Genomic DNA, 72,089 nt, shown 5'->3' with positions numbered 1-72,089 from the left:
AAGCCCTTCCATCCAATACCCATATCGTAGGGGTTTTATATGATTGCTAGTCATGTATAGCCAGTATCATTAAACCGGTAATCAAAACAAGATTATGTTCGTTTTTCGCTCGTCTGTTATTGTCACTCATTGCCCATATAATTGGGGTGTACGCCATTTCTGGCCAATCGGGAGTAGATTCATAAAATATAGCTAGAGTTATACCATACATCTCATTGCCAATGTCGCGAAAAACAAGAATTTTGTATAATAAATGGCTATCCTTTACCATTAATCGATTTTACTCTCAATTAGTTGACGTTGAATTTTATGCTTTGATTTTCACTAACACGCAATGATGTTCAATTTCGACGTTACGAATATCATGGCGAAAATGAATATGCAAATGAAAAATGAACTTTATGGCAAGCTGATGTTGATGTTCATTGCACTGGTGTTCATTGATAGTGTTGTTCCATATTTATCGACTCTCGCTTGAGCAGTAGGTTGTCAATACAAGGCAGGCTGAAATTCGCCGTATTTGAATGCCGTGAACGTGAATATTTTCGGCACTGGTAAGGAGTTCGGCTCCTTTAAACCTATGTAACTGAGCCTGTAAAAATAAACGATTTAAACAAAAAAAAATGTACTCAAATCGCTAAATTGCTGAAGGTGTCTAAATCAACCATGTTTGCAAGGATGCCAGGTGATTTTTTCAAATGTCTCAAAACATTAAGGACCACAAAGAAATCTGTAAGACACACGCCTGGGACCGCATGTTATGGGGCAAACTTGTACGCTTCATTTGTTCCGATTCCACGAATGAGATCATTTCCTTTGGTGTGGATGAGACGAAGGCGAGCCATCGGTAGGCCTTTTAGATTCTTGGTAGACCAAGGATTTAACCATCAAGTGTAGAAAACACGGGTTATTTCGTTATCCATCCGTAACAGACGGAACGCGTAACACGAGAAAACTCGTGAGCGGTCCTTCATGTGTTAAGGGGGGACCCCGGTCTGGAAAATCAAAAAAATCGATTTTTATTTGCATTTTTGGGAAGCCTATGCCCTATGAAATGTTGTCCTAAAAGGATTTTTCGATATTTGATTTCGTTGCAAATCTACAGCCAAAAGTATCTACGGATCCAGCAACAGCGTAATAATCATTGTTCGTACACTCAAAAAATGGAAAATGCATCTTAAAACATACTTTAACACTAGATTGCCCAAGCAAGTAATTTTGACTGCTTTTCAATTACAATTTGAAAAATAATTATGAAGTAATTTCTTTATAAAATTTGTTTAAGAAATTATGCCATAATGTGTCATCTCATTTTTTTTTAATTGAAATTGAATAGCCTTCAAAATGACTTGCTTGGGTGATCTAGTGTTAAATAATAACCAAAATACCCGAACCCTTCACTTTAATCCTAACATCCGAAAAAAAAAACACGAAAATTCATTATTTTCCGACCATACCAAAACAAGTTCATACCAGTTCTGAAAAACAACCTTTCGTCTGGAATTGATGTCAACATCTAGTTCAGTTATCCTATGAGCCACGGGTTACAGTACGTGGTCTTTGGTGAGATTAAAACCGATATATACTGGCAAACAAATCTACAAAAAGTGATTTCGTATGAATAAAACAACATTTATCACATACTTACTTCGTAATTATCAAGTGTGCTCATGAGCATACTACCTTAATTCGTTTTGATATCATATCCGATTCATGTTTAATGCTACTATCTAGTGCTCAAAGTTAAACGCCTGAAATGTGAAATGAAATGTAATGTACCTCGATGTTTTTGTCGTCAAAAATCATCATAATTGCACTCTCTACCCAAAAAAAAACGAACGGATCACAAAACGGACAAGCAAAGCGTTATTTTGAAACCAAACCTAAACAATCAGTTGACAGATATTTGACAAAATAAAAACTATTAGGCTGTCAAAAAAGTTCTGCGGTATTTCCGCGAGGTGTCGTTGTAAGCGCGTAGTGCTAGTTGTATTCATTGTATCGAGTCATACTACAGCTTGTTGGAAAGGTATTTTTGCGCGCTATAATATAGTCCTCGACAGTGTTTTGTTTGGTTAAGTCGTTCGTGAGTTATAGTGTTGCAAATATGGAGCAAAATAAAGAGAAAATCCGACATATTTTACAGTACTACTATGACAAAGGCAAAAATGCATCTCAAGCTGCCAATAAAATTTGTGCAGTTTATGGACCCGATACAGTTTCCATTTCCACCGCACAACGATGGTTTCAACGTTTTCGTTCTGGTGTAGAGGTCGTCGAAGATGCGCCACGCTCCGGAAGGCCTGTCGTCGAAAATTGCTACAAAATCGCCGAATTAGCCGAGAAAGATCGGCATAGTAGCAGCCGTAGCATCGGCCAAGAGCTGGAGATAAGTCATCAAACCGTTATTAACCATTCGAAGATGCTTGGATTCACAAAGAAGCTCGATGTATGGGTGCCTCACACGTTGAAGGTAGCACTCATGAAGAAGAGGCCATCTTTGATAAACAGAGTCCGCATTGTCTTCCATCAGGACAACGCCAGGTCAGACACTTCTTTGGTGACGCGCCAGAAGCTCCGGGAGCTCGGATGGGAGGTTCTTTTGCATCCGCCGTATAGTCCGGACCTTGCACCAAGTGACTACCACCTGTATTTGTCCATGGCGAACGAGCAGAAGTCAAAAGTTAGCCACAAAAGAGGCCTGTGAAAATTGGCTATCCGAGTTTTTTGCCAATAAGGAAGCAGGCTTCTATAACAGGGGTATTATGAAGTTGGCATCTCGTTGGGAACAAGTCATCGAACAAAACGGCGCATATTTGACTTAAAACAGATGATTGTAACTAATTTTATGAACAAATGAAAATTAAAAAAAAAACCGCAGGACTTTTTTGACAGCCTAATATGTTTGAAATTCGAACATGCGTTAAAATGAAATTAATAAGGTACGATTGTTTAGGTTTGCCTAGGCGACACACTTGACAAATGCTGTTTTATTCATACGAAATCAGCTAAACTTCCATTTTCGAAAAGTAAATACTTCGTTTTTACTTTTATTCATACCAAACGTAGTAAAAACTCAATCTCACTGCTCGACATCTCGATTGAAGTAAAGTTAAGCTGAATTTTGTTTTTATTAAAATAGTCTAATATTTCCCAAACATTCTCAGTCCATGGGAGCATTTCTCCAACCTAACCAATTCCAAGCCTTGTTCCACTTGCTGTGAAAATTTTCATGGGAGCATTCAAATTTAAGGGAGGACCTCGGTCTGGAAAGTCGAAAAAATATAATTTTTGTTTTTTGCATATTTAGGAAGCTTATGCCCTCAGAAATGTTGTCCTAAAAGGATTTTTCGATATTTGATTTCGTTGGAAAGTTACAGCCAAAAGTATGAGGTCACCTCAAGGGATATAGTATTGTACGAATTTTTAAACGCGTTTTTCTCGAAACCATGTTTTTTCATCTGGTGGTATCAATATCTCAGGATCTACTGGACCGATTTGGCTGATTTTTTTTATGAGCACGTAAAAACGAATTATCTAAAGCGTTACATAGCTGTTTATTGATATCTAATTTTTTCGATTTTTTATGAGCTTCTAAACAGCGATTTTTCATAAAAAATAGTTCTTTTTTAACAAAAAATGCCCGCCATTTTAAAAATTTCTCGAATTTTTAAAAACCCCTATGTAACGCTTTAGGTGTTGTCCTAGAGGTTCAAAATATTCATTGGAATTCGTTTTGTGACACTCCGTTGCTTCAGAACCGATACCACCAGCAAGGTACCGATTTTTAGACAATATCTACGCATCCAGCTGTCAACAGTGTAATAATCATTATTCGTGCACTCGAAAAATGGAAAAGACCTCTTCAAATATACCTTAAACAATAACCAAAATACCCGAACACCTAAATTTTTTCCTAACATCCGAAAAAAAATCACGAATATTCATTTTTTTCGACCTTCCAGACAGGGGTCCCCCCTTAACCGAATACATCAGATAGCAATCTCATGCTCCATATGTTCTTTTTTATGTTTTTTTTGCAAAATGTTCAAATTCCATGAGAATTTTTTGAATTAGCAATCGATCGTTTTGGCGCGGATGCCAAAGAGTACACATGTTGTAAATATTAAAACCAATCTTGGAACCGACATATCAGTGATTGTTTTTGTCCGTTTTATCAGCTGGAGCCGCTATCGGGAGAGGTGAAACTTTATATGAACACAATCTCGACATGATTGCCCCCTATGTAAAATGTGACGTTATAATTCCTTCACTATTAGCATCAGAATGTGCGTTTGTTTTGAATGATAATTATATATTTTGACTTGTGTAAATAATAATTATGAGTCGCACTATTAGTTACAGCTACGCTTACAGATTTAAATTCATGCATTTCTTTCTTTCTGTGCCGGTATTATACAATGTATCAAACCCTACAATCAATGACAAAGGTCATTATCGTGAAAGTCAAGCTGTCAAATAGTACGAATACAACGAACGAAGTTGAATGAATAGCGATCAAAACATAGAATCACAGTGTGACAACAAGAAACAGCGGTTTTCCACGATACACAATGCTAAAAATAAATATTTCCGCCAGACCGGCTTTTCGTTGGTCCTCTCTACGATGAAATGATGGAATGATAATGACAAACCATCATTTAATTTTGGAAGACAATTGTATCAAATGCTGCACTGGCGTTCAATAGTGTTGTATACAGATCTTGCACCTCCCAAAAAACCCAACATATGTTCAACACTAAACTGTTCAAGTCAATTCTTCCTTTCACTTCGCTGCTTACCCTGCGATTTTTATTCAAATAATTATGTAATAGTTATACCTTCAAACGAGTAATAACAGGTAAATTTGATTATCTGTCTATCACTTTCACTTCCTCTGCGATACACTGCTACAAGCAACAGTCACCCAAACAGCGCGGCTGTACGACAAGACGGCCAAAGTCAAACTGGGTTTGAAACAAGTTCAAACTCTGAACGTAATCGTTATTTCGTTTCGGCAGACTTGTTTGCGCATTTTGATTCTAACAGGTCCGGTTTTTCGGCATCGTATCAGTGCTTCTATTACGTATTTTCGTGTTAGCTACAAATTTGTTACTAATATTTCAGTGACGTGTTCCTCATGACGATTTTGTAAAAAAACTTCTTGTCTACCCGTGTTCGAGACATCCCGTTCATCGACGTCTATTTGTGGCTAGAAGCCGAGCCCCCTTATCGCTTAGTTAGACTACATTTTACAGCCAAACAGAGATAATCTTTATCTGTGAAACGCAGCATTATTGAGTATCAGGTCTAATACCACTAATGACTTAGCAACTGTAATCTTCAGTACATGTTTATTCGTATTATCTCGTGAAAGGAAAATTACACACATGCAATCGGAAGTGAGTAAATACAGTTGGTCAGAGTAAACAGTGGAGTGCTTGGGGCCTGCGTCATAGCATATTCACATGTTCACAGCAGCATAATTTTAATTTGCATGGCGATTTATCTTTTCGATTTTTTGTTTTGCAATCAAAAACATCGAGGAGATAGGTACATCTTTACAAACAGTTAATATCATTCATGTTCGCTCTCTCGATGTCATATCGAAGAAGTTGAAGAACCACTTTCCGTTCTGGATGCCGACCATCTTCATCCTGCTTTTGAGGTAACAATCAGTCTCAGCATTTGTAAATATTCCGGATGAACCTGGATCTACAACTTGCTCAAAAGTTACATAGTTGATTTTATCCCATTGCAATATTTCGCACGACCTACTAACAGTTGTCGAACGTACAACCGCTATTTATACAAACGCTACTGCATACGGAAGATTTACGCAGACATCCTCGAGATTTTTGAAAATTTGTGACTTCAAAACGCAACTTTTTGCAACTCACTTTAGAAGTGCGTTCAATGATACGATATTGTCGGGATTCCAAATCTAAGACGCCTGTAGAGAAACACCTAGAGATGTATGCTAACTGAGAAATCTCGAAGTCTCACCAGATCAGGTGAAAGTTGCCATAAATAAATTGAGGTGTTCAATATCTAGTCCGGATGGCATTCCCCTCTACATCCTCAAAAAATTTTGCGATGAGTTGATTTGTCCACTCACCGCTCTCTTCAATATCTAATTAAGGTAACGCTGCTTTCCCACAAGTTGGAAGACGTCAATTATGTTTCCTGTGCTTAAAAAGAAGCTCGACAAAACGTTGAGAACTACACAGAGGAATAACTCCACTTTGTGGCTGTTCCAAGGTTTTCGGAATTTTATTCAATGACTTACTTTTCGACTCCTGCAAGAAAAATACTGCCACCGATCAACATGGTTTTTACCCCAAAAGATCAACAACCACGAACCTGGTTCGGTTTGCCTGGTTTTGCATAATTAACATTGATGCTGGTGCTCAAGTCAACACCGCCTACACAGACTTAAAACCAGCCTTTGATAGAGTTGACTACGGAATATCGGTGTCTCCGCGGATCTTGTCAGCAGGTTTGAATCGTACCTCACGCATCGTATGCTTGAGGTTAACATTGGGTAGGAAAGTTTGGAACAATTTCCGAGCCTTGCCACGAGGGAGCAATCTGGGTCTCTTGCTATTCTCAATTTTGATTAACGAGCTTTTAATCGTGTTTCTACCGGGCTGCCGATTGTCGATGACGTCACAATTTACTTGGTCATCAGAAGCTTTGAAAACTGCCATGCTTCACAACTGCTAAGCATTCACAAATGTAATGTTATTACGTTTCACCGCAAGCTCAATCCGATAACATACAATCATTCAGTTGACGGACAGTCTCTCGATCGTGCCCCTATAGTTCGTGATCTTGGCGTTATCTAAAACTCAGCATTTACCTCTAGTTTGCACTACAACGACATGATCTCTAAAGCCAACCAACAGCTGGGATTTCTGTTCAATATATCCCGAGAAATTGAGGACACACTTTGCCTCCGGTCTCTATACTGCACTTCGATGAGATCAATTTTAGAATCAAATTCTCGAGTATGGTGCTCATATCAGTCAACGTGGACCGTTAGGTACAAGGGAAACTTGTGAGATATGCCCTTCGTCTTCTTCCGTGGCGAGATCCTATGAACCTTCCCCGATACGAAGATCGATGCCAATTGCTGGGACTGCAAACATTGCAGCAGAGAAGGAACATTACTCAAGCTGTGTTCATTGCAAAAAAAAAAATTATCGGAGAAGTTGACGCACCCGAATTTTTAATTTTTTCAATATTTACGCTCCTGAACGATTGTTTCGTCAACAGAATTTTCTGCTGCTCGAGCCGCAGAACACTTTACACGGCCTCCATGAAACTGTGCGCTTCATTTCGGCTAGTTTCAACGAAGTCGAATTCGTCCATTTCGATTTTGCCTCTACTGCGTCCGCATTTAAGCACCGACTCCAGGAACTGAATAGGTACCACTGACAACGAGAACCGCTTTGGACAAGGACCCAGTTCCCACTCAGTTACGTTTGTTTTTTACGATCTGACTACAGTGTATGCGTAGGGTTATTTTATTTACTTTTGTTATTTTCTATGTTGTGTTCAAAACGTACTGTTCGTTTAAATATATAGTGTTTGTAAATTCTGTAAGAAGATGTGGGTTTTTTACGCCTTTTCTGGTATTCCCCAATCATGTTTTCATTGTGTTTTGGAGACACATACCGGTCAGCTGAAATCCAAGCGGGTATAGCACTACCCACAGCTTGCATGTATCTACAATGACGATTTCTGCAGTGGAATGGCGACAACATAATTTTATCAGCTACTATCCGGCAATTTTTTTACAATACTGATTTGGAACAATTTTCATGATGGACATTCTTTTTGATTATAATGCTTTTTCGCTTGACTGACTATTGGTATTTCTAGAAGAGAATCGTTATGACTTTGAAACTCATCGGAGTTCTGAACAATCAATAACCCTAAGGATCTTCACTCAAGTTTCATATATCTGAAGGTAACTATTCCTCGTTGTGCTAGAGCATAGCAAACATGAAAACGACCTTTGATAATATATAAGTATTCTACACCTAATGAGTACAATTGATGACATACTTAATTTTTGACCATGAAAACTCCCAAAAGCGACAAAATCATTGCATCGCAAAACTGATTGGGAATTGAACAAAAATACCTATTCTTCCGTAATGTTGCGAGCGACGTAAGCGCCAAACTTGACATTTTACTTTTTTGTTATAGACCGATAAAGAATACCAAACACTGGTCGGACTCGATTATCCGGACTATTTTATTGACATAGGACTATGTCTTTGATTTCTATATAGGGGAGTAACTCTACGAAAAATGTAGCGGTTTATTAGGAGTTTTCAAACGCATATTACTCAGTATGGTTATTGCGACATATTTTGTGTTATATATCATTAGACAGGAAATTTGTCCAATTTTTTTTTTGTCTGAAACATGAACAGTGAATACAGTAAATAAAGTAAACAATTTGACGATTTAATTGGGTATGTTTTCTTTCGATTGCACTATCCACTCGCTTCCTCCCGACGGAACGAGCAATCTTTTTGCCTATCTTCGGGCATTAGCTCATAGTGTGAGTTGATGCGTAAAATGAATTATTCTCCATTTACCGATAATAGGCATTAATTTTATATTATACTAGCTAGCTAGCATATTATACCCTGCCACACTTTGCTGTAGTACATTGTGTTTGCATGGTTGAGTTGAATTTTTAATTTTTTTTTATGTTGTAACAACAATCCTAGTTGTGTTTGGTTGTTTTGTATATTGTATCATAGTTTGAGCTCAATCGGTTCCGCACTTTTCGAGATTTTAACGCGCACACAAACGAACAGAAAATTTATATATAGATGATGATAGATGAGGGAAATCGATAAATTTGAAATCACTCCGAAACACAATTTCAGTTCATGATTTTGTCAAACACGTGGAAAAAAGATGTTTCCATCACATAGAACACGTATCCATTACTGAATAGTCGATTTTCATTAGAAGCTCTATTTCAGAAACGCACTCTGGTCATATATAAAATCATTTTTCTTCCAATTTTCCAATTTTTTATGCCGTAACAACACTCCTCGAAGTGGTCTGTATATTGTGTACAACTTTGAGCTCAATCGGTTTCCAACTTTTTATGTTTTTGACGCGTACTGCCATACAAATGAAACACGAATTTCTGCATTACTCGAGAATTAATCAAACTCGAAATTTGGCACCTGGAGGTTCTAGGGTGCAATAAATGTTTCTATGGTAGTTAGACACTTCACTCCCCTCTCTAGGGGGGGGGGGGGTTCCGGCATACAAATGAAAGACAAATTTCTGCATCACTCGAAAACTAATCAAGAAAATACCAAATTTGGCTTGCGAAGGTTTTAGGGGACACAAAACGTTTCTATGGCGAATAGACACTCCTCCCATCTCTATTCTATCGTATTTTCTGTATCAAACATTTATTCCATGTAACGGAGAAACATGTTATTTGCAAGTGGTTGAAAAATCTTGAACGACAATTGTGTCTGAAAATAATCTGATATTATAATGATGAGATTTGGTAGAAGTACTAGGAATTTTTTAGTAGAATGGAAATTCAACGGGGTCGATTAGAAGGTCAATCAATGAACAGTTCTGCGATTGGAGTCATGAACTTGCGCTTAGTGAGAAAACGTGAATGTGTGAAGGTATGATAAGAAAAAACAAATTTTGGGAAGTTTGCCGAGTCAGCTAGTATGGTTTATAAATATGATTATTCAAACAATATTGAACGTAGCTAGGTAGAGGAGGGGGCTGTAATAGAAGTTGTTCCATACAAATAGTTTCGAATATCCGTAATAAATTATATATGCTGAAAATTCCGAATTTAAATAAATTAAAATGTAATAACTAAACATACCTAATATGACAATTAAAAATTGATGTAGCTAGGATGAGTAGGGTCCGTTTAATATGTTTAAATCCGCTTATACACAGTGTATCATATATAATATGATCATTCGAATAATCATGGATGACAGCGCCAGTGCGCCAGTGTGTGGTTAGCGTAACAGCCTCAAAATCCGATCGTCCTGGGTTCGATCCCAGCTGGCGTCGTTGGAATTTTGCGAGGCAAAAAATCTCTGGTCACGTCTTTCTTCGGAAGAGAAGTAAAAGAAGCTGGCCCGGCTCTAAGTTGTTGAGTCTGATAGGTAGAAACAGGTGGAGTCACCTCCCTGATATCGGCGATTGGCACTGAACTGGCGGAAATAGGCAGACAAAAAATAAGCAAAGATAAAAAAATAATGTTGCAAAGAATACAAAATAAGTGATAAGCCTTTGAATTTTCTTGGATAGTCCATTGATTTATTAGATTCTCAAAAGATGTCTAATTAGCAACTCTATATGTTACGATATTATAGCTTAATAGATTCAATAAAATTTGTTTGGCAAATGATTATTTATTTTTTTATTTGAAATTAATGACTAATTATGTGCATTGGAGTGCCAATGAAAATGGTTATCTCAAATTTACGAGTGGGACTTATTTACTATTGTCGCAAAGTCGCCAAAGCTTGAGTTTTCTGAAAAAACGTAGAATCACTAAACAGGGGAGTGCATGAAATCGGAGTTTTGAAAAAAATTGCATGAAACGTCGAAATCTACTGTCATCTCGATTTTTTTTGTCATCTAAAGCCCGAAATTCGATTTTTGATAATATTCCTTGAATGGTTTTACGGTTTTTAAAAAACTGAAACTTTGACGGCTGTGCGACACTAGTAAATAAAGTCCGATTGTCCGATTGTACTTTAATGTGCATAATATGCATCAAAACAAAAATTAAACATTTTTCTCTAGAATATAATATTTTTACGTAATTCTCGCAGCAGGAATTTTATTTTCAATGTCAATCCGGTTTCCTTAGCCCAAGTAACAACTTTTCCGATTCCACATAAGGCTGTTTCATTTGAAACCCAATTTTCGAACTTTTCATCTTCATCAACCTGATGTAGTTCCAAAACTGATGAAGCATTCGCACCCTCGGCAGTCGGAAAAGTAATTTTCATCATCGTAGAAATATATATTTTTTCATCTGTATTATAGTGTTTTTTCAACTCATTTGGCTGGTTCGTCACTTTTACTTCCATTTTTGGAATAATGTCGGGAGTGAGAATTGAACTCGTGACCTTTACGTGAGAGGCATGGATGTTACCACTACGCCAGATCGCCTCCTCGTAGAAATATGTGTTTGGACGCAAAACGATGTTGACTACGCCATCGTCGATCAGGGCCTCAAACTCCACATCCTCGTCGTGCACGGTATTGTACTGGTCAATCAATTTCTTCAGAAACTAACGTATGCATTCTGTTACAACCGATATCAGTATTTTCCATGATTTGACAATGGCATCAGCCGGTTCTCGCTCCAAGCTTCGGCTACCCAAAACATAGCATTCCTAATGTTGATTCGCTTACCGATGTCATCGAACTCTCCTTGGCATCCGAGAAGCTCACGCATAAGCTTTTGCTTGTAGTAGGACTTGACCATTTGAATAATATTTTGATTCATAAGCTGTAACAAGGCGATGAATTTTTTTTTCGATTTTCAAAACATTACCCCTCCCCCGGGGGTCACCAGGCAATTTCTGGCTACGACAATGTAATCTACAAGAAAAATCAGTGCAAATTATAGTTGTTTTACGTTTTCTGTGAGATTTTCTTTTAATTTTTTTTTATGATTCGATTATCCGGAAAATTTGGTTCAACATCCCGGATAATCGAGTCCGACCTGTACTTCCAAAAAACTGCGAAGTTTCAAAAAAATGTGAAAAAATAAGTCCGTAAAAATTTAAAAACAGAGTGACGTAAACGCTACTCCACGTTGACTATGATGCGGTTAATTTTTGGTCTGATCTCATCAAATATCTAAATTCATAAAATCATCGCATTTCTCCCCAATAGAAATGCGGTTATTTCAGGCATCAAGGGACAAAGCTTCTTCACGATGTTTCTTTTCCTCGACTGCTCAATTCTTCTTTCGAATGAATTGAAGCGGAGCTTTGATTGAAGGGCAAACGTCGGCTAGCATAGCTTAATATTACAGCTTTTTTTTCCAAAAACCAAGCCGTCGGTAATGTTTTCTATCAAGTGCACACATTTTGTACAGATCTTATGTTTGTAGTATACGCGTATGCTGATTGTACATGAAATTTTAAAGAAAAGCCTCGCACTGAAAATTCTTCCCTCTGGCGCTTACGTCAAAATGCGAGATTACGGCAGTGTTGTTGTTTGATTCACAAGTTAGACCTTGGAAGAAATTCTGAATAAGATCTATCGTAAATGCTTCTTTTTCATGCCTGCACACAAATCATTTGATTATATTCTTTTATTCGGGCTAGAACTAAAGCGCTTAAACAGTGTTATACTTATGACAGACATACAGCTGTACTACCGTTGTACTTCGAAAATTGTATGTCTGTCACCATGTACAGCGCTAGAACCATGCAAGCAACTCGGTACAATCGCTGTACCTGTACCGACCTAATTTACCGCTGTACATGGCTGTAGTTGTACTGTGCGCAGAGCCATAGATGGTTAGTGGTGGGTAGCATAAACAAATCGAATCAAAACACTTGGTAAACATTCTTTTCATTGACTTTCTCTTGAGTTAATAACTTTGACTGGAATCTTGCTTGTTGTGTTCGATAGCTAAGACGCTAAATAAAAACCTTTTTCATTGAAATATGTGGTGAAAATTGGAAAAATTCTGATTGTCAGTTTGACATACGGTACAATGTACAATCAAAGTATGTCTGTCATGGTACGATAGTACCTGTACAACGCTGTACTCTTACAACGCAAGTACAGCTGTATGTCTGTCCTTAGTATAATACTTATGACAAACATACAGCTGTACTTGCATTGTACTTCGAAAATTGTATGTCTGTCACCATGTACAGCGCAAGAACCATGCAAGCAACTCGGTACAATCGCTGTACCTGTACCGACCTATTATACCGCTGTACGTGGCTACAGTTGCACTGTGCGCAGCGCCATAGACGGTTAGTGGTAGGTAGCATGAACAAAGCGAATCAAAACACTTGGTATACATTCTTTTCATTGACTTTCTCTTGAGTTAATAACTCAGATTGGAAACATATTTGTTGTGTTTGATAGTTTAGACGCTAAATAAAAACCTTTTTCTTTGAAATATTGGTGAAAATACAATGCAATATATTCAAATTTCTGATTGTCAGTTTGACATGCGGTACAATGTACAACCAAAGTATGTGTGTCATGCTATCGTGGTACCTGTACAACGCTGTACACTTACAACGCTAGTACAGTTGTATGCCTGTCCATGGTATTAAATGGTGGGAGCTGGGCAGTGGTTGAATGAGAGAGCGCATACGAGTCCTTGCTAGTTTCCCGATTTTTTCGAATATATTTGTTACTTACATAGCAAGCTAGGGTCGTGCTCGTGTTGTATCAATTAGTCCTCTCCGTTGAACTCTGTGTTTGTCGTCAGGATCCCAGACGTGTAATCATTCTCAAGTCGTCTTCGATCTAGTCGAGTAATTATCCACGCTGTGTTCCTCTGTTCTCTGACGCTGGAATTATTACTGAAATAAAGTTTTTTAACCGGATTGTCAACCGATATTTTCACGATATTTCCGGTTGAATGCAATCTACTGGCTTTCGCAAGAATTCTCTCTGAACAAAAGAATAAAAACAATAAGAAGGATGATGTCAAAGACACGACAGCATTGTTAATGTAGAACTACGAAATTATTGCATTCAGTTTTCCTATTTATCACATTACAGTATTTTTGTCACATTACAGCATTACATTGATTAACAGAATAAATTGACCACTCATCTTTTTTCATTTCTTTCGTTTTTCTGGTTGAAATAAAAAGTACACACATCGTTAAACACAGGCTTTCGATTTCGCATCGGACTGTCTGTCGTCGCATCGAAGCGCATGGTTTCAGCAGCAGGATGAATTTGAAACAGCCTTTCATAAGCAAGACGAACAAGGCCAAACGGCTCAAATTGTCCAAGTAGCACGCTGATAAACCGCTGGAGTACTAGAAAACGATGCTGTGGACAAACGAATCCAACTTCGAGCTTTACAATCGAAAGAGGCCAGTTCGTGTGTGGCGGAAGTCGATTGCAGAGCTGCAGGAGCGTCTCATCCAAGGGACGATCAAGCAAGGAGGGGGCAACGTGATGGTGTGAGGCTTGGTGAAGATTAACGGAATCATGACGGCAGAGTCGTACTGCAACTTCCTGCGTTAAAATCGAGAGATCTCCCTCATCAAAACCAAGAAGATCAAGGTGAATTCTTCGTTTTTCAGCAGGATAACGATCCGAAGCACACGACCAAAGTAACAAAGTCATTCTTCCGTTTGTGTCGCATCAAACCCCTTGAATGGCCCCCACAAGACCCGGATCATAACTCTATTGAAAATCTGTGGGCCATCCTCGATCCTAGGGTCGAAGAACGCTGACATCTGATCGCTGGCGATTTATTTCTTTTTAGCTTCAGTATCAGTTTTTTGATTTATAGAGACTTAACTCCGCTCATACCTTAAGAAAGGCAGTTTTTGTGCCTCGACGCATGCCGACACTTGTTTATGTTATCGTCGCTTCATTAATTGTTCGTTATTGACGGCATGGGTAAGCACAGCGAAAATGTATAGGAAAATGGGAATGCTTCCATTTTTAAACGCTTTTATTTAGCTTGACCTGTAACATGTTTGTAGGTTTGTATGCTTGTAACATGTTTGTCTGTAGCGCTGTCCCACATCAATAGAAATTTGACCCCCTTCCTGTTGACGGATTGATCTGAAATTTGGAACACACCTTTATCTCTGCAGTCACTATAGAACTGCTTATTTCATGATCTTGAAAATCCAAGATGGCGGCCTCTACAAAATGACGGATCACATATTTCCTTAAAAGCTCATCAATAGGGGTTTTTCCAAAATCCCATCAATATGGGTATATAATGAAAGGGCTTGACTAGTAGAACACATATATTTATGAAAAATGGAAATCCAAGATGGTGGCCGCTACAAAATGGCGGATCACATATTTTCTCAGAACTCCATCAAAATGGATATCAAATGGAAGAGCTTGATTAGTAGAACACATTTATTTATAAAAAAAGCAAATTCAAAATGGCCGCCACCACAAAATGACGCCATATGTATATTTTTTCGAAATCTCATCAATATGGATTGCAAATGAAAGAGCTAATAGAACATAGTTATTTATAAAGAAATGAAAATCCAGAATGGCTATCTCTACAAAACGGTGAAACATATATTTTTTTCAATACCCCATCAATATGGCTATCAAATGAATACTCGAAAGTGCAATTAGAACACAGTAGATCATGAAAAATCCAAATCCAAAATGGCCGCGGTTCCCAAATAACCAATTACTTTTGACATAGGACTACGTCTTTCTTTTCTATACCGGGGTGTAAAATCAAAGTTTCGAAAACAAAAGCGTTACGCCGGAGACCGAGATTTTGTGCGTTAATAGCTTCTAAACAACTGAACGAAATGGTATGATAAACACTTCATTCGAAAGATAAAATGTCTACGCGTTATATACTTGTTACTTTTTCATCCAAAAACTTGTTTCAATAGCCTTAAAATTGCTTTCAAAACAGGCTATTCAAATCACCAATCGATATATAAGCGAGCGCCGCTCGGAAATCCACTCAGTTATAATTGAACAGCGATTGGAGCATGTTGTTGTTGTTTCGGTGAAACTAACTTCGTTCATTATGAAAGCGCTGATGAACGGTGTCACCAAGAGCCTGTTGTGCACCTTAGGCCAGAAGGGAATCCATCAGGAGGAGAGTTATGCCACAAACGATTCCGCTTGAAACATCGGAGCAGCCACCACACACACAAACACATACACGCGCGGAACTCTTTCCATCTGGTTGCCATCCAGCATCGAGAGGATTTCGGAAAGATGTCATCGTTGCTGAAAAATAATCTGCCAGTTCCTATTGGAATTGATAAAAACATTCAAGCGAAAGAGTTTATTTTAATGTTTTCTATCCATATAACACGGCGACCAAATACATTTGGTTTAGTGATTTTCCAATCAAGTGCGATCAACGTAAGACCACGCCTTTCGGCAATTTCCCCGCTCTACGCGCACTGGCAAGCGATGTTTACTCAACAATTTCCCAAACGAGAAATGGGTGTTGTGAGAAAGGATGAGCGAACGCAAAAATCGCATAGACCGATTTGATGCAACAGATATTTTGTCTATTGGAAATGGAATACAAATCATATCACAATACAAGCAATGTAATATGTATTATACAACTTTTGTGTGATTGCTTCTTTTGCTGAATATTATGCCTCCAACGTAACGCTCCCGTTTTCGAAGTCACCCAAATATTTATTTATTCATTCATTCAGAATTCATTCGGATGCAACTAAAAACAAATGATCACTAAATCAACGATAGTCCTACGTCACTCTTGCGGTTATACCACAGGTATAACCCACTTCCTGTTTTTTTCAAAAAAGTATCGTGGGGCACGTTGAAATTCCATTATCCACAGTTAATGGTTTCATCATATGCCCCACGATTTTTTTTAGTTTCATCAATGTCCTTGATAAATGAAGGAAGGGGTATGATAACTGCTGACTGCTACTTGCCTAATTATTTTCTAGCTTTTAGTACATTATCTGAATTAGTATGATGTTCAATCACAAAAAACCGTTCAACTTAAAAAGTCTTTTTACATAATTTATTTGTTAATTCAAACCATATTCGGACTAGAGAACCGTAATGTATAGCAAATGAATCTCAGGGTATTTTCGATACGCAAATCATCAAAATTCGTTTGTATCGAAAATAGTTATTAGGGCAAACATTATTTAATGAAAACTGAATGATGTAGCTCTACGTAAAAAGCTGAGGTAGTTCATCAAGTTCATCCGGCTCGACGATTGAAAGAGCAAAAGTGAGCTTGACAAACTTATATACGCTACTCAAACACAGAATATGATAACTTTAAATCAATGCGATCTAAATACTTGTTGACCGGAGAAAATGAACTAAAGATTTTTTTTTATATTTTTGGTAGTAACGCTGTAGTATGAATGATAATCGAGGAGAGCTCGAAAGCATTTTTTGTATTACAGTTCAGAATGGTCAGAATGATTAACAGTGGGGTACAAGAGACAGAAGCATGAAAGAATTGTTAGCAGCTAAGGATAGTAGAGAGAATTTTCACAGAAGAAGCCTACACAGAGTGAAACATAGGAACTTACGGATTTAAGAATTCAGTAAGAGTTCTTTGCATTCGGATGACGATGTTCCTCTAGAAACGTTGAACTGGCATTTCCTGGCACCTTAAACATCGTTTGGTTCGATTAAATTGCGACTCCGACACGCATCCGGAACGCGCGTCAGATTTTAGTAATTCGGCCTATATCCGTTAGCCTCCAGGCGAATGACTGTCTGTGTGAGGCTTGCTGGAACAGAAAATGGCGTTCACGACGCGCAACCTGCAATCTATGTATTTTTACCTTGCTCCGAATTTTCGCCCATGTATTGTCCGTAAATCTGATGTACACAGTATGTGTCATAATTTAATAACACACGGTACTTGGGCTTTCTTTCAACAAACTGAAAACCATCACTTCTGGATCTCGTGTTTTATTCAAAAGTTGTATTAAATCCTTCGTTGCAGTGAAAGCACTTCCAAGATAAACCGTTTGAAACTATTATAATCACTTGAACGATTGAACATCAGTTATTATGTATACAAAAATAAATAAGCATACATTGAAACAATAAGACAGCAAAAAGCTAAAATACGTTGACTAATTTGGTTTTCTTATCCATAATTTACGTATCACTTTTTACAAACATATTCAAGCACATACTTCATCACGGTTTTCGCGACTTACACACTGTACAAAATTCCACATTATACTTGTCTGGCAAACAATTCTCATGGAAGAAATGCCGGCAGTTGAAAACCACTATTTCGGTCCTTTGATGATCTACAAATAGAAGGATGAATTAATTAATTATTTTTAATTATATAGCATACATAATTCAATACAATTGCACTAACCTTTGACAATAATATCTCTTCTACATAGTCCGCAGGTGTTTTCCCCTGTAACTGCAAGTGCTCTCTGTTGCACTTTGGATAGCCTATCGTGCAAATTGAAGTAATCGGAAACCAAAATTTGATTGCATCCATCCTGTATCGCAACCTGCAAGCTGAAACCACACAACATTTTGATAATGGAGTCCTTCAATCCTGGAATGTCCTGTCCCTTTTTTATTTTATTAACTAATAGCTCTGGATTTATGAACCCAGCGATGCCATCCAACAGCTTAGTCATAATGTAGGGTTTTTCGACTGACTCGTTGATCAAGTCGTTCCACAGATCCATGTCATCGTGTTCCTTGCAAAAATCGATTGCCATCTGGATATTCTCCAATTTGTGGATGATTATCGACAGCGCCTCTCTGGTATTGCCCATCCGACCGAGCAAATAGACCATTTCTGGATAGAACAACTGTTTCTTGCAGATATCGAATGCCTCTTGAATGGGATAGTTGTTCGATCGTTTCAGAAACGATAGCAGCGTACTTGGCTCATACTTTGCGTATAGTCCTACCAGCTTCCAATGAAATTTTCCCGAGTTGTCTGTTTTATCGTACGCCACCAGATACCGGTATAGATAATCTTCCCGATTCTCGAGTTCTTTCACAACATCATCTGCTGGAATTTTACCTTTTTCCAGCAGCATAGCAATTGCTTTCTCGCTATCTATGTCTATCAGTTGCACAATCTTGTCTTTCATGACCGAGTAAAGATCGTATTTCTTAACTAGTTCGAAAATATCTTCGTGCTGTAATCTGTAATGAGATTCGCCTAATAATATCGAGAACTATTTATTTCACAATGAAACCTACTTTAGATACATTGTCAGCGCCTTGCCGTATTCCATATTGTGTGTGTACAAAATTGCTAACGCCTCCAACAAAATGTTGGCATCCTTTTTGTTGAAATGATCATTGATAGCATTGATCACCGCTTTGGTATTATACAGCTCAGGTTGCCACTCTTTGATGAGCCGAAGGAACCCGCCGGGATCAAGCTGGAGGTACTCGTAGAGAACCATTTCGTACACGTGCGGATTGAGCTTGCACTCGGCGAATCGTGGAATGTAATTACTGATCGAGCGAAGCTGCTTCACCTTCACAAATTTGTAAACTTCCTCCTCCCATAGCTGTTTGTCATTTTTGAAAGCATGTAGGCACAACCTAGCTGCCTCATCGTACTGTTGCAAAGAGAGCAAGTGGTCCAGGTAGAGTCGGGCCACCGTTATCAGCGAAAATTTGCCCCCATGTTTTGATATCACTTCCATTGCTTGTTCGAATTTCCTATGAATTAGTGAATGAATGTTTGCGCATTGGTTATTAATTTTAAAACGGAATAACATAACAGAATGAAAATAATCAAACTTACTAACGAATCATCTCAAATACACTTCGAAACAACAAAGTATGTTCGATTCGAGGTTGAAATGCAATTAGTGGTACGGTAAATAATGTTAGTTTGCCCGATTTTGAGTGTTTTAAAGCAAATAGTAAATCCACATGGAGCCGATCTGGCATAGTGGTAACATCCATGCCTCTCACGCTAAAGGTCACGAGTTCAATTCTCACTCCCGATATTCTTCCAAAAATGGAAGTAAAAGTGACGAACCAGCCAAATGAGTTGAAAGTCACTATAATACAGATAAAAAAAAATAAATCCACATCGATTTTTCTTCATACAAATGTAATCAATACAAGTTTGGGTTTATTGAAAAACCTCAAGTCTCTAGTTGCTAATAATACCATAAGGCGTTCAAATTGTTCATTTTTAATGTTTTTTAACGATTTTCTTCAAAGAAAATTATTATTTGTCCGAAAAATGATCATGATTTATCCGGTTTTAGAAATCACCATTTTGGAATGTTGCATTTCCCATTGCTTGAGTTTGCTGTCATCATATTGATCCATTCATAATTTAGGCTTTTTTCAGAATATTGCCTTTTCTCGGACATTTGAAAGTCGAACAATAGTAATCATGTGTACGAACGATCATCAGTGAATTGACGAATTTACGTTGGATTTACAACCAGATGGCGCAGCGAGTAAAATGAGGATGTTTTGTTTTTTTAGTATGAAATTCGTTCAAATTTTCTAGAAAAATCAGAATTTATCTTCAAATTTCCCGGTTTCATGTATTCTTTCCACGCTGAAAAGGTTAGAAAATCATCATTTTACAATGTGCTATGTGTATTGCGAGGAATGGCTTGGTATAAGTATCATAACTTTATTATCTTTCAACTAAGTAAACAATGAATAGAGTGTTTTGTGCTAAAAATACAGCAAATCCTTCTCGTATCGGCCCCTACATAATCAATGATATCAGCCAATTTGATATGATATCGATTTCATCGCGATTATCCATAGTATCAATAACCGGTATGCATTGTCAAACATAATATTTTCGAAAATTATCTATGACTTTGGTCAAATCGCGTGTTGAAACCATCGTAAATATACAAAACTTCAACTTTCTTACCATATACTGACGACATTCAATGGCTGAAATGAATCTAAATTGAAATAAAATAGATAATCACCACCAAATCTTGCTTTTCAGTGCGTAAAATAAACAAACACCCTCACTTTTGTGGTTCTGAACTCTAATGTAGATGTCGCATGAGCTGATTCAGCTTTGCGTAAATTCGTCAATTGGCGATCTAACGTACAAATCTACACCTAGGCGGCGCTGCGGTGAAAGTGATGATGGTTTTAAATTTTGCCATGTGAGCTTATGGAAGGTTTGTAGTTCTTTCCATAAATTACAATGTTATAATCATAAAATATTATTTGATTGCGATGAGTTTGTAAGAAATTTAATTCTGCGCAATTTTATATATAACATGTTATTTATTTACCTCTTTTAGTAGTGAAAACTATAAAAATGTTGACAATGGTTGAATTAAAGAAGGAAATTCGAGAGCACAATCAAACACAAGTAGAAAAATGCACGATTCCTGCATGTGAGAACCTAAGACAAGACCAGACAACTGGCTTCTTACTCTTCTTCGTCGTCCCATGCCATGACATGAAGATGCCAGAGCTGCCAAATATTATAAAATATCGGATTTTTCAAATTTCTATTTTAATGAATCGTAACATTTGGTTGGTGCGAATTCAATGATTATTGCATATTTTCAAATAGACAATCTCAAAAATATGCTTTAAAAGGATAAAATAAGTCTTTTAAATACCCATATCTATAATATAATCGTTTCCAAAACAAATTTGGGATTTTTTTTTAGCAAATAAATCTAATCTGACAACCGTTACAGCGTTATGCAGATTCTCATTGTCTGAACCAAAACATTCTATCTTATTATATGAGCAGGAATACAACCAAAACAACGTTAGGAAGCCATTTTATTCATACAAAACGTAATTCAAAAATAAAAATGAAGTGTAAAGCCTTAAATTGTGAGCGAAGGACGGATACTCATCCTGAGTATAAATTTTATCGGTTCCCTCAAGACAAAAATATTCGGAAAGAATGGATTCGATTTTGCGTGAACAGTGAATTAGAAGTTCCATTCTTTGAAATCAAATCAAGCACAAGAATATGTAGCGTAAGTATTAAAAACTAATTCTAAAACATATCCTAATACTAGTATATATACAGGCTCATTTTGTTGATGGGAAATACAATGAAAATGGAGTTACGAAAATTCCGACCTTAGCTGCATCCGCGAATGAGGAATGGGAAGAGATACAAAGTATTGAGAACAATTATGATTTGGTTGACGTATATGAAGGAGATAAACAACTACAGGAAGAAATATTTCGTTTGAAACATCAAATTTCCAAGCTGAAAAGGTAGGGTGTCAAAAAATATGTTATTTTCTAATATTTTATATTGATGTAACCGTTAATAGAATTGTAAAACAATGGAAGAAAAAATGCGGATATCTGACCTCGAGAATTCGTGGAAAACAACCCTTGAAGAAGCTTTTCAGAGAAGATCAAATTAAGCTATTAACAGGAGAGGTTAAAAAAGTGAAACGTTGGTCCAATGAAACGATTACGGAAAATTTACAAATTCGGTTTGCATGTCAAGGTGGATACGACAAGCTTATTCAAAAAGGCTTCCCGTTCCCATCCACGAGGACTCTACTACGCCAAATTGAAGGAGTTCGTTTCAGTCCTGGTATGTAATTATAATCATATGTCTCATCGCATGTTAATATATGAAATGATATTTTGTAGGTATTCTTGAAGATATATTCGAGCTGCTACAACATAAAGTCTCCACAATGTCGGTTGAAGAAAAGGACTGCGGATTGGTTCTAGACGAAATGAGCATAGACGAGGCAAATGAGTTTTGCCAAAATACGAAGCAGTTTGTTGGAACAACAACGCTTCCTATGTCCCAAACTTTAGCCTGTAAAGCTTTGGTATTCATGCTAGTTGGAATCGCAGCGCGCTGGAAACAGGTGGTTGCTTTCGAGTACACCGGCAACTCTATACAAAAAGAGTTTTTGAAGAATGCTGTATTGTCTGCAGTTTCAAGAGCAGAGGGAATCAGTTTGCGTGTCCATTTTATAACAACAGATTCCGGGTCCGAAAACCAGCGCATGTGGAAGGATTTGGGGATCGATATTCGTCGCAAAAATGAGACATTAAATGCTGCAATACCTCATCCAAACGCTGAGAACAGAATGCAAGAGATCATACCCGATCCCGTACACGTATTTAAAAATACAGTACATGGCTGGTTGAACAATGTCTACCTGAAAGTTCCGGATTGGTATGTTCGTGAAAAAAAGCTAACATCCAATATTGTTCATCGAGACCATTTAACCACAATCGTGAACTCCGAAATAAACAACACGTTGCGGCTTTGTCACAGACTAACGGCCTCGGATGTGTGCTTTGACAACAGAACATCTTCAATAGATAAAATGAAAGTATGCAACGCAACAAAATATTGCAACAGGACGGTGGCTGCAGCATTGAAGTTTCATGCAGAAATACGAGAATTACCGGAGCTTCTTACTACCGCATGCTTCATAGAAGACTTTGCTCGATGGTTCGAGCTTATCAATAATAGGGCAGAAGAAAAAGTATTTTGTTTGAATGATCCTATGAAATATGACGAGGATATCGCTCATCTGAAGACCATGGTGCGGTTAATGTATGATCTCAAAGTAGGACACGGACATTGGAAACCATGGCAAACAAGTGTAATCGTTTGCACGAATGCAATTGTGAGGTTGACAGATCGGCTTTTGCATGAAGGACACCCACAAATATTTACATCGCGGTTCGTCCAAGATTGTCTGGAGAGTCTTTTCTCATTGATTCGTGCAAAGCAACGACGCCCAACTCCATTGCAATTCAGCAATAACTTAAAAATTGTGACTCTTTCGCAATACATGACCGTAGTACCGAATGCTTCGTATACAGCCGATACACAACAACATCTTATTGGATTGATAGATTTGCTATCAAAGCGGCGTGAAGAATGTTCAGCCCAGAAATTGATGGACAATGAAGCAGCATCGACATCATATCGAATTTCAGCTTCATCTAATTCTAGTGATAATGTGGATGATATGAATATTGAATTCGACTATGAGTACACCGTCGATGAAGCGAAAACTTTTCTCGACAGAACAGAACAAAATTCGTTGTTCTATATAGCTGGTTTCATCATCAAAAAAATTATTCAACGGGAAAGAACATGTCAGCAGTGTAACAAGAGATTGGTAGTCAGCAAAACACAACCTAGATTGTATCAACCGTCTCTTTTTTCATATTTGCGAGCTACAGCTTCTAACTCTCCCATCTGCATAGTGAATGATGAGACTTTTAATTTCTTCTTAGCAATGGAAATTCTATTCCGAAATATGAAATCGCATTTGGAACCTAACGAAGCTGATTTGCCGAAGAAAATGGCAGGAGAAATGTATGTTTTGCCATCCACTTTATTCCATTGTGAAAAAACAAGGAATGACATTATAAAAAAAATTATATCTTTTCGTTTAAAAAGCGGAGAAAACAAAAAAACAAGGAAACGAAAATTTGATAGCAGGAGCATGGCATGGTAGAAATAAAATATATTAGTATCAGAAACCAAATAGATTATTATTAAACTAAACTTATGTCCATTTCCATTTTAGTGTTGTCCGAAAACTCATTTTTTCCACTTTTTCCCAAAAATGACTTTTTCAAAAAATCATAACTTTTGAACCTCTGAACCGATTCAGATGATCAATAAATCTAATTGAAGCCAATGAGGTAGATTTTTAATAGAAAAAATATTGAAAAAAGTATTGAACTTGGAAAGAGGGTTCTAGAGAGGTGTTTTTTTTTCGTTTTAGAGTCATTATTTTGTAAATTTAACATGTTTTAAGTCTTCGTTCAATATTCTTATGTGACTAGACTAGACCTATGCGACTAGAATCCTATCTTTCCGGTAAGTGTGATATTTTTTCAAAAAAGATTGGCTTATTGGCTTCAATTTAATATGTCGATCATCTCAATCAGTTCAGTAGTTCAAATGTAATAAATTTTTGCAAAAAATTATTTTTGGATAAGAGTGGAAAAATGATTTTACGGACGACCAGTTAACTTTGAAAAGTCACTCAAAAACACAAAAAAGCCTATCTGATATCGAGATATGTTATGTAATAAATCCTCAGCTTTCAAGAAAAAACATAAAATATAAAAACATAAAAACAAAAAACATAAAAATAACAAAAAACAACTACAATCAATAGTTACGAAAACAAAATTCGATTTCTTGGCAAGCCTAATATTTTTCCAAAAAAGATTAATTGGCTACAATTTGATATATCGATCATCTAAATCGGTTCAGTGATTCAAAAGTTATGAATTTTTAAAAAAGGCACTTTTAGGAAAAAGTTGAAAAAAATGATTTTTCGGACCACCCTAAAATAAGAAAAGGTCACCCTAACGAAAAAATAAAAAATACGGGTCTAATATTTTGCAATAAAGAAAGAAACTACCACTTTTCATGGAAATCTGAGGAGCACTATATCGGTTTGACATGAAATGGATGGATATATATATATATATATATATATATATATATATATATATATATATATATATATATATATATATATATATATATATATATATATATAAATTTTTCAATTCAATCAAAATATAGTAACAAAATAATTAGGTAAAACGTGTATACAATTCCTTCACATTTACTCTAAACTAAGTATCGTAATATCAATTAAATTCATTTTTTTTCTAAATTCAATACAAACCCAACGTAATTTATTTTTATTGGCAACACTGGAAAAATCGACTTTGTTTACAAAATTTATCGAAATCGACCAATCAGAAATCAGAACGACTGACAGAAATTTGGTCCGTATCTGACAGAAATTTGGTCCGTAAAAGACCCCCTATTGTCTGATCTTATCTTAGGTGAGAACTACCTTGGAAAGCCCGGATGTAAAATATACGTGATTTGTTTTTGAGTTTTAGGTTACATTAGCATCATTTTCTTAGTTCAAAATCAAAATCCAGATGTCTCACCAATCATTTACGTTTTGCGTTATACCAGGGACAGACATACAGCTGTACTTGCGCTGTAAGAGTACACACTGAGAGAAATAGTTAGTAAATATAACGAATTTTTTGGTAAATACTACCAATCTATAGTCATTTTCGACCGTACTAATAAACACATATGTCAAGCAGAACCATGATTCGGAAGCCCAATATCGGCTACATTTTCTCGCCGAAAATGCACGTATCAGAATTATATCCTTATTATACCTCCGTATTGCCTTATGGGAACAATGAAAATGGTTAATACGCGCTTTTCTAACCAATTTTCAGATATGACAATATCTAAGCTTACTAATGTTATCGAGTAAAATATACTAATCTCTGGTAGGGATGCGGGTTTGTTGACAATATGTACAAAAAATTTGTACATTCTACTAATTTTGCATTACCAAATGTATTTAGTAGTTTTCGACCGAGGATTTTTCTAAGGGCAGCGTTGTACAGGTACTATCGTACCATGACAGACATACTTTGGTTTGGTTTATGTTTGATGATGCATACCGGTTATTGATACTATGGATAACTGCGATGAAATCGATATTACATCAAATTGGCTGATATCATTGATTATGTAGGGGCCGATACGAGAAGAATTTGCAGTATTTTTAGCGCAAAACGCCCATCGTTTACTTAGTTGAAAATTAAAGTTACAATACTTATAACAAACCATTCCTCGTAATGTACATAGCACATTGTAAAATGATGATTTTCTAACCTTTTCAGCGTGGAAAGAATACATAAAACTGGGAAATTTGAAGATAAATTCTGATTTGTCTAGAAAATTTGAACGAATTTCATACCAAAAAAACAAAACATCCTCATTTTACTCGCTGCGCCATCTGGTTGTAAATCCAACGTAAATTCGTCAATTCCGTGAAGTCATAATTTTTGCGCGCTGACGCAATCGGTCCGAAAACACTGATTTTTTTACGTAGAACTACGTCTTCCAGGAAGGGTGCCAAATCAGAAAACAGGTCACGTGTTAAGAAATAAAGTTAACGATAATAACTATTTTCACTATGAGCGAATTCTCATGATTTGCATACCAATCGAATCGGAAATTCTCTAAGATTTGTTTGATATGCTATACATTACAATTCGCTAATCTCTAAACGGTTTAAATTCATGAAAACTGGAAGAACTTCCTTTTTCCCATACATTTGTTCTGCCGATTTGTGTGCTAACCCTACCCGTATTTCTAATGCTTATAACTCGAACGTTTCTTAACAGATCAGAAAGATGTTTGCATCAATTGATAGAAAATGTTTCTACGCGTCTATCACAATTAATAAAATGTTATTTTTCATGAGATGAACAATTGAATAACTGTAAAATGTCAAGCGTTATCTAAACGCCCTAACTGCCAAGTTTTGTTTGGCCCGATCTACGGTTTCCCCAAAACAGACTTCAAAATCGATGTACTTGTGGAAATCCACTTTGCAATTATACATGCAAGTCGGGGTTTTTTTTGGTTCCCACCAAGCTGTCTTTCTCTAACACGGACTTTAAAATCAATGTCTTTGTCAAAATATGCAAGTCGGGGGTATTTTTTCCCACTGAGCTGTATTTCCCTAACAAGGACTTCAAAATTAATGTCCCTGGGAGAATCCGCTTTGCAAATACATGCAAGTTGGGGGTATTTTTTGATGTTGAGTACTTTCGTACTCGCTTGTCGTTGAGCAGACCGGAATATGTTTCCTTTAAACGTACTTTTAAACTGAGAAGCCTGGGAAAATCGTCATTTCAGATACTAGAGGCGAATGAACTTTCGCGATTCGAGAACTACGTAAAGATGAGATGTTCAATAATTTCAGAGAAAAATGTAAAATACAATGATCGTTTGACAATTCTTCCGTTCACATATTTTGGTAGTCCTATGCATCATATCAAACGTGAAGGACGTTCATAAAATTTATTTGTAACGAAGAACATAATCTATTACAAAAATTTCGATGCATTCTAAAATAATATTCAAAGTGGTAAACAAGTGGATTGCATAATGTAATTGCGTAGTTCTACGTCGAAGATATGCGGTCGTGTCCTAGATACAACCCCTCACAATTTTTCAAAAATATCAAAGGTAATCAAAGAGGGATAATCAAGTGTAGTGGTTGTGAAAACTAAACCGAAAAATCTTTCTCCGTATTGCTCTGAGCATTTAAACTCACCCCATGGTTTTTTTTGTCAACCCTGGGGTAAGTTGACTATTTTTTAAACATTGCTGCAGATGCCGGAGGTTTTTTGTCGGTCGTTATTGCTGTATGAATGAATTATGATAAATTAAAAAAAAATCATTCATATTTCGTTCCTCAGTATGTTCTACGTATTTTTTGAATACACAGACATGTTACAAGTTAAATTTGTTAATTTTGCAACTAGAAATCGTTCAAATATTACATAACGCATTTTTTTACTATTTTAGACTCCCTCTTCTCTACATAATATGTAACAAATGGTCCCTTTTTGAGTGCGTTACGTAATATTTGAATGATCCCATAAATCCCATTAGTGGCTGTTTCGAGTGGCTCTACCCTGACATGAAAGCGTCTAAAATGGTATTCTTGGTACTATTGTTTCGTATAACAATTCCTAGTATGTAGTGTCCATTCTGTGTGTATTAGACTACTCCCCCACATCTCACTTGTACCAAAACCATTTTTCCGAATGTTTATGTGTAATTCTTTCAATTTAGTGTTTCATAAATCAGTTGTAGATAGTTCGAGAAGCAAAACCGCACGTTAAACTCATGATAGTTCCGCGTATCAACTTACCTCGCTCTACGGATAAGTTGAAACAATGCATATGAAAACTAAACATTTTCAAAATTGATATTTTTCGAAACATCCAGTTTGAATTCCTATTTTTCATCGAAAGTCATCTGTTTTATCTTGCAAATGCTGCAAACAGGATTCAATTTAGTTATTTAGATTTTTTAAGATAACTTTCAAGTTGAACTTCGAAAAAATCGTTTCAACAATGGTGTACAATCATGATGTTTACAATATTTGTATGTGTTATAATCCGAAAAAGATCTGAATAAATAGGTACCAAATAATCATCTGGTGATTGATTAAAAGTTAGCTCAAATGAGGGACGCATTGACATCAATAGAAGGTGGATTTTATAAAGCTTTAAAACGTGTGAATTCTTAAAAATATCATAAAAAACTACTGCAAATCATGAAAAAGACAATTGTATTAATATGTTTTGAAACATTTGAATACCTGATTTGACACAGGTGCTATGAACTAGAGCATTCGAAAGCAGACAAACCAAGATCATATTTTCGGTTGTTCAAAACATCATTCATTACGTTTTCCTTGAAAACAATGAATAACACACATTCCTTGCTAATGGGCTGCAGCAAGCAGACGTATTTTGCTATTCTGCTCGTGTATCGGTTACCGCTATAGATAGTACCATTATTGGCAAGTAGGTCATTAGTAGACCATTTTGCCATTTCAGTATCGTTGATTTATTTTTTAGGAAAAGAAAAAATGACTTCTGTCCCTAAATGAGTACTTTTAGGGTAATGACATAAGAAAATTATAAAAACAAATATTTTTTTTGTTTTTCTTGAAAATAAATCAATTATACTGAAATCGCAACGTAGTATTGACTGGAACACCAAAAAGTTTCATGAAACTTTTAATATTAGAATACTTTGATTTCAAATGGGGTGGATTTTTTTTTTGCGTCCATCAGTGTACGTTGTGGTGGACAAAATGAGTCTACCGGTGAGTCTATTTCAACCTCTACTGATGAGGTTCACTTGCTCTCGCTGGTGCCTTTTTCGATCAACTATCCTCTTTTCTCCCAAGGATTACTATTCAATGTTTTTCGCACTGGTTTACTTGGAAACCGTGTCGAAACCATAGGAACCATGCCGGTCGGAACTGGGTGAAAGATTTGTCACGTGAAAGGTCAATGAAAAAGTTTTCGAGTTTTCAATGGTAAAATTCTCTCTTGCTCTCCTTTCTTGTAACAATTCTGCACCAGGATCGGATTAGAATAAAGTTCAACTTGTTGAAAAACCTCCCTGATGTGGCGAAACATCGCTTGTTGAATTTAGTTAATCAGTTTTTGGAGCATAATATTCTTCCGGATGATTGGAAACAAGTCAGAAACCCAGAAAATCCGCATCCGACTTCATGTCGTACCGCTCAATAGCGATGCTGTCAAGACTCTACAAGTACACCACGTTTCATAACTATAGAACCACTTCATTTTTTTGAGCTTCCAGAGATATGTAAGAAGTCGGTTGATGTAGGATATAATAGCTATCTTCATTTATAACCCTGGCCATTTGAACTTTATTGTTGTGTCCAGGCCCGAAGCATTCAAAAAACTAAAATTGCAATGTTTCACAACTAAAGAACCAGATGGAAAAACTGTCAATCCTTTACAAAATTAACGTCAATTTCACATGAATTACAATAAGTTTCAAGTTCATAGCCCATCTTTAGCTCTCACTCAGTTCAAATAACTCACTCGGGATGGTTTCGACCAAGATGCGCCATGTTTTAGAGTGGATCTCGTTCTACGCAGAGGATACTGCTCGTTTAAGCTCTTCAAATCACTCCGAGTCGGCCGCCGTCGGAGCGGGCGGCCTTTCGTAAACAAACCTGTGTTCCATCGATTGCCCAGTTAGTTTGAAACATAGGAGACGATCCTTTAGTTAGGACCGAGCATTAGCGAGCGTCGGACGGCATATGTTTGCCTGGTTAAGTTTTGCTTTGAAATATATCATTTATATTTCAGTACAATGTGTACAATAAAATTGTTATCTATTGTGTTTCGGCTCCGGTGACGCTAATACGAAAGTACCAACAAGCTGACCAGTCAAGAATCTGAAGCCCCTATTCATTAAACATTGCCATGACCTTACGTTTTTTTTTAATTGATGCCAAATTACCCAATTATCAAATTGTTTTTGATTCAAAAACAGCAGTAAATGATTCTGAAGTACTTCGTTGCACTTCTATCTGTTCATTCATGTTGGTTGTAGATAGCTTACCAAACCAGGCCTTTTTGAAAAAAAAAGTTATCTTGTTTTCTCTTGATCGATGAGATGAAACGAATGACCTATTCTCAGATACACAATATGGATTCCGCAGGCGGATTTTCTGGCGTTGCTTTCTTCAGAAATTCAAATGGCTTCAGTATTTTAGGGCATAAGGGGGGCCTTTGTTACTGTTTCACACTCTCAGGGTCTGCATTTGAATTTGTCTCACGGAAATTCGGCGGTTAGTCGGGTCTCCTAATGGGCCTCCCCCAGGCCTCAGTTTCCTTTCTCAGTGTATACTGCTGAATTGACCGCGATGCACTGGGCAATGGACAGCGTCGCGACCTGATGAACCAGTGCGATTGAAGACGATATTTATCAGCGTCGAATCGCATTCAATTAATTTTATTTTTTAGTCCGTGAAAATGCCGTCGCTAACTGGCAGCTCAAATCGAACGAAGATGAAATGGGCCGGTAGTTCCATTCAATTGCCCCTAAGGTTAGCCTCAAACCAAGTATGTTCTTGAGTCGCGACTTTATCCGCGCCTTCTCCTGACTCATGTCAAATCACCGTTAGTTAGACGCGCTACTCTTTCGTATCAATCTAGCCAGCAACAATCTCTGCCTTTGTGACCCAGGTTACCACGCCACCGAACAGGTTTTTTTGGGCAGGTGAGATGTATCTTAACTCCAGATCGAATTTGGAAAACTCTCTTCGGGCTCGAGGAAGGTAGGCCAACGTGCCAGTGAAAGATGTGTTGGCTCGGTTAGACCTTGATAACATGTCCCAAATATAAGTTTCACATAAAGCTATCGATCTACGTGTAACTGTCCTTATGTCGTTCTACCTCCGTTTTCTTCCTTCGTGAGCAATCGATTCCCTTCCTACTAACAATAGAATATGTTGTAATGCAAATATATATATATATATACCAAATTAGGCATATGGAGGTTTTAGGGTGCAATAAATGTTTCTATGGTGGTTACATACTCCACCCTCCCTCTCTAAAGGGGGGCTGCCATACAAATGAAACACAAATTTCTGCATTACTCGAGAATATATCATGCAAGTGCAACCAAATAAGGCATCTGGAGGTTTTAGGGTGCAATAAATGATTCTATGGTGGTTAGATACTCCTCCCCCCTCTTTGAGGGGGGGGGGTGCTGCAATACAAATGAAACACAAATTTCAGCATTACTTAAGAATTAATCAAGCAAATGAAACCAAATAAGGCATATGGAGGTTTTAGGGTACAATGAATGTTTCTATGGTGGTTAGATACTACACCCTTCTCTCTTATGGTGGGCTATCATACAAATGAAAAACCAATTTATGCATAACTCGAAAACTAATCAAGCAATTGGAGCCAAATTTGCCATGTGAAGATTTTAGGGGGCACGAAACGTTTCTATGATGAATGGACACTCCTCACTCCTCAATCAATGAACAGTTCTGCGATTGGACTCATGAACTTGCGCTTAGTAGGAAAACGTGAATATTTGAAGGTATTGATAATAGTCACGTTTGAATTGTGGGCGGAACGAAGTTTGCCGGGTCAGCTAGTAATAGATATAAGAATAGGTTCTTTTGTTGAGTGTGAATGTTATTACAATCTCCTTATATCCCATATATCCTTTTTCTAAAGAAAATATGTCACCCTTCTAAACTCAAGTCGACCGCGAGTAATTGGTTTCTTACTCTATTAACCCTAGAATTAAGATAAAATTTTGTATACATTAGAGAAAATATAGTTAAAAGTTTGGCCCCTTTAAACTTATGTAACTGAACTTGTAACAATAAACGAATTCATAAAAATAAAACGAATAACACGGATTGTTTAGATCCCATATTTCTTGGAGGGAGCTTCTTTTATTACCACTTAGCACTTCACTTATACAAATAGTAACAACATTGAAGGTAAAAAATATATAAGTTATAGCTCGCTGATAGATGACTCAGAAGTCGTAAAGGAACAGAACGGGGAGGAAAAAATAGTCTGGGGTCGATAAGTTATCCTTCTGGTGAGTATACTCACAGTGCAGTCGTCATGAATCGATGAAAAGATGAGAATATCATGTAAAATAGATAAATATCAAATAACCTATATCACCGAGATTACCTTTTGTTGAAAATTCTGGAATTAACTAGAAAAACAGATATATACGTACATTTTGGATATTGGTTTTCGGTCTCGAGCACTATTATCTATTTTCTGTACATTTATCGTCAATCGAAAAAAATCCCTTTTTGTTTTGTTAACATTCAATGACTTTGCCATACTTGGACTTTTCCCGTTTCTATCGTTTCATGCTCTTCCCGCTCATTTTCCTCGTCCAGCATCTCCGCTTTCATTTCCTCAGGAGACAGCATCTCTACAATAACTTCATCGGGTATTTCCGATGACTCTAGTAATCGTTGTTGTTTATGTCCGTCTATAGCAGGCTCATCGATATCGAATCCTTTTTCTATCAGCATTGTGGTTGTCATATATGTTTTCCCGATATTCACAGGAATTGCCTTGAACGATCGTACCGATCGATATATACTAGCCGCTTTCACGGCCAACGGATCAAAGTGCTCCGAACACATGAAATATTTGCGTAATGCGGGAGGTCCACCTTTGGCAAATCGTTTCGATATGTCCGCACAGTGACAAAACGAAACCCAAATAGCGCAACTAAAAGCAGATTTGTAACATTAAATCTAAACATGAGATTGTAAGATGAGAAAGACTCACAGATTTGGATCAGGAGGGAATTTAAAAAATATGAGCTTCCCCTTGCCTTTTTCGTTCAAACATGAAACAACACAGCAGTAATTACTCATCCTATAGTTCGTGAGGCACGACACAATATTCAACTTTTACGGATCTAGATCGATTATATTTCAAAGGCCAATGTAAACAAGTCTAATATTTACATTCCGAGCTTTCGAAGAAGTGTTCTGAAATGTTATTGTCTGCTACCTCTACCTAGCCGGGATGCCAGATTTTGCAGCGCCTCATAAATATTGCACATAACTTGAAACTTGTTATTATTTCGTTATTTATAACAGTTTATAACCAAGCCAAGGAATTTAGCAAAACAAAAGATCAGACTGATTCTACACTGAGAGAAATAATTAGTAAATATAACGAATTTTTTGGTAAATACTACCAATCTATAGTCATTTTCGACCGTACTAATAAACACATATGTCAAGCAGAACCATAATTCGGAAGCCCAATATCGGCTACATTTTCTCGCCGAAAATGCACGTATCAGAATTATATCCTTATTATACCTCCGTATTGCCTTATGGGAACAATGAAAATGGTTAATACGCGCTTTTCTCACCAATTTTCAGATATGACAATATCCAAGCTTACTAATGTTATCGAGTAAAATATACTAAACTCTGGTAGGGATGCGGGTTTGTTGACAATATGTACAAAAAATTTGTACATTCTACTATTTTTGCATTACCAAATGTATTTAGTAGTTTTCGACCGAGGATTTTTCTAAGGGTAGTTTTTTTCCTCGAATTCTGTCAGTTAAAAACACAAACCTAATCCCGACGCCGTTAATTATAAAACAGAAAGTGGGTTATATCTATGGTATAACCGCAATGGTGACGTAGGACTATCGTTGATTCAGTGATCATTTGTTTGAAGTTGAATCTGAATCCATTCTGAATGAATGAATAAATGAATATTTGGGGGACTTCGAAAACGAGAGCGTTACGTTGGAGGTACAAGGTTTTATGCATCCAATATTGGATACGAAAATATCCTACTGATGGGGAAGAATAATCTTCAGAAGCTATCCTGTTAATTGTGATTGATTGAAAAATCACAAAACCAAATGTATTTGATCACAGTGTTACATGGATAGAAAACATTCAACATAACTCAAAACATTCGAATAAACTCTTTCACATGAATGTAATTTTAAATTCCCAGAGGAACTGGCAGATTATTTTCCGGATCTTTCTCGATGCTGAATGGCATCCAAACGGAAAGAATTCCGTGCGTGTATGTGTGTGTGTAGCGGCTGCTTCGATGATCACCTTCTCTTCTCCTGAAGGATCGGCTTCTCTGTGCTCCCTCACAGTTTCAAACAAACTGCTTGCGTTTCAGGGCAGATCTCGATCCTTCGCCGTCCAGCATCCTCAGCAACGATGTTGTCTTGTCGATGTTCTCACGAAAAATGAATGCGTCTCACCACCAGAATATCGCTTAAGTATGATTTTTGTGCGTGATTGAATCGAGAGAAGGCGTGGTTTACGATGACAATTTGGAAGGCAAACTAGAGGGGAAAGAATTCTCTGAGCTCGGAACTTTCGGCGACTGAGCAATAATCGATTGCGGGCGCATACAATATTGGATACGGAAATATCCTACTGATGGGGAAGAATAATCTTCAGAAGCTATCGTGTTAATTGCGATTGATTGAAAAATCACAAAACCAAATGTATTTGGTCACAGTGTTACATGGATAGAAAACATTAAAATAAACTCTTTCACATGAATGTGTTTTTAAATTCCCAGAGGAACTGGCAGATTATTTTCAGTAACGATTAGATATTTCCACATTTTCCTCGATACTGGAAGCCCACCAGTGGTTTATGTTAACTCGATAACCATCTGTTAATAGCACTTGATTGAAACATATTAAAACATTCAAACAAACTCTTTCACATGAATGTATTTTTAAATTCCCAGAGGAACTGGCAGATTATTTTCCGGATCTTTCTCGATGCTGAACGGCATCCAAACGGAAAGAATTCAGCGCGTGTATGTGTGTGTGTGTAGCGGCTGCTTCGAGATCTTCCCGAGGAACCGTTTGTGGCATCACTCTCCTCCTGATGGGTTCATGTCTGGCCTAAGGTGCACAAACAGGCTCTTGGTGACACCGTTCATCCGCGCTTTCATGATAAACGAAGAGCTTCCCCACAACAGCAACAACATGCTCCAATCGCTGTTCAATTAGAACTGAGTGGATTTCCGAGCGCCGCTCGCTTATATACCGATTGGTGATTTCAATAGCCTGTTTTGAAGGCAAATTTAAGACTATTGAAACACGTATTAGGATCAAAAAGTAACAAGTATAGAACGCGTAGACATTTTATCTTTCGAATGAAGTGTTTATCATACCATTTCGTTCAGTTGTTTAGGAGCTATTAACGCTCAAAATCTCGGTCTCCGGCGTAACGCTTTCGTTTTCGAAACTTTGATTTTACACCCCGGTATAGAAATGAAAGACGTAGTCCTACGTCAAAAAATATAATTATATAGAAAAGTACCGGTACTTCAAAAAGCATGAAATTCATTGTTTCTCCATTTCGCTAAAGTGGAAAGAACTGTTTATGTCGATTTTGGTATGAAAAAATCACGAGAAAAAGCTTTAAGTCCCTCTAGTTTTCTTTAGTTCCAATAAAACCCCACATTCAACATTGTTGGTGAGTAACTCCATCATTCTACGTTACGCTTTTCATAATCTATCATTGTATTTTTTTCATATTCATTTAATAAAACTAAATAAAAGTTTTCTCTCAAATATTCTTATATTCTTTGATACAAAAGATGAAATAAAAGTGACCATAAACAGAAAGAAAGAATATTGCAAAAACAGGATAATCAACTGATGTCAGCTACTATTATTTGTTTCTTGAAATGCAGATGATCATGACCGTTATGTAAATATTATAATCCCTTTTTCTTTGTATTTCATAGCATTAGACATTGTTATGACACCCAATAATTGCAACTTTCGTTTCTATCGCCTCTTAACAGCAATCAACTGTGCCCGCGGGTAGTATACAATATTTAGTGTTGCTCCCCAGCAAACATTAAATCATATAATCAGCGTATATATAGCAGCACATATCCCAAATTTTGGATGGTATATCATGCGCCTAACTGGCATATACATACAAAAGTGGAGGCGATATACATACATGGTAAATTTTTTGCGAATTAGTTTGGATGAATATACAACTTATGTATGCATCTAGTACGACTATTGTCATACGAATATATGATTTCTTGCAGACGAATAAAAATCAAATGGCGGAAAATATTCGTGAGGTTATGATTGTTTGTATGACCTCACGAATTGCTATATGTATGTATGAGAACATTTATGTTTGTAGAAATAGAATTCATTGATTTGACTTTCAGAGGGATGAATGTTTAAAATGAATGGTGGTTGAGAAAACTGCTCCGATGGTCTTCGAACTTCAGTTTCTCGCACGGCTATCTGTAATATAATTCTAGAGCAGTTGAAACTCGTACACATTAAACGAAAGAGATGCATCCGGATACGTCATTCCGTCATTCCCCGATTTCTGTTTTTTTCAGATCGATTCTTTGTATTCAAAAAAATAGCGAAAATCGATCTTTTCTTTTCGTTCTTTCCGATCATTTTGATCGAACTAGAATTTTTATAAATTTGCTTTTTCAGTGAACTTAGTTTTAATTCTCACCAAAAATCACATAGTAGACTTCATAAACATTGGATCCATTTGAAGGTTGTCAAATGAGTGGTCAAAAATTCAAGAGAAGCAGAAGTTTGGTCATTACAAAACAAAAGATTACAAGTTATATTTACACAATCACATTTACTAGGCTAACAGTGAAAATTATGACGAAATTGAATGTGACATCCGGTTCAACTGAAGCGTTCTTTTCTAGAACTGGAATCACTACCAAAATTTTTACTGTATACTGTATATTTACTATTTCGTACGGTATTATTGTCAGCGGAGTTCTGAACGAATATATCAGTTGTTGCTTTTCTAATAAAAAAAATCAATTAAATTCTTCAATGGCGGTACAAAATGAATGCCCTGGAAAATACAATTTTCTGGGCATTCTCAATTTCAAGTTTTGTTTGTGACCTTCATGCTGAAAATAAAAAAGAAAGCGTTTCATATTTGAATAGAAATGTGAAATGTTTATGCATTGTTTAATGAAAATACAATATTCATATAGAATAGGTAGATGAATTGGAAAAAAAGCATTTGATTTTTTCAAAGATCAATTCAGCCAAAATCGATTCTCTGGTATCGATTTAATCATTGAATTGATCGCTACGCAGTTTAGAAAATCGATCCATCAAGATCGATCTTTTTCTAACGATCGCTCAATCCTATTTCCCACTCAGAATACACTCAAGGCATGTAATGTTCGTTAAAATGTAGAATGATTACTCAGATTCATATCATAACGAGAATTCATGCATAGTTTTCAATCATTCAATGCATTACAAAAACAATCGTTAATGTATCTATCTTCATCTTTTTATCACCGATACAAAAAATATCCAATGTGCAGATTCGTATTTTAAGCACTCGGCTGTTACTTCGGACGCCACTTTCCTCCGACGCTCGGAACGTCCGAAGTAACAAAGCAGTCAAAACAACACAAAGTCGTACTTCGGTCGTTTTGGGTTTTTGCTTCTTACAGGCGTTGTTAGCGATTTCAGTGCAATTCAGCGAGTGATAACAACAATAATATGTCTTTAGAACGAAATGCTGATATTTCAATTGCTGTTTAGTAGTTAGTTTCAAATTCTTATAGTGCAACGTAATATGTCCAATGTGCAAACGCGGCAGTCAAAACGTCCAATGTAACATTTTTCGTTCCTAGGCTTCAAATTTAAGCTCAAATCGCTGAACAACAGTTACGATTGGTTTTTCAGAGTTATTCTTGACTGCTAGTGGTGAAAGTAGCGATAGAGATCGACACCTTTCAATACAATTCGCAGATTAATGTTGGAGTCTTCAACTTCGTTTTTCTCGAGTTGACGAAAATGTTACATTGGACCTTTTCAAAAGTTACGCGAGAAATCTTCACTTCGAAATTCCTCCAAAATGTTATCATCGTAAGGGTGCTCATACACTGTTTGACCGCCAAATATTTGACTATTTTTGACAGATAAAATTTGATCAACGTGTGCTGGTCAAATATATTCGACACAAAACACGACAAGCAAATATTTAGTACTTGTTTGCTTAAACTTTTTTAGACCAATTTGTCAAACCATGTACTGATGTACGTTAAATATTTCAGTCAATTTTTTTGTATTTTTGATGTTTGCCGTGTTTACCACTGTTGATAATTGAGGAGTGGCAAGTGGCAAATAAAACTGCCGAAAGCGATGCCAGATTTTTTTTATTATATTTTTTTTGCATTCATTTTCAAATCAGTGGAAATCTGTGTAATATGTATTTTCTATCTAAATTGTTCAGGTGAGTTTGTCGCTCTTTTCATTTGATTAACCCCAACGAAATAATTCAATGAATTTTAGGCCTGAGACACATTGAAAAAAAAAGAGAAAAACGGATCAATATATGCATTCATGCCCATTAGTGAACATTGCGCAATATTGCTGAAAGGTAGGTTTGATATTTTTTATATTATATTATTTTGTTATTTATAAGATTGATTTATATTTCAGATCATTACGGTTTTAAAATTCTGGATGGTCAAATAGAGCGAGTGGAAAAAACAACAAAATTTGTGGAGAAATGCAATCTGGAAGTGCAGCTGCAATTCAAAATGAGAGCAAACAAGCAAAATCCGTACACACCCAAGGTGGGAAAAATGATTTTCGACATCAACAAAGCCTGAGAGCGTTTGGAGAAATCTGATCACGAACGAGAGATGACCTTTCGACAGGAGAAGCTTGAACAACTGGCTGCTCGTTTCAACCACAAGGCAATCATGAGAAAAACCTGGCTTTCGGAATGTCAACGTCTGGTCAGTACAGATAATTTCGGATTCAATCTGGCTGCAGTGGAAGCAGCTGCCAAGAAGCATGAGGCTATCGAGACCGACATTTTTGCCTACGAAGAACGTGTTCAACGTACCGTGATATAAAGCGAATTGCAGCTCGCAAAGAAAATGTGTTGCGACCATGGAACTTCTTGCTAGAGCTGCTGTGTGCTAGAAGAATGCGAATGGAGTTCTCCATTCAGTTGCAGCAGAACTTCCAGAAAATGATCTACACCTTGGACTTAATAAAGGAAAAAAAGCAGCGGCTGTTGACCGACAACTATGGCAATCTGATGGGGGTGGAAGATTTACTGCAGAAGCATTCGGATCGACGAAGAAATATCAACACTATAAATACACAGCTTCAGGATGTGCAACGGATAATGGTAAAACGATACATTGTTTAGCACAACGGAAGTTTTGTTGATTGACATTATTTTGTAGGTTCATAACATCGATGACGTTTTGCAGCGCGGAACGGTTCTCTTTGAGCTGGACATCAAAACACAGAACTTATCGGTGCTTTAGGAAAAGCTTAAAAAAGACACTACATACTTGCATTTAAAGTTCCGTTACGTGAAGGGTGCCGTCGCTGGTATTATTATAATAGTTTTTGTGTTGTATTTCTGGGTTATTTAATCTCATCGGTATAGTCTATAAACAACAAAAATATTCATGACCGTTATTTGAAGGGAACACAAAATGGTAGTAAAATGAAATTGGAAGTGTTAAATGTAATTCACAGGGTGAATTGAATTGAATTAATGAAAGAGAAAGTATTAGTTATATGTTTCGTTTAGAATTTTTTTCCTAAAAATATGCTCTTCTTATCTGGTGCGGCATCGTGTAGAATTTCACGTCGAAACCGATATCAATATGCTCGGTGAGCGGGTCAAGCAAGTCGGACAAAACTCGCAGAAGTTCTTGGGTGATGAAGAAGAATGTTATAAGCCGTGTGATCCTTCCATCATTTGCGATCGTGTCCAGCGTTTGGAAGACGCTTACACCTAGCTGTGCAAATTGATTGCAAAGTTGTGGCAGTTCTACTGGGGTATGGCTGATGAGGAAAATTGGATCAAGGAGAAGGAACAAATCGTGTCTACGATCGTGTCAGAGGGTGCGGTTATGGAACCTCTTAAATTATGCTGCAGTGGCCAGAGCTACTGTTATTCGCATTGACGGCATTGAGCTTCGTTTACGAGTTTAGGAGAGCGTCAAAGATGATAATTGATCTTCAGGCGGAATGATCACGTTTTTTATATTGAAATTAAGAATGAAAATTTACTTCTCCGTATTAAATTCATACGAAAGTTGTTGTTGAAGACAATTTTACATTATAATGAAAAATTTCAAATATAAATGTTGGAAATGCATGTACAGATGGTTAAATAAGAGTCAGGAATACGTGTTTCCATTAATCAAATAACATGATGTAGACATTTTAATTTAAATTTCAACATTTTAAAGCAGGTTTTGTGCTTTCTAATCTGATAGAGATTACACTATCGAATTTGGTACCCAAATTATGGCCCCAAATAAAAAGTCGTTACCAGACGTCGATACTGTACCAGCCATGAAGCTATTTTCATCTATATATATTTTCTTCTTTAAAAAATGACAGTGGACGCACACAAAATAGTATCTGAATCGACAAACAGTGTACTAAAGGGTGTGTCACATCAAATTGCATCACGGAAAAAACGCTGTAGAAATTCGCCCAGTAGACCGATCCTTTTGAAAATTTTAGACAGTAAAATAAAAACTATTAAACAACTTTTGGCATTTTCTTTTTAATCATACTCCGAGCCCAAGCCCGTATGCTCGAACATTCCTCTTTACCCCGTCCATAAGGTTCTGTACAACGTCAGGTTGTAGTTTTTTTTGAACAGAAATCCATTTTCTCTTGAAGTCCGCCTCCGATTTGACAACTTTTGGGTTCTTCCGGAGGGCCCGCTTCATAATCGCCCAATATTTCTCTATTGGGCGAAGCTCCGGCGCGTTGGGCGGGTTCATTTCCTTTGGCACGAAGGTGACCCCGTTGGCTTCGTACCACTCCAACACGTCCTTTGAATAGTGGCACGAAGCGAGATCCGGTTAGAAGATGGTCGGGCCCTCGTGCTGCTTCAATAGTGGTAGTAAGCGCTTCTGTAGGCACTCCTTAAGGTAAACCTGCCCGTTTACCGTGCCGGTCATCACGAAGGGGGCGCTCCGCTTTCCGCAAGAGCAGATCGCTTGCCACACCATGTACTTTTTGGCAAACTTGGATAGTTTCTGCTTGCGAATCTCCTCCGGAACGCTGAATTTGTCCTCTGCGGAGAAGAACATCAGGCCCGGCAGCTGACGAAAGTCCACTTTGACGTAGGTTTCGTCGTCCATTACCAGGCAATGCGGCTTCGTCAGCATTTCGGTGTACAGCTTCCGGGCTCGCGTCTTCTCCACCATGTTTTGCCTTTCGTCACGGTTAGGAGCCTTCTGAACCTTGTATGTACGCAGGCCCTCCCGCTGCTTGGTCCGCTGGACGAATGAACTTGACAAATTCAGCTTATTGGCGACATCCCGGACCGAACTTCTCGGATCACGTCTAAACTGCTTAACTACGCGCTTGTGATCTTTTTCATTGACGGAGCATCCATTTTTGCCGTTCTTCACCTTCCGGTCGATGGTTAGGTTCCCGAAGTATCGTTTTAGTACTCTGCTGACCGTGGATTGGACGATTCCCAGCATCTTACCGATGTACCGATGTGACAACTCCGGATTCTTGAAATTAGTGTACAAGATTAATTGACGACGCTCTTTTTCGTTCGACGACATTTTTCCAAATTTACGAAAAATTGACAGTGAAGCATGGCCAACGTGATCTATACACTCTTATCTGATTATAAAACCAAAGCTGAAGATATAATTCCTAAAAATTAAATTTCTACAGCGTTTTTTCCGTGATGCAATTTGATGTGACACACCCTTTATGTGATAACCGTGTTTGTCATTCAATCCAAATATCTTTATTTCGCCAAATAATTTTATGTCAAATTTTCGACAAAAACAAATACGTGTAATTATGGTTGTAAAATATTTTTATCTAACATCAAATTTGTACTAAATTTTGACCAAATTTTTTCTGTCAAAAAGTGTCAAATATTTGACCTCCGGTCAAACAGTGTACGGCCACCTTAAATCTCGCGTAACTTTTGAAAAGGTCCAATGTAACATTTTCGCCAACTCGAGAAAAGCGAAGTTGAAGACCTGAACATTATTTCGCGAATTGTCTTAAAAGCTATCGATCTTTATCACTGTTTTCACCACTAGCTGTCAAGAATAACTCCGTAAAACCAATCGTAACTGTTGATCCGTGATTTGAGATTAAGGTTGAAGCCTCGGAGCGAAAAATGTTACATTGGACGTTTTGACTGCCCGCGTTTGCACATTGGACATATTACGTTGCACTATAAGAATTTGAAACTAACTAATAAACAACAATCCAAATATCAGCATTTCGTTCTAAAGACTGATTATTATTGTTATCGCTTGTTGAATTGCACTGAAATCGATAACAACACCTGTAAGAAACAAATTCCAAAACGACCGAAGTACGACTGCGAGTTGTTTTGACTGCTTTGTTACTTCGGACGTTTCGGCCGTCGGAGGAAAGCGGCGTCCGAAGTAACAGCCGGGTGCTTAAAATCCGAATCTGTACATTGGATATTTTCTGTATCGGCGACAAAAAGATGAAGAAGATAGATACGTGAACGATTGTTTTTGTAATACATTCAATGATTAAAAACTAATAGCGTGCGTCCATTAACTCGATTTGTTTACATTTGTTACATAGGACCTTTTCAAAAGTTACGCGAGAAATCAAGTTTCTTCAAAATGGAAACTAGTCTTCAAATTTGGCATCCCTGATTAATTCCTTTTTCATCTGTCAAATAAATGTATCGCACAAACGAAAATATTGGAGTTTGGATTAGCTCCACCGGTTCGATGTTGCCGTGTTTTACTTAAAATGTAAGTGAATTCTTTAATATTTTGTTATCTAAGAAGATGCTAAATCAACGAAATTCCGTTATAGGTGCCAGTATTACGATATGCAAGAAAGCTAATGTAAGATTTTTGCATAATCCTCGTTTCATATTAAAAGATTCGCTTGCTGTGACGATATGAAAACTATGGCTTTCGGACGCTATCACCACTTACACAAGCGGAATTGTATGGGAATGTTACCGATATTCTGTTCATTCCTGGCTGGAGCTCTACTTACTCTCCTGATCGGAGGACCCAATCAAAGTTGCGAACCAAGTGGGAGAGTTTACGAGACCGAAAATTCCTATTTTCTAATGCTGCTTATAGTGAGCGCACCGGGAAATGTCGAACGAAGGAAAGCAATCAGAGAAACTTATCTTAATTTGAGACCAAGAATGCTGAATGAGTCCTATCAGGATGAGGTTATCTACGTGCCTACGAGTGATGAACGAGGACAACTGCATTTGGAAAGCACACAAACACAGCGGGACCTTCTAGATAACTATCGCCAGTGGAGACAGAAGCAGATAAAGAATGTGAAAGTTATGAATTTCAAAGTGAAAGCGCTATTTGCAATAGGAGTGCATGGTTTATCCAGAGCCGAACGGAAAGCGATATACGAAGAACAGAGAGTTTATAGTGATGTTCTAGAGTTAGACGATCTCAAGGATTCCTATTCAAATCTAACGACTAAAATTTTCCAAAGTATGAACAAAATAGATAAAGTGTATGACTTTAAATATCTGATGAAACTGGACGATGATACTTATTTAAAGCTAGATTTACTATCAGAAGATTTACTCAGCTATTATGAAAAAATGCACAAAATGCGATCAGCCCACAGAAAACCTATCGAGTTATACTGGGGCTATTTCAAAGGAGCATCTACAATACAACAAAGAGGCCAGTGGAAGGAGTCGAACTACAAGCTCTGCGACCGTTATCTTCCGTATGCACTGGGTGGTGGCTATGTGTTATCCAAAAATCTAGTAACCTTCATAGCGACACATGGGGCTTCACTGAGCAATTACAGAAGTGAAGACATGGCGGTTGGAACTTGGTTAAGCCCTTTCGGAAATATTCATCGGCGGCACGATGTTCGGTTTGACACAGCATGGATGGCACGCAAATGCCAAGAATACCACATAGTATTGCATAAACGAACTGCCCAGGAAATGATGGATTACTATCAGGGGAAACAATGCGTTAATACGGAAACACAGGTCACTCAAAGACCGAAAGAGTACTTTTACGACTGGACTGTTCCACCATCGCAATGTTGCAAAGTATTGGTCTAGTTGGTCTGTGGACAGGACGAGAGAAAATGTTATCTTGTATTGAATTGTGATATGACGTCGAATCCGTAGTTTTTTTTTTCTGTCAGCGCAGCTAATATATTTATGATAAAATGACGACACTGTAAATAACTGATAGCGATAAAATATAGGCAGCAATCGTTTTCCTTTGAAAGATAAAAAAACATGAAATAAATAAACGTCTATATATCGAAAGCCGCCTTTGTTTCCAAAAATATGTTAAAGTCCGTAAATTTTACGCATAATTAACATTTTATTATTATTGATATTTGATTTGATTCGAATGTATATTTATATTTGATATTCCCAGTATGTCTTCAACTTGAATACTTCATAGGATATTTGCCGAATTTTTTTTTTTCTGAATCGAAAAATAATCTATGGTTTGTTGGGTAAAAAAATTGACGTTCCATCCATCCATTCTGAATAGCAACATACATGGGACTCGTCATTATTTTTAGCTGTTCACAAGTCCCAAACATTTTTCTTTTTTGAACATAATTAGTGGAGGTAACTTATCTCTTGCTGCTGTAATAAAACGTGGTCTATTTAGTAATGGAACCACAAAGCTGTTTTCTCTCAACTGTAGGTTCTTTTTTACATTTTCAGAAGAAAAAAAATCGATACGATTTCGAAGTTCTCTATTTTTCAGGAATTCGCTCAATTCCATCGTTCATAATTTTGGCCATCTTATTCAACCAAATGATCATTTGAGTGATGGTTTTTGGTCACCTTACTCTTTAGCAGAACCCCCATTGCCCGCGGAACGTTTTAAGAAACCGATTGTTCTTGTTCCACTTGAAAGGGGGGCCGAACAATGATGTGCGATTTAAATCACAATTTCTTATTTAAATCTTAAAATATAATCTTTTAGCATCTTTCAAAAAGCAACAATTTTGTAAAAGTTCCAGAGGTTTCCGTACTTTGGGCAAATACAAACAATGTATTGGACCAATTGGCGGACCTCGCACACATCGCAAAGGGAATGAAGGGATCCCCTGTTGAAGTTGCGTGATATGTTGCAGTGACCGATTCTCAGTGTGGACAAGATTCGCTGCTCCCTTATCGCTTCCGTTGACAAATTCAATAAAAATTTGCTTCAGGACCACTGAGCTTGCCCCAGCTCGGAAGTTGTTCAAATAGCATTTTCAACTTGGATCGCCGGCATCCTCCAGTCATTGGTCTCAAAGCAAAGCTGTCTAGTTATTGGTGAGAGATTGGAGTGTCACCTGCTGCAAGATTTCGTTTGTGAAGACAGTCAGATGCGTCTCCTCAGCTCCGCAGGTTTTAGCGAGGAAGCTCCCAGTTTTGAAGACTATCGCCGCATCCACGAGAATGTCAAACAGTAGCAAGCCAGAAATAATCCGCAGTGCATTATAGTAAATCGGAGATAGAGATTTCAAGAGTTTATTACATCAGTTCGAGACCATAGATGAAGCGGCTGTTCATTCGGAACCCGATCGAATTCAAAATTAGCGCGATGTTACAGGGTCTTTCAGAATAAACGCTCAAACAAAAAAAAATCGAATAGCTCCTCATAAAATTTTTTTTCGCTGCTTCGATGGTAACACTGCATTCCCCACTTCGGGGCGTTAATATTCGGCTACTCGTTCAGTCTGATCGGATGGTTTTTAGTGTCAAGATGTACAATTTACAAGAACGTGTATTTTTAGTGAAATCGTATTACTCGAGCAACCAAAGCCTTAATGAATCTTTGTCCTCTTACGGTAAGAATTTCAACATTTCTCGTCGTCGATTACTTCCTCTGGGGGTACATGAACGACCGTTGCTATGTTAATAAGCCACAAAATTTGGAGGAACTTAAAGAAGAAATAACTCGAAGTCGTAATGTTAGAGTTGTGCATGAAGAATTTTGTCCACCGTGTTTAACGTGTTTAAAACACGTTATCGAAAAAATGGTTGGTCACATCGAAAATGTCCAAAAGAAAAAATCTGTGTAGCAGACTGTAAAAAACGAAATAGCATTCAACCAAAGCGAACCATAAACCCACAATATGGCATCGGACAAAATACAAAATACTAATGTGTTGTGTATTAACATAATATTATGTTAATAGCTAGCGTGTACTTGGTTCGCTCTGGCTGCAAAGAGAACGAAGTTTTGCTTGTCTAGCAGCAACATAATTTAGTTTGTTTTTTTCTTATTTCTAAGGTTCTGAATCAGAAATTGACGAAGATGTGTGCTTGAAAGGGAGGCTTAGATGTGTGTGTGAAAGGGAGTATTATGTTTCACACCCTGTTTGTAACACGTGAACGGTAAAATAATAGATTTGATCCGACACAGTCAATTAGGGGGAGCCAAAACTTCAAATTGCAATATCTCAAAATAATATTTTCGGCGCTTGGTTCGTTTTGGCAGAACCCCGACCAAATGTACCTTGTACACTCTGGGTTATAATTCATATAACTGCGAAGCGCAACCGAAATAAAGCTGTTCCCAGCTGTTAACGCCAGTAGGATTTGTTTTTGTTTTCGTCGATAATTTTAAACTTGTAATTTTTGTAATTTGGATTTGTTGGATAGTTTTCAATAATATTTTCCAGAAGAATATCATCGAAGTATGGCTTGGGTGGAACAGCCTTTTTCGACACAGAAGTGTAAATTTTGCGGAAAATGCTTAATTGAAAAAAGCGTCGCCCGTCGAAATATTTTGACTATGAAAAGTTCTCCGTCGAGATAAAGAACCGAAACCCCCTGACTCAAACCATTTATGAATTAGGGAATCGTAATGTATAACATCCAATTTTAGAAAAATTTCAGCTTTAAACTTTGCAGTTCATTCGCCTCTATTCTATTTCTGTGGAGCTCTCTCCTTTTTACCGTATCCTTGAGGATTCGCCAAGTAATCGAGCACTACTTGATGGGATCGTCCAATACGACGAGCAATTTCTCTGATACTAACATTTTCTTGCTGAAATGCATCAATTTGTCTTTTTTCTCTCTCCGTGAGCACTTTTCCCTTCAGCATTTTCCAGATTTATTCATCAAAACAACGGAAAATACAAATTTGCAAATACAGAACGATTCGTTTAGGCTCAGCGCTTGTAAATCATGCAGTGTATGGTAGTCACCAATACCTACACACTAGAATATAAATTGAAGCGTTGTTTTTTTGTTACAATGACACAAATCAGCAAGATAAATATAAAAGTTGGACAGAGTGTACGAGTTAGTATTAAAATAACATCAAGTAAGAATTTTCATTCAAATTTTAACAGTTTAAATCTGCAATCGGGCCTGGCAGGATAGAGATAGAGAATAGTTTCATGAATTCGGATAAATAATTTTGACGTTTGTTTCGCGTCAAGGCAATTTTGTCACTTATGCATATTTTGATGCATAAGAAAAAAACATCGGTAAAGGTAAACAAATCAATCGTTCTCTTGTTTGTCCTGTGCTAATTCTTGTTTTTTTACTGTTTTTGACTATCCTGTACAACGATTTTTGTGTCAACGAATCAACAAATCATCGCTACATCGAAATCACCTCGAGTTTGATTGCCTACCAGATATCGAATCTATTTATTTGAGATCTAAAAAGTTATCGCCCAGTGGAACACAAACAATGGCTAGCACCTCAGTTTGCCACTCTTGTGCTTTGGAGATAAATGAAGTGGAGAAGATTACTTGTGACGGCTTTTGTAATTCAACCTTCCACTTGAAATGCGTTAAATTGTCTGTTGCTACTCGTGAAACAATAAAAAACTGTGCCCAGATATTCTGGCTATGTAATGCTTGCACGAAAATGATGAAAAATGCCACATTTCGTCAGGCCATTTCATCTACTAATAAAGCCATTGAGGCTTCTCACGATATGCACAACAAAGCTCTCACTGAGCTGCGAACTGAAATTGAACAAAACACTACCAAAATAAACTTGGTTTTGGAACAGTTCCCTAACGCATCGAATCGGCAAGTAATAGAACGGCCACCATTGAAAACAGGCCCGCTTGACAATTCGAGGAAACGTGCCCGAATCGACGACGAGCCAAGGAATGAAGTCGTTGCTGGTACCAGACTAACAAACTCTGCTGTGATAGTACCACTAGCGGTGCGCCCGGAGAGAGCTGATTTATTCTGGCTGTACTTGTCTGGCTTCGACCCCAAAGCCACAGAGGATAATATTCGTGAACTTTCAAAGAGTAACTTGAACACAAATGAGACCGTTGACGTTCGAAAATTAGTTCCTAAAGGTAAAAATCTTGACGAACTTACTTTTGTTTCGTTCAAGGTCGGTGTTGTGTCGAGTTTGAAGGAAGTCGCACTTTCGCCCGCAACATGGCTAAAAGGAATCACTTTCCGGGAGTTTGGTCTCGAAACTCGAAGTCCATTTCAATTCCGACGGTGAACATTTTCTTTCACTACACCGCCCGCACTTACCCGCACGCCCGAAAAATGACGAGAGTGTAATGAGAAATTCGTCATCACGTACCGATCTATCTGTTTACGTTCCAAATCGCACACCGAATCGACCCGCTCTATTTTCATTCACGCTATATTACCAAAATGTGCGTGGTCTTCGCACCAAACTCAGCGAACTTCACATGGCTCTCTCTATTTGCGACTACGACATCTTAGTGTTTACCGAAACTTGGCTTAACGAACTAATATTGGGTACAGAGTTGACTGATGAATATGTGATATATCGTTGCGATCGTTCCGCTGCCACAAGTCGCTTTCGACGTGGTGGTGGAGTATTGATTGGAGTTAAACGGCACTTGCGGATCTATTTGTATGTGCGATATACCTGCCTCCCAATACTGAACCGATGAATTATGAGCAACACAGTGCATGTATTCATCGTATTTGCAACCATATGAGAGATAGAGACAGGATACTGGTGTTGGGTGATTATAATTTGCCACTGCTACACTGGGGCTTCGATGAGGATATCGGAAGTTTCATACCAACCAATGCATCATCTGAACAGGAGACTACTCTGGTGGAATCGATTCTTTCAGCCGGGTTACAGCAAGTAAATCAACTGACGAATGACAATGGGAGGATGTTAGACTTGGTTTTTATCAATGACATAATGTGTTGTGAAATTTTCGAACCCCCCATGCCGTTGATGAAAATAGATCGCCACCATAAGCCTTTTATTGTCAAGCTAACCGTTTTGAATATGACACGTATGGATAGTTATGAGGAGCAATATTACGACTTCAGGCAATGTAACTTCGTTGATTTGAACGCTAAAATTTCGTCGATTGATTGGAGCGAGATTCTCACAGTGGGCACAATAGATGAAGCTGTTAGCCGGTTTCATCGAAAGCTGGATGGAATCATTCATGGGAGCGTACCTTTGCGCAAAAGGTTTGTTCAACCGAAGGGTAAACAACCGTGGTGGAACAGAGATTTGGGGAATCTTCGAAATCGACTTAGGAAGGCACGAAAGCGGTATTTCCAACTGAGAGGCGATGATCAAAAGACTGTTGTGCGGGAATTAGAGCGCCAATTCAACTCTTTGAACCAAGCATGCTTTAGATCTTACATAAGCCGTGTGCAGAGTGACGTCAGGACTAAACCACAACAGCTTTGGAGACACATCAAACTACATTTATCGTCCAATGGAATTCCTCAGAACGTTTTCTACAAAGGCAGTACATCGTCATCATCAGTTGACTCAGCTAACTTATTCTCGTCCTTCTTTCGAAGTGTGTTAAGTAATAACTCACCACCTTTGTCTGAACGGTACTTGAGTAATCTGCAGTCATATGACCTGAACTTGCGGCTTATTTCATTCACCGAAGAGGACGTCTACAGGAAGCTGAGCCGTCTCGAAGCCTCGAAGGGAGCCGGACCGGATAAGTTGCAACCTTCTTTCATCAAGGCATGCAGCTCCTCGTTGGCTTTGCCGTCTACTTTGCTTTTCAACCGTTCGCTGAGAGAAGGGCAGTTTCCCGCATTATGGAAAACTGCATCAATAATCCCTATTCATAAATCAGGTGACGTCCACGATGTGCAAAATTACAGAGGAATATCGATTCTGAGCTGCATGCCGAAAGTTTTTGAAAGTATGCTGCTGGATCTCATATACCCATCTGTCCGCCACATCATCGCAAACGAACAACATGGGTTTGTCAAAAAACGGTCTACTACATCAAATCTCATGAGCTACGTTTCTCTGCTGATTGACAAAATTGAGAAAAGGCAGCAGGTTGACGCCATTTACGTGGACTTTTCGAAAGCTTTCGACCGCGTTCCTCACGCCCTTGCTGTGGAAAAACTGAAGCGATACGGGTTTCCACTTTGGCTAACCAATTGGATTAATTCGTATCTGACTGATCGTAGTGCACACGTACGGATTGGCTCGTCAGTTTCATCGCCCTTTTCTGTCACCTCTGGCGTGCCGCAGGGCAGTCACTTGGGTCCTCTGCTCTTCGTACTCTTTATTCACGATATTTGCGCTGTTCTCAAATCGCCGAAGTTGATGTATGCAGACGATCTGAAATTGTTTCGTGTAGTAACATCAAGTATGGACTGCTGTGCTCTTCAAATGGATGTAGATACTCTGCTGGGATGGTGCTCAATAAATGGCATGGAGGTGAATATTAGGAAATATCATGCGATAACATTTTCGCGACTTTGCTCACCAATCACATTTGAATATACGATGGGGTCGACCGAAGTGGAAAGAGTTGCAGCCGTCAAAGACCTGGGTATCGTGCTCGACAACAAGCTAAAATTTACGCAGCATATTGCAACGGTCACCGCTAAGGCTTTCACCGTTCTTGGGCTCATTAGACGCAACACTCAGGCATTTAGAGATGTCTATTGCCTCAAAGCATTGTATGTGTCGCTCGTACGCAGTATATTGGAATACGGTGTTACTGTTTGGGCCCCATACCACGCTGTTCACATCGCTCGTCTGGAACGTGTGCAGAAAAGTTTTATCCGATATGCTCTTCGTCATCTCCCCTGGCGCAACGACCAACATCTGACCACATATGAAGAACGCTGCGCGCTGATTTACTTACCGACACTGCAGAAACGACGAGAATTTCTCCAGAGACTGCTGATTTTCGACCTTCTTAACAACAATCTTGACTGTGCTGAAGTTTTGGGCAAGCTTCGAATCAACGCTCCAGGTAGAACAACCAGACAATTTGTTTTCTTTCGGCAAGCAGCACATCGTACTCTATACGGACAGAATAATCCCTTGGATGTTTGTTGCCAACGGTTCAATGAAGTGTATCATTTGTTTGAATTCGATATGTCCAGAAATGTGTTTGTTATAAGGATTCAATAATTGAATTTTAGTCTGTCCGACAATTTCTTGGCGAAGACTGAATAAATAAATAAAATAAAAAATATGTCGATTGGGTTTGAATCTCGGACGAATGGTAGAATGCAGAAGCCGATCTCGTTCGGATTGCAGAATGCAAAAATCGATCTCGAACGGGTTACGAAGTTTCAAACCCGTTTGGGTTTCGGAATATGGGCGGTTACTCCGGGGATGTTTGGAGATGATTTTCAAAAGGTTAAGGCACAGTTTTTCTCCATCTAGTCGAAATGATGCTGGAAGTTCAGGTTGCAGTTGATCGCCACTCCCAGGACATGAACGTTTTACGGCGGACTATGCGGTCTTTGTATATCTTGACTCCCGATTTGCCATCTTCATGTTTATGACTGCAGACTGCAGTATTTCTCAGTGTTGTGGATTTCCGGAACAAACTGGACCCCGTTCATATTGTACCATTGTAGTACATCTTTACTGTGAAGACAACTCACAAGAAATAGCCAAAATATCACGTCACTCTCGAAATCGAATGAACGGCAAATTTCGCTTCACAAAGTCCGGAGTTCATTGTCTTATCTGTGATGAAAACTTTTAGTTTTTTTGCCGCAACTGCATATGACCTATCGAACCATGAGTTTTCGAATTTTTCAGCAACAACAAACTTGTATTTTGCAGGACCACTCCATTTTTGTACTGGTTTCTGATCGTACATCTTCCTGGTATCAAGTCTGCCCACTACATACTTCTGAAATGAGCGGTTTGGTTGTTTACTGACTCGGTAGGAGTTAAAATGTTCCCGGAGATGAATTCTTCACACCGTGCCAGACTTTTTGGCCGACACGAAACCCAAACCCCAATTTTCATAATTCCGCACACACATTCTTTCACAGTTTTCTTCAGCAAATACAGTCAATCGAAAAGAATATATACATTTTATAATTTATCCCATTCACCCTCCTACCCAACTGTAATTTGTATAGTCCAATACCCACTTTGGTTATCTCGATAAATAATGTTTGTATAATAAAACTAAGCAAAAATATAGTACTCACCCGTGCTCGATCAACCACTGCACCCGATCGTCGGTTTCGTAGAGAGTGGCCACCACAACGTCTTTGGGCGAAACTATGAAATATTGATTCTCCTCAATAAGGCAATCTAAATGATAATCATCGCACTTGTATTCTTGATAGCTGCAAAAAAAAAGGATCACTGATAATCAAAATAAAATGTTCCGTGCAATTCGCTTCAACATGTACCCTCTCATCGTAAGACTGTCGGTACAGATTTCGATATAATCACTAGCTTTATATTGCAGCACACACAAAATAGGCCGCAATGCCTTATTTGTTTCCGAGTCGCGCTCTTTCGGGTATCCGAGCACGACCAGTTGATGACTTTCCAGTGGAGCGATGCCGCTCACGTAAAAGTCGGTTTGGAATGTAGACACTGGAATGAGAGCACAAGAAGGAAACATTCTATTGTAAATATAATATCAACTAGACTCACTTGGATCAACAATGTAGGTAGGAAGGTTTCTAGTCGAAACCTCAATAGGATTACGTTTCCTAATAACGCAGATTCTTATTGTATCTACCCAACCGATTAGCAAAGCAGTCGAATTGGACCAATTGAGATTACAACGGAAGTCGGTGAGTTTTCCTCTAGAAATGAGAACAAAACTTCGTTAATCATGCATCATTTGTACTGCGTTAGACTAAAAATTTCATGCAATATCATGTGAACACGTCCTCACAGCGCGAAAATACTTACTCCTTCGGATCCTCCCATTTTATTAAGCCTAGCGAACAACGCTCGTTCAAATCGTATACGTGAACTCCAAGCGAACTTGCCCACGCAATGAACTGACCGTTCCATTTAATTGCGCTAACTGGACCTTCGGATTCGCTCAGCACAGTCGATTTGAGACCTTTCAGAAATGTTCTTTCGTACAGCACAAGTTTATTGTCACCTTCAAGACACAAACAATAGCACAAATTCAGAATATCATTTTTTTCATTCGGCTCACCTATGATAAATCTTCGTCCTGAGCCGGATTTATGGTGCATCGGATCAAGCTCAATGGCTTGTATGACCTTTCCGGTGTTAAATTTCTGGTTGTTCTCATCGGTGTACAGTCCGCTGATAATGATCGTTCCATCGTCAGAGCATGTAGCAATATGTTCACCTTTACTATCAACAGAAATTTTGTTGACTGAAAGAATATGTGGGTCCTGTTTCAGATTAATAGGCGTCTCTACTCGGTTGCCCTGATGGTCCAGCATATGGATTCGTCCCCAATGTGTTCCCAAACAGAGGAACTATGGAAAGTAAAAGACAGCATGTTCAATACCACGAATATCTATGACTAATCTTGTATCAAAGACTCTACCTTCGAATGCACCGCTATACAGCTGACAGCTTCCTCACTCAAAATATTCTTCAAATCATTGGATAATCGAATATATTTGAGCTTTGGTTCAACTTCTTCCTCGGTAAGACTGCAAGAGTCTGCAGATTCCGGATCATTCTATAAGGTCGGGTGAAATATCAGAATTTCGATGATGCTGTGAGAAATTTTCATTCTTTCCAAACATGCTCAGCTTACCGTTTCTGTCATTGTTCACAAATAACAAAATTATTGTATTATTTACGCAAAAGCCTCACAATAATAACAGATTTAGGCAAAGTTCCGTAATAATTCCGATACGAATTGTATCAAAACAAAGAACATTTGACATTTTCTGATAATATATTATCCCTGAGACTAGAAGCATTGTATGTAAGGTTGTGTAATTTCAATTCACCCAAGGTATGTAACGATTTTGTGTCTAGCACTAAATTATTCAGATTGATGAAAAAGAATTAACAGAATCACACTGTTTTGCTTTGAATTTGTTACAATTTAATGAATTTTCTTAACGTTAACCGATGAAAAACTAATAGGCTTGGGGCCATTGAGGCCATTGTGCCACCCTTTAAAATGCAAGACACGTCCCAATGCTGCAATCTTTCAAAACGGATTTATTTCACCAAATTTTATATGTAACACTGCAACGAGAATGATATAAATTTTTCATGTCTTTTTTCATAGTAATATTTTTGCACTAAGTGATAGTCTAATGTATTAGCTACAACTATCATCAATTTCATTTAATTTTGTTTACCTTTATTGGACAAGAAATTTTATTTAGAGCCAGTATGTGCAGAAGGTGTTTTCAATTTCAACTGCAAATCCTGGTATAGAACAAAAATATATGAATCTTTCTACAGTATGATTTGTTAAAAAAAACATATATTGTGATGTAGGACAAAACCATTCGATTGAATTTCCTGAAAAAAATCGAGGGATTGTATCCGAGGCACGACCGCTTAGGACTTAGGACTACGCAACCTTTTTTTAATTTGTTGGTTTATCATTTCGGAAATTATTTGCGAATACGTCGAAATTTCATAAATAACTCTTTAGTAAAAATGTTCCGGGGACCCTGAAAAGGTTTAATGGCTTTCGTGGTTTTGTAGAATCATTTCGAGAAGCAATGATTCTATCTTGTCTTTGCGAAAACAATACACTAATTGATCATATGTCGTAATTAGTTTCTTTATATCAATGCACGCATTGCACTGAGTATTTAACGAGAGGCATCTTCCGTGCATCGCCATTCAACAAGCATAAAACACGCGTCCAACAGATGAACACAGTTGCAACGATAAAAATGAAACATCGCGAGAATGACCGTTGATGAAAAATTGTTTCTCGACTCTCGGTCAAAACCGCTTGTTGCATCAGAACAGAGCCAATGCGCACGAGAGCAAATATGGACGGCAACTAAAAGTATCGAAGGTGTGCTATTCACATGTACAGGAAATGAACACGTTCTAAGTTTCGCGCAACGAAAACAAGCTACACACACAAAGCCAAACACTGATGGCTAGAAGCGACCTATAATCATTTGCACTCTTCTCTTTTTTCGCCTGCTTTGTCATGGCTCGGATGGTTGTGTTAATTGCAATGCCAGATGCACTTTAATTGAAATATTCGCTAGCGTTCACAGCTCGAGAGGAAAAATAAAACACAAGAATAAATTTGTTGTTTCGAGCACAGAAAGATTCTGAGAATTTTCCTCATTAGAGTTGCAATACTTATACGCTGGCGACTGCTTACTTACTATGCAAGGGTGGAGTGTACTTCGCAAATATTCTCTTTTCGCTATCCCCCTTCGTTGTTTCTATTCTAGCGGCTGCATAATTTGCCCGTTATTGACAGCTCTGTTCGGGAAAGCACACAAATGGACAGAACAAATGTATGGGGAAATGGGAATGCTTCCAATTTTTATCAATTTAAATCATATATGAACTATGGGGTTGTAATGTATAGCATATAAAACAAATCTTAGAAAATGTCCGATTCGATTGGTATGCAAATCGTCATAATCCGTTCGCAGCAAAAATAGTTATTAACGTTAACTTTATTTCATAAAAACATGACCTGTTTTCTGATTGAAAATAAGTGGGAAAATAATGTGTTTGAAAAATCGAACATTTTTGAAAACGAACTTTTTTTCTTCTACTGAATCATAACCAACACATTTGACTTCCTCAGTGCATTTGAGATACTACCTCATGTTGACGATATGAAATTATACATGAAAGTAACCGAACGTAGTGACCTTGAGATTTTCCAACAAGAAATAGATGTTTTCTTCAAATGGTGAAAAGTTTTTTAGATAATAATGTGAAAAAATGTAATATTATATCGTATACACGAAAACATAAAACTCATAATAAAACTTATCATATGATCTTTAGGACTTAAAACTGTAGAGAGATGCGTCAAAATTAGAGATTTAGGTGTAATTCTTGATTCGAAACTCATTTTTGCCAAAAATTACAATACAATGGTCAATAAAGCAAATATTATACTCGGTTTCATAAAATAATTCAGTAACAACAATAAAAACATTGCATATAAGTTTTGTAAGATCTATTTTAGAATATTGCAGTGTTGTATGGGAACCCTATCAAGAACTGCACTCCAAGCGAATAGAATCAGTACAAAACCAATTTTTATTATTTGCCCTGAGGAAGTTAGGCTGGACAACATCTCTCCTTCCTTCATATGAAGCTCGTTGTATGTTAATAAATATTGAAACACTTAAGAAACGAAGAGAAAAAGCCGCCATTTCATGTTTAATTGACTTTCCGGATTAGTTCTGAAAACTTACTTGAAAATCTAAGTTTTTATGCACCATCACGGACCTTGCGAGCGCGGAATTTGTTCAAACCAACTTACTTTCGAACTTCCTATGCTATGAATGGGTTACTTAATAGAATGGTGAGTACAATAAGTACAGTAATGTAATAGATGTGACAATGACAAACAAATTATTGAAATAGTCATTGACTGAAAGATTATTGTATTCATGAACTACAGCTCTGTCATTTATGTTTGCTGCGTCGCAATTCGTAATTTATTATTGATACATAATACATGATACCACTAATAATAAAATCTATAATTTTCTTAAATATGATTATAAATTTTTCATAAAGAATATTGTAGTTGTGATATAATGTAAGTAATTGTTGTATACAAAAGTGCAACGAAATAAAGAAATTGTAAGCATTCGAAATCTTTCATTTTTTCTTGCATGTTCAGTATTTAGGTTTTCATCAATGTCCTGGAAAAAAGGTAATGAAGATGGTAGAGTTTCGAGCGACATAGCGTGCGCTGCCATAACTATTTCTCAAATACTGACGTCAGTCGTTGTGTTTATCTTTGATTGCCCACCGCATCCATGTGAAAATGCTATTTTCGGGATGTAATTTATCAATTAAAAACGTACATTTTTTAGAGTTTCTGCTGAATATGAGGCTAATGTGATAGCGCGCAGTGAATATTTGCGAAATCACGTCGAAAAAGACGGATTAAAGTGATATTTACATGTGACACTTTCACTCCCCCTTTCATTCCATCATAGAAAAAAAAACGAAGTTTCATTATTTTAACGTTACAAAGTTGATGTTTCGATGGCTCTCAGTGTCGGTGTGTATGTTGTGAGAGAATAATCGCCAATTAATCAAAATGTTCAAGAAAAGTTACTGCTTTCGTGAACTAAGCATACGACTGCTCTTTGGAACTTTTTATCACATAAATAATCGGAATAAGCCACAATACAGTTGTCATCTGTTAAAAAACAAACAGTTGGATGATTTCATGACAATTTTGGCTCAAATCATCATGCAACCGTGAGTACTTTGAACATTGTTTTGTTTCTTCCATATACATTCTATATTGAATGCAAATAATGACGACACGATATTTTGCTTGCCAATACAGATACACTTCGCCTACTGCTTCACCTCGATATGTAACTCATTGGGTTTTAATTTCACCCCCATATACTCTGTTTAGACGTAGTCTCACGTCAAAAATCATGTGAATCAGATCAAGGCGCCTAGGTGAGGCCGTTTCGACACTAAATTGGTTAGGAAGGCGGTATATGAAAAAAAGTACGGAAGAAAGCAGGAGGGGAATTATTTGCTTGAAGCGTAAAAGAGTCAGACTGATCACGAGCGAGCTTGGGCACAAACGTTTTGCGTTTTGTTTACAAACAAAACACAGTAGACTTGCAAGATGGCTGATGAGTGGTTCTAGCAGGTTGGCCCACCTTAGAATATACTTCTAGCCGCCTTGGATCAGATGTATTGTAGGAGGGAAAATGATCAGTTGAAAAACCAAATCATTCATTTGTGCGCTATTGGCATTCGCAGTCACAGGGCACATGGTCGAAAAAACATAAACAAATCACCAATACATAACAGTTTCATTTGCGCCGGCAGTGTTGAATGGGCACATAGTCACAAACACAGAACACGAGTCAGAACCCCGATTATCGATTAATTCTGTAATCCTTCGGGGAGAGCTTAGAAGCAGATTTGTTTTCCGCAACACAGCAAACAAAGTCGCCAAAATTGTGTGGACAATGAGCGAATCTGGAGTGAGGCAGCGCAAAAAAAGCGCTGGTGATGGGAAAGTTCGTAAACCGTAAGTTCGGAACTTGCTGTTATGGGAACTATTCATTGTTTTTATTCCTTATTCGGATAGAAAAGTATCGCAGAACTCTCAGACAGCGAATCAACATCATCGAATGTGGGCTAGACTGGTACTTATCGTAGGAATTGGTGTGGTAGTATATTTTACCACATTTAGAACAAGAGAGAAGAAGTTCGCTACGCAGAAAGAAACACTAGAGCTTCGTACACAGAAATTGGATTGCTCCAAATCGTACTTCGATGAGATTGCTAAATTCCCCGGATGTATTCCAGCCCATTGTGGACGTTTTGTCAGTGACAATATAGTAACCGCTACAGAAGTCGATGTTCTGTTGAATTTGGCTAAGTCAGGATTCCAATTCGGCCAATCCTCTGGTGGTGCTTCAATTTTGGATCTTCACTCAGGAGCTCTTTCGAAGGACACTCAGTTTATCAACATATACAAAATACCAGAAGCGAAAAAGATTTTCACAGTTGATCATATGAATACCTACAAAAATGTCAGAGACAAGGTTCAGCAAGCAATCAGCGACAATATGAAGATTAACAAAGATTCATTATTCCTTACTCACCCCACGTTTTTCTCGCGATTGACCAATGAATCGGCTAAAACCATACACGACGAGTATTGGCATCCCCACATTGATAAGGACACTTACAGTTCGTTCCATTATACGAGCTTACTCTATCTGAATGATTTCGGCAAGGATTTCACCGGTGGCAGATTCGCCTTCATTGATAGCGCTGGTAAGCATAACAAAACCAACGTTTACATCGAACCAAAACTGGGCCGAGTGAGTGGGTTCACTTCAGGAGCGGAAAATATGCATTATGTTGAGGAGGTTACCACTGGGATACGCTATGCGATCACAATTTCCTTCACGTGCAATAGGGAGCATGCTATGGCGGATCCACAATTTTCAATTGAGATGGATGATGAATCCTAGACAGGATCTAACGCGTACAACTATTTGTTTGCAGTATTAGTTTGCTTTTCAACACAGGTATTATTACTTTAGTTAGTTTAATTCACTTTAGGTGTGTTAGCATTAGTTCACAAAACAAATCGAGAGTATTATTTCAGTCCATGTTCTGTCATTGCTCTTTTGCTGTTAGAAGCCTATAAAAAATAACAATTACCCTGAAATAGCCGGAGTACTCACTCTAAGTCTATAGTGATCGTTCGAACATCGGCAATATGCAGAAAATTTTGTAGCAATATTGAACCTGTATATTTATAACCCCATTACTGATATCATTAGAAACAATTTGAATCAATAAATTATGTTTGTATTAGTGAAATCCGCTTTGTTTCTAGTTGTTTAGAAGAAATATAAATATAAGTTCATATATAGGGCCCTATTCCAGAAAACGAGACGAGCAATTCGTCTCGTCTCGGTTTCAGTCACTGTGCAAAATATGCTATTCCAGTTTCATTGAAATGTTTCATTTGGTAGACTGGAGAAACTTCTGTCACTTATTCTCAGTATGATCAGTAATGTCAGATGTGAGGACACGTCTTTATTTTGGGAAAAACAACAAACATTTTTAAAATTGATCGATCGATACTATTTTCTCAGTGCCAAAATACTAAAACTATAACAAAAAGGAATAAGTTTCATATATCTTTTCGTTTCAATGATATTTTTTCTACCAGCATATGGTTCCAATCAACGATTTATCAAGAAAAGTTTTAAATCTATGTGCATGTATTTCTATTAACAGTTGTACAAGAAGTAGTCTACATCTTTCCACACTCATAGCAATGAACTTCGAAACCTTTAGGTACGACGAATGAAACGCATTAATGTAAAATGTAAATCAGAAAAAACAACTTTGGCTTATCAAAAGGGGCTGTCCACGTACCACGTGGACAGAAAAAGCATGATTTTAGACACCCCCTCCCTCGCCGTGGACAAGCGTGGACATTCCTTTTACCTCTCCCACGTGGACATTTCTCCTGTTTTCGGAAGAAAATCAAGAGAATTCTGTATTTTCCATTTTAATTTGATTTCAAGTTTGTTTCAATTTTCTGTTACATGTTTTTATTAATAGGAATAATAGCATTATTAATAGTAACAATTTGTTTTAAAATCACCGATGTTGATATCATCGCGCTGTTCAAATCGGCTAAATCTTGTAATGTACTGCTAGATTCGGATCGTTCAACAAACCCGTCACATTGTCACTCAAACGAATAAACAGTATAGGGGCTGTCCACATACCACGTGGACAACTTTAGGGGGTGTAGGGGTTGCGAAAATGTCCACGGTTGTCCACGGTAAGAGAGGAGGAGGTTTTGATAATGTCCCGTGGATACGTTAAGTGATTTTGTCAAGTAAAACATTCAAGTTAATAGTCAAAATTGAATGAAATCTGTTTTGTATTTACACCATTTTTTTAACTTCACACCCTTCCTGAGTACTCAGTATTCATCAATAAAAAGACTGAACTGCCTGAGAGTGCTGCTCGGTCAAACATCCATATTTTTCATATGATATTCTGGAGGTAACGCACATGAACTAGGATCCATCAATTCATTCCAATCGGTAATAGAGGGCCATTAAATCCATCAGGCATTTGATGACAAAACTGTTTGTTTTTTTTCGAGAACCCTCAAGGATTTCTGAACATTGAAACGAACAACAAATTATTCCATGAGTGTACGGGCCGTATCTCTGGAGATCTATTTCTTGCAATGATGTTGTTTTTAATTGATGTGTGGTTATTTTTGTAATACGCTTCTTTTGAGTTGTCTGGAATGTTCATGCTGCTACTGCCGACTAATTCAAAGAAAAGATTAATTCTTGATGCACATAAATTAGTAGATTCGCTACAGATGTCGAAAATCACCGTTCATGAGAAACGAAACATCAAGAAAACGCTACAATGCATAAACTACATATTAATCCATATTACGGAACCCGATCGGATTTGACACATCCAATCCGAACGAAATAACCTTTGCATTCTGCATTTCAAGGTTGCAACATTTGCACAATCCGATAGGATTTGACGCGATCAGATTAAGGGGGATAGAGACACGAATTTCGGACGTTTCTTCGAGCTCCGAAAAAGTAAAACAAAGAATATTTTAACCATCCATTCTATCTCTATTTGTTTATCTATCTTTCAACAATAAAACAAAAATTGAACGGAAAAAAATATATCCATAATTAGAAGCTGATCAAGTGAAGGGGTTCAAAAAAAAGTTGTGCCAGGGCGTACACGATTCCAGCTTTTCTGGTTATCTGAAACAAACAAATCGAACAGATTCTGAATCAGTAAAGATGCCACTATCGCATGAACCTCGGAAAAGTCGAAAACGTGTTTTTTGACAAAACGACGAAAATTTGAAGAAAAAAAAATGCTGGTTAAAACATTTTTTCCAAGTTTCTTGATTTTTTTTAAAATAGTTAAGTCACCGTTACGGAACCGTTTGGTACATCACGCCACTCGGGTCCGCCAACCTACGGTCGACAACGTGGAGCGTGCAGCGTCAGCAGTATGCAGGCATAAGGGGGCCGCGAGCGCATGGCTCGCCCTCTTTTTCGCTGTGCAGTTCTTGTGGAGCACCGGTGGTGCCGTGTGATTAGTGATAAGTTAATAAATTGTTGAAAGTAGTTAGTTTTTAAAAGTGTTTGCATATCACGATTCCCATAAGTGGTGTCAGAAGTGGGATCGTGAGGTGTTAAAATAGTGGAAGATCCCGCCGCACGAGTAACCAGCCGTCGAAGGATCACCCGGATGCTGCAAACACAACCGTAAGTGAATTACTTTTCAACATCTAAAACTCTATTATCAATCATGCCGGAAACAAGAGCCAGTGAACTTGAAGCACTCAAAACAGAGCTTGAACAGCTCCGAGCATTGGTAGTGGCCTGGGAGGGCAACAAATATGCCATCCCCGACCCTATTAAAAATATGTCGGAATTTTCCGGAAATAAAAAGGAATTGGCAAGTTGGCTCAAGGAAGTCAACGAGCTTTACGAAATGTTTAAAATAAAAGGCGAGAACGGGCAACCCGACTCGCTTAGCTCGATATATTTGCGGGCAATAAAAAATAAAATCAAAGGGGACGCTCGCGTGATATTATGCGCAAATGGTGATCCCGATACCATTCACGGTATCAAATCGGTTCTCATCGAACAATATGGGGACCAGAAGGACTTCGCCACTAATTTGTCGGCGATGTTCCATTTGAAGAAAGGAGATAAGAATCATTTGAGATTCTTTAATGAAATCAAAGAAATTAACACTAGGCTAAAAGCCAATCTATCCTCGAACCCGTTATCGGCTCGAGAGGTAGTTGATGTGATAACAATCACACGATATTTGGACAACATCGGAGAGCCCCTGGCCTCCATTATCAGGCAATCGAAACCAAAATCTTTAGAAGAGGCATACCAGGCTGTATGCACTAATCAAAACGCGGAAAGTAGAACGAAACCCGCAAAACAAATTTTCAAACAGCACAGTAACCCTAGTAGCAGTGGTTCTGGTGGCTATAATAATAACAACAACAGCAACAGCTCTTACAGAGCATATGCCAAAGAAACGAACGCAAAAACTGCATTCAAACGACCGATTCAGCAATTTAAACCGCGCGTGGAACATAACACCAACGAGGTTGACGTGGATAGTGATGATGATGATGACGATGATGACAATAACGCGACCGAGTGCGAAGTGCAAAATACACGCGAAGTAAATTTTCACAGAGGAGAGGAAGACCAGACAATAACTTGAACAATTTCATTCCTTACATTCGCTACCGATCTAACAAGGGAATCTTAAAATTCTTGATAGACACAGGTGCGAACAAATCGTATATGAATCCAGAACATGTGGCAAACGCAAAAGTGACTGATCAGCCAGCCATCGTCACGAACAAAAATGGAAAATTTATTTTGGATAAAGTGGTGCACGCGAATCTTTTTCCGAAAGATGTCAACAGAGCACTACCATTTCATGTGTTTAAATTTCATAAATTTTTTGACGGGCTCATAGGGTACGAAAACTTAGCAGCCTTGAAAGCCGTGATCAATACAGATAAACACGAGTTGATTATTGGGAAATCTACGTACCAATTTTACCGGTATTTCCCTTCTTCCATGAATTTTCACGAAAATTTCGAAACTTTCATGAAAATTCCAACTTTACAAGATGGAACGTTTCTAATCGAAGATGAGCTTAACATTACTGCAAATGTTTCAGTCCAACCGGGACTTTACTTGGCAAAGAATAATAGTGCGATGGTTCATGTACATTCAAAAGGCCTACCGAAGCCTATATTGTCGAAACCATTCGAAAATAAAGACTTTCTTATAAAAACCGATAATCCAAAAGAGAATTTGAATTTCCCTGCGGATCATCTAAATAAAGAGGAGGTCAAACTTCTTGCAAAGACCTTACAGCCATTCAAAAGCATCTTCTTCCAGGAAGGTCAAAAACTTGCCTTTACACATCAAGTAAAGCATAGAATAGAGACCACCGATAACAAGCCAATACACCAAAAGACATATAAATATCCGTACCATCTAAGAGAAATAGTGAGTGAACAAATCCAAAAGATGTTGGATACAGGCATTATTAGAGAGTCTTCATCTGCCTGGACTTCTCCTATTTGGGTCGTACCTAAGAAGGTCGACAACTCAGGTGCGAAAAAGTACCGCATAGTGGTAGATTACAGAAAATTAAATAAAATCACACCGTCTGATCGGTATCCAATACCGGAAATCAGCGAAATTTTGGATCGTCTAGGAAATGCGCAGTATTTCTCTGTGCTCGACCTGGCCAGCGGGTTCCACCAAATAGAGGTAGACCCAGCTGACATCCCAAAAACGGCGTTTAACGTCGATCATGGGAAATACGAATTTGTGCGGATGCCGTTCGGATTGAAGAATGCGCCCGCAACATTCCAACGCCTGATGGATTCGGTATTACGGAAACATTTAGGTATTAGATGTTTCGTCTATATGGACGACATCATAATTTTTTCCAGCTCTTTGGAAGAGCACATGAAAGACATTCAAAAGGTTTTAAAAACTCTAAAGGAAGCAAACCTTAGAGTTCAGTGTGACAAGTCGGAATTCCTTCGTAAAGAAGTTGAATTCCTCGGTCACGTGGTTACTACGGAAGGGGTTAAACCTAATCCCAAGAAGGTTGAAGCAGTGAAAAACTGGCCTCTTCCGAAAACCCCGAAGGAACTAAAATCCTTCTTTGGAACAATTTCATACTATAGAAGAGTCATTCCCGACTTTGCTAAAATCGCAAAGCCGATGACAAGTGTGCTTCGTGGAAAAACCAAATCCATAGAAATTACTCCGGAATATGAAAAAGCCTTTACTGAATTGAAAAATATAATGAGTTCGGATCTCTTATTGCACTACCCCAATTTTGACGAGCCGTTCGTTTTGACTACGGACGCGTCAAACTTTGCGATCGGGGCGGTCCTCACACAGATAGTGAATGGAGGTGAAAAACCCATTGCCTATCTATCAAGAACATTGACAAAGGCGGAAGAGAAATATTCTGCCACCGCCAAGGAACTGTTAGCTATCTATTTTGCAGCTAAAAAGTTCCGGCCATATCTGTATGGTAGGCAGTTTACCATATACACAGATCATGAGCCTCTTACTAAGGAAATCAAGTTAACAGATGCTACAGGACGAGTGACTCGCCAACGGCTATACCTGGAGCAATTCGATTTCCAGTTGGTTTACAAAAAAGGAAAACAAAATGTAGTGGCCGATGGTTTATCCCGGATACCACGAGCTGACGAATCTGAACTAAATATTCAAACCGTTTTGCAAAACGAGCTTTATGAAAATGACCCGATATATGGACCAGAAATAATTAACAAGTTTAGGAATCAGCTGATAATATTTTATTCTATATTTTCAGGTTACAGCAGGCATACTTTCAACCGTGGAGAATATTCCGAAGATGAAATCCGAAACATTCTTAAAAGTTATCTTTCCCCGACCATATCCAATGGTATATTCGCTCCCCTAGAGATTGCACAATTGTGTTCTAAAATAATGAAAGATCAATTCAAAGGCATGAAAGTACAATTTTGCAATCTAAAACTCCCTGATCTTATTTCTAAAACTGATCAAGAGGAATTTATTCGTAAGAGCCATAATTTTAACCACAGAAGTTGGAAGCTCACATACGAGGAGATTCGTCAGTCAGTTTTCTTCCCCGATATGATTACGAAGATCAAATCATTCGCAAAAAATTGTGAGGACTGCAAGTTCGCGAAATACGAACGACGTCCCTTCAAAATTCCAATAACTCGAAGAGCATATGACAAACCATTAGAGAACATTTTCATTGACGTATACGTCAAGGAGGGTGAAAAATTCCTTACCCTTGTTGACGCATTTTCCAAATTTGCCCAAATTTTCAAAATCCAGAATGAAACGGCGGATGAGTTGATCGAAGTAATTACAAAATACTTTAAAATTTTCGGCCTACCAAAAACTATAACATGTGATCAAGCCACATCTTTCAGAAGCTCAAAATTCAAAACCTTTCTCCAAAATCAAAATATTGATATACACTTTGCCAGTACTAGTAACAGCAATGGCATTGTCGAGAGATACCACAACACGCTTTTAGAAATGTACATGTCAAACAGGAGAAAACTTGAAGAACTAACCTTATACGAAGGGCTCTCCATAGTAACTGCCCTATATAACGATACCAAACATTCAACTACGAAATTAAGACCTAGGGATATAATTTTTGGAAATTCTCATTCATTGAACCCGGAGGATATAAATACACAGAAAGCAAAAATAATACTAACTGCCAGGGAAAATATTGCGTTAGAAGCGAGGACACACAATCAGAAAAATGAAAGTCAAAACAATAAAGAATATGAAAACCTCACCATCAGTGAAGCTTTAGTTAAAGGGAAAGGAAAGCCGACCCCTTACACCAATAGATTTAGGCCAATTAAAATCCAAAGTCAAACCAGCAAAACTGTAACAGATGAAAAGGCTATCAAAATTCACAAATTAGATATGAAAAGAGCTAACTAAAACAACACTTTATATTTTCTTGCAGAATACTGTGGCTCCTTACGCTGGTAGGGATGGCCACTTCAGACTTGAGAATTCATACCCTGGATCAGAGTCCGATCATTATAGTTCCGTTAGGACCCGCTAAAATAAGCACTAGTTCTCTGCGAATTGTGCACCCCATAAACTTGACCTCAATTGGAACAATTGTAGAAAACTTTAACGCCGTTTCTATGGAGAGATTGTCGAACCAAACTGTTTAACCACATTCCGTTGGAACATTTACAGGAGTTACATATGGAACAGCGTAACCATATCACACACCTTAACCTGACAGCCGAAAACCTCCATTGGAAACTTCATTTCCTGGGATGGATAGCATCCGTAATCTCATCAACTTTACTAATCTGCATACTGGGTTCATCCATAATCATCGTTTTGAAATTCGCCGCCTGGAAGACACTCCTTACCAACAGCAAACCAGAAGTCATCGAACAGGATACCATCGCATCAACCGAGGCCCATCCCGAGTCCAGAGAGGTACCGCTGATACTTCAGCAGTAGACGAAAGCCGAGGACGTCTTTCAGCTAAGGAGGAAGCCGTTACGGAACCGTTTGGTACATCACGCCACTCGGGTCCGCCAACCTACGGTCGACAACGTGGAGCGTGCAGCGTCAGCAGTATGCAGGCATAAGAGGGCCGCGAGCGCATGGCTCGCCCTCTTTTTCGCTGTGCAGTTCTTGTGGAGCACCGGTGGTGCCGTGTGATTAGTGATAAGTGAATAAATTGTTGAAAGTAGTTAGTTTTTAAAAGTGTTTGCATATCACGATTCCCATAAGTCACGAAATTATGATTTTTTTGTAGTTTTGAAATTCATGCGATAGAGAGATGCATACAGATTATATTAATATAAACATAGATCGGATAAGTAGAACTTGAGATATCGTGTAAGCCAGTTTGAAAAACGCGTTTGAAGTTAATTGTTATGGCCGTACTAGATAAGATATCGCATCACTAAAATTACCATAACTTGGTAAATAATGAAATTTTCGAAAAGTCTCTTCTACAGTATATTCTAAGAAAATGTTTTTTTTTCAAATTTCTAGACTAGAATACCCTCTTAAAGAACGCAACATTGTGCTAATTTCAAACCCGACCGGATTCCGGAATAAAGGTTTATTTTACCGAAAAACACTTGAGGGGACTTATCTCAATCTGCGATTCGTTTCATAAACGCGACGAAAATACATATTTGTAGCGAATAGTGAAGGGCAAATCATTCACTCAACATTCTTGAGTTAAAAAAAATCTTAGCAAGTCAATGGAACCCCGAAGCAGGTTTTCGCTTGAAGAAAGTGATGGCTGGGTCTGGTAGGACTGGAAGAAAATCTGTATCATGAGCTTCTACCAAGCAACTAGTTTCGATGAATTCCAACAAGTACTGCTAGCAGCTGAACGTATTAAAATCAACGATCCAGAACGCTTCTAAGGCACTTCTAAATCTCCACCCGCCATACTCACCAGATAGTGCCTCTTCAGATTATTAACTGTTAAGATTGTTGTAAGAACTTCAACTTACGGCATAGCATAAGTTCTGAGAGGATGGAATTCTCAAGTTGCATGAAGGATGCTGAAATATACAGGAAAAAACGGCGCATCTATGATCGAAAAGATGTATGTCTACAAAAATATGCTTTTGTTTCCTTCCTTATGGCGGGTTTACATTAGGGAGATCTATAGCTATAGATGGATTTATTCACGTGAAATAGGTGTAAACGGGTGAGAATAAATATGATACATGTTACGACGGACCCCCTGTTGCAACAGCGCTGTGCGTACGTAACGCGAAATGAATCATCGTCCTGAACTTCACGAAATTTATGGCGGTCTTTTATAACAATCGCTATTGGTTTATACCAGAGGCAAAACAAAAACAACTCAATAGAAATCCAACGTGTATTCTCGATAGTATCAATATTTTGTTAAATTCATTACATAAATTAATTGCACTTAAACTAGTGGACTTAGTACCTATTCCTATCCATAATTGTAATCTAACTACACTAAAAGTGAGTCAATTTGCTTAAATCTATCTTATATATATTGAACTAATAATATCTTAACCTAAATATAGTCCTAAATACTGCAGCGTAGAATACGACGACTCACAACTTCAATCGCTATCAGTTTACCAAATTTGTAGGTTAATTCAATATTTTGTTAAAACTTAAACTAAATATATTGTTTTCTAGCTAAAAGCTTACAGCATATCAAACCAGCGTTTGGTATAAAGAGTTGGAAACCCCCAATCGAGTCTTCTACCGTACAATACACTTATTCGAGGTATATATAACTTGAATAAATTCAGCATATGTAAACGCTTGTGAATTTCTCACTGGTGAGAAATCACTAAAGTTGGATGCAGTTCTACTTCAGGTGAATAAATTCACCGAAGATATGAATATATTCATTATAGAAATTCACGCTAGTGTAAACGGTTGATGCGATTTCTGTAAATCTCATCATATTTCTTCATATGAATATATCACTAGTCTAAACCCACCCTTAGAATCGGCACGAATTTTTCAGGACAATATTTAGCATGATTTAACAATTAAGCGTTGTAGGTCAACGGAATCATCGATCACGATGATACTGCAGATGTTTTGTTTTTACTAGGTTCATTATAAACATCAGGCACTACCGAAAAAGCGAAAGTCATTAATGTTTAGACGAGAAAATTCTGTTCTCAAACAAAGTGCTTGATTTTATTGTCTGATTTTTTGAAAACTCAAACAGCCAGCCAGCTTTAATAAAAATACTCGAAAATAAATTCACAATCGATATTTTAAAATGGATATGGAGATAACGTAAATGGAATACGGAAGGAAAACAATGAGCTCCCGGACAATTTTACCATTGGTAAGGCTATATTTTTTTTCAAAAAAAAAAATGGAATAGAAAATAGAAACAAACTTGAAATGAAATTTAAGCGAAAAAAATAGAATTTCTTCATTTTTTCCTCAAAACCGAAGGAATGTCCACGTGGACAACAGAGGGAGGGGTATAAGGAATGTCCACCATTGTCCACGGAGGGGGAGGGGGGTCTAAAATCAGGCTTTTTCTGTCCACGTGGTATGTGGTATGATGAATGAAAGCTCCAGCCGTTCGAAACTGGTTGCAGTAGGTTTTTGGACCGATATCTATGTTTGCATACTTCGCATACCTAATCTTGAATTTGTTCACACTGAGAAACTCGGAGGAGGTATGATTATGAGAAACATCTCGGAAAAAACAGGAGGTGGGTTATATCTGTGGTATAACCGCAAGGGTGACGTAGGACTATCTTTGATTAAGTGACCATTTCTCGCGTAACTTTTGAAAAGGTCCAATGTAACATTTTCGCCAACTCGAGAAAAACGTAGTTGAAGACCCGAACATTATTTCGCGAATTGTCTTAAAAGCTATCAATCTTTATCACTGTTTTCACCACTAGCTGTCAAGAATAACTTCGTAAAACCAATCGTAACTATTGTTCCGTGATTTGAGATTAAGGTTGAAGCCTCGGAGCGAAAAATGTTACATTGGACGTTTTGACTGCCCGCGTTTGCACATTGGACATATTACGTTGCACTATAAAAATTTGAAACTAACTAATAAACAACAATCCAAATATTAGCATTTCGTTCTAAAGACTGATTATTATTGTTATCACTCGTTGAATTGCACTGAAATCGATAACAACACCTGTAAGAAACAAATTCCAAAACGACCGAAGTACGACTGTGAGTTGTTTTGACTGCTTTGTTACTTCGGACGTTTCGGCCGTCGGAGGAAAGTGGCGTCCGAAGTAACAGCCGGGTGCTTAAAATTCGAATCTGTACATTGGATATTTTTTGTCAAGACGGGTCTATGGTACTAGGTGAGGCCGTTTCGTCACTAAGTTGGTTAGGGGAGCGGTATATGAAAACAGTACGGAAGAAAGCAGAAGGGGAATTATTTCCTTGAAGCGTGAAAGAGACAGACTGATCAGGAACGAGCTTCGGCACTAGCGTATTGTTTTTTGTTTACAAACAAAACACAGTAGACTTCCAAGATGGCTGAAGAGTGGTTTTAGCAAGTTGGCCCACCTTAGGATATACTTCTACGCACCTTGATTTTTTGTATCGGCGACAAAAAGAAGAAGAAGATAGATACGTGAACGATTGTTTTTGTAATACATTCAATGATTGAAAACTAATAGCGTGCATCCATTAACTCGATTTGTTTACATTTGTTACATAGGACCTTTTCAAAAGTTACGCGAGATTTGTTTTTAGTTGCTTCTGAATCAATTCTGAATGAATGAATAAATGAATATCTGGGGGACATCGAAAACGAGAGCGTTACGTTGAAGGCACAATATTCAGCAAAAAAAAGCAATCACACGAAAGTTGTATAATACATAATACATTGCTTATATTGTGATATGATTTGTATTCCATTTTCAATAGACAAAATAACCGCTGCATCAAATCAATCTACATATTTTTTGCGTTCGCTCATCCTTTCTCACAACACCATTTCTCGTTTGAGAAATTGTTGAGTAAACATCGTTTGCCAGTGCGCTTAGAGCGGGAATTCCGTAAGATGCATTGCACCTCTAATAAATTGCCGAACGACGTGGTCTTACTTTGATCGCACATGATTGAAAAATCCAAAACGAAATGTATTTTGTCGCAGCATTATATGAGTTGGAAGCAAATAATCACTCGAAAATTACATGATTTTCGCGATGTGAAAAATTTTCCGTTTTTCATGTTATGCATTCAATATTGGATACGAAAATTATCTACTGATTGGGAAAAATAATATTCAGAAGCTTGCGATTGATTGAAAAATCACAAAACCAAATGTATTTGGTTGCAGTGTTATATGGATAGAAAACATTTAAATAAACTCTTTCGC

The 72,089-nt window shown here is 37.7% G+C and overlaps 4 protein-coding genes across 7 annotated transcripts in view; 2 read left to right on the top strand and 2 right to left on the bottom strand.

Annotated features, from left to right (window-relative positions):
- Positions 1-5,056, bottom strand: part of LOC129775461 (fructose-1,6-bisphosphatase 1) — an 8,227-nt gene extending 3,171 nt beyond the window's left edge. Inside the window, exon 1 of one of the 3 annotated variants that reach the window (XM_055780235.1) lies at positions 4,842-5,056. The gene's annotated coding sequence lies outside the window, so the exon portion shown is untranslated. The remainder of the gene's footprint in view (positions 1-4,841) is intronic. The other 2 variants (XM_055780233.1, XM_055780234.1) reach the window with 2 other exon arrangements.
- Positions 5,057-17,663: 12,607 nt separating this feature from the next.
- LOC129775458 (vacuolar protein sorting-associated protein 41 homolog) lies at positions 17,664-54,795 on the bottom strand. Its single transcript, XM_055780231.1, has 10 exons — positions 54,664-54,795; positions 54,448-54,585; positions 54,085-54,376; positions 53,829-54,027; positions 53,565-53,719; positions 53,315-53,504; positions 53,108-53,248; positions 18,958-19,428; positions 18,104-18,900; positions 17,664-18,029 (listed from the first exon to the last, which is right to left on the bottom strand). Exons 1-10 carry the CDS (start codon positions 54,673-54,675, stop codon positions 17,914-17,916), a joined length of 2,511 nt encoding a protein of 836 aa, XP_055636206.1. The 5' UTR covers positions 54,676-54,795; the 3' UTR covers positions 17,664-17,913.
- On the top strand, positions 43,378-44,987 carry LOC129775459 (beta-1,3-galactosyltransferase 6). The gene is made up of 2 exons (XM_055780232.1): positions 43,378-43,461; positions 43,526-44,987. The coding sequence occupies exon 2, from the start codon at positions 43,614-43,616 to the stop codon at positions 44,772-44,774; it is 1,161 nt and encodes a 386-aa protein (XP_055636207.1). The 5' UTR covers positions 43,378-43,461; positions 43,526-43,613; the 3' UTR covers positions 44,775-44,987.
- Positions 54,796-58,698: 3,903 nt separating the features above from the next.
- Positions 58,699-60,413, top strand: LOC129775462 (2-oxoglutarate and iron-dependent oxygenase domain-containing protein 3-like). 2 transcript variants are annotated; one of them, XM_055780238.1, is made up of 2 exons: positions 58,699-59,103; positions 59,169-60,413. In XM_055780238.1, the coding sequence occupies exons 1-2, from the start codon at positions 59,085-59,087 to the stop codon at positions 60,056-60,058; spliced, it is 909 nt and encodes a 302-aa protein (XP_055636213.1). In that variant the 5' UTR covers positions 58,699-59,084; the 3' UTR covers positions 60,059-60,413. The 2 variants fall into 2 exon arrangements, with proteins under 2 accessions (XP_055636213.1, XP_055636212.1); XM_055780237.1 differs by having other exon boundaries at positions 58,713-59,103; positions 59,164-60,413.
- The last annotated feature ends 11,676 nt before the right edge of the window (positions 60,414-72,089 follow it).

This window comes from Toxorhynchites rutilus, chromosome 3 (genome assembly GCF_029784135.1).
Source record: "Toxorhynchites rutilus septentrionalis strain SRP chromosome 3, ASM2978413v1, whole genome shotgun sequence".
Classification (NCBI taxonomy): domain Eukaryota; kingdom Metazoa; phylum Arthropoda; class Insecta; order Diptera; family Culicidae; genus Toxorhynchites; species Toxorhynchites rutilus.
The sequence above is the reverse complement of the archived record's forward strand: the minus strand, read 5'-3'. Positions and strand labels throughout refer to the sequence as shown.

What these genes read in the sequence shown, in the direction of transcription:
- LOC129775459 (XM_055780232.1), top strand. Translation starts at nt 43,614, where the DNA reads ATGAAAACTATGGCTTTCGGACGCTATCACCACTTACACAAGCGGAAT.
- LOC129775462 (XM_055780237.1), top strand. Translation starts at nt 59,042, where the DNA reads ATGAGCGAATCTGGAGTGAGGCAGCGCAAAAAAAGCGCTGGTGATGGG. An exon ending in GATGGGAAAGTTCGTAAACC is followed by an intron (nt 59,104 to 59,163) that starts GTAAGTTCGGAA and finishes TTATTCGGATAG; the next exon opens with AAAAGTATCGCAGAACTCTC.
- LOC129775458 (XM_055780231.1), bottom strand. An exon ending in AGGACGAAGATTTATCATAG is followed by an intron (nt 54,028 to 54,084) that starts GTGAGCCGAATG and finishes TGTGTCTTGAAG; the next exon opens with GTGACAATAAACTTGTGCTG. An exon ending in TACCTACATTGTTGATCCAA is followed by an intron (nt 53,505 to 53,564) that starts GTGAGTCTAGTT and finishes CTCTCATTCCAG; the next exon opens with TGTCTACATTCCAAACCGAC.